The following is a 71,193-nucleotide window of genomic DNA, read 5'->3' as shown; positions in this document are numbered from 1 at the left end:
AATGTGAAATTGCACAGTCATTCCAACAACACTTATTCCTTTACTGCCTTTTTCCTTTTTACAACTGAATATCTAGAAATCCTACACAGTCATTTTCTATGGAGGAGGACACGAACAGGACGTACCACCCCGTGGTTTTTGCTGAGTGTGTGTATGATTTGGCCTTCAAGCATTTACTGCAATATCCAAGACATTATCAACTCCAGCTAATGTGGATCTTTAAACAAAGGCTGTTGAATTCAGGCTGTGGGTGGCCGTTCTGTCCTCATTACCAACCTCTGCAGCTGGTGACCATCCTGCTCTGCTGGTTTTCCCATTTTAAGTTAATGTCACTGATGAAGCTGACTGGTAAAACGTCTGAAGTGTGAAAAGACTACCGTTTGGGATTATACCACATCACAGCTGACCATTTTCAAATCACAGTGTGTTTCTGTCCAAGCATTTATCAGTATCCATTTCAGTCCAGTGTGATATTTCAGTATGCTGAGAACAACCAGCTGTGGTCATCTGTGACAAAGAACATCACGTCTCAGGTTAAATTCTGGTTGAAGTTATGTTATAGCTGCATGTTATACAGTTGCAGGCACTGATTTGTGTAGTTCGTTCATCAGATGTGTGCGACATTCACAAGCCAGAAAACTGGGGGGGGGGGGGGGGGGGGGGGGGGGGGAACAGACATACATTTCAGATGTGTGTTCTCACATGCATGCCTACACAACATACCAGGAAGAATGGTTTACAGTGGAGCTCACTTTGAGCGCTGTAGCATGCTTCAACAGAGCCACATTCTTAACCGTTTCCTGTACATTTTTATTTAGTAAACGAGGCCTGGTGGTTAGGCTGGAGGGGAGTATGAGGGTTCAGTCGCAGATTTGGTGCTGCGGTGAGTATTTCCTGCAGCAGGGCTGTGAATGCAGGACTCACAGTGGAGAACAGTTAATAGTTTTTGTACCACAACGGATATTACACACAGAAAACATTTTTAATCTGGTTATTGACAGGAAAACTACAGAATATCACCAGCCTCAGCCTTTAAACTCGACAGCACAAAGATTAAAACGGTCAACGCTGGTGCTGAGTGCAGGCGATTAGTGGTAAAGAAGCTAAAACATGCAAACACACTGGTCATTCAGCAACAACCAGGGGAGCGAGTGCTTTCTTTTAATGGACTGCCTACCACACCTGTCCGCACAACCTGGAGCCACCCATTGTTCTGACGCGCTCTTTGCAACCAACACACACGCAGATCCATCATCACCTGATCCAATCAGGTGTAGTAACCTAACGAGCACAACGTGTGCTGGGCCTGATCAAATGTTTCAAATGACCATCGGGGGGATTTGACTTGAATAAGTCCAAGCTTAGGTGAAGACTAAATGCACTGCAGCCATACCGGAAGGCAGCCTGTGCAAAAAGTGCGAGCATGGCATGCGGACAAAGGCCACGCCGTGCCCGCAGTGACGGTGCCATCCACGCTATAGGACCGGCCTACACGCGCTCATAGCCAGTCATGGCGGCGGGACTGTGGGGCGGCTCACCGGCGGTTTCCAGATATAACCTGAGCTCAAATAGCAACCTGGCTGGCCCACGACGGAGCTAAACCGCGACAGCTGGGCGAGCACAAGGCCCCCAAACTAGGGCAGATACTGGCTGTAGCTCGGTTTCAGTAGCAGCCCCGACACGTGCCCCGGCCGGTACCCAGCCACACTTTAACGTTCCTGCCGAGCTCAATAAATCCGTAAGCTAGTTCAAAACTAATTAGAAAAAAACATAAAGCAGACATGTAAAAATATCAAGGCGGTGATATAAAAACTAAAACCGGTGAGAAATGCGGCAAAGAAAGACAGGAAGGAAAGGAGTCACGACTGAATGAGCTAGAAGTGGGCTACCGGGAGACGGTAGCTATTTCCTGAAAGCCCAAAGTGAAACAAGGCAGTAATGGCGGTGGTTTTATCTCGAAAGTACAACATAATAACCTTTATTACACGGCTTGCTGTTAATTTAAAACACATTAAACCCAGACGTGCTCTTAAAATTGAACCATTTAGGTATAACAACCGCGCTAATGCCAAAGGTTGCTAACAGCACTCACTCTCCACACCAGGATGTAGACGGAGCCTCGAAGATCGACCCAGTTAATCAAACGAAAGCGATCAGAGGCACAAATTAAAACTTTCGATCGTACATTGGTGAAAGTTAATCAGGGTAAACAACTTACCAGTGGGTCAATTATCAAAAAAATAAGTCGTTGATTTAGAAACAAGTGATTTCTTTGAATCACCTCAGCGGTTGCCAGAAACACTAGCGGCTTCACAACGTGCTGGAGAGCTCGATTACCGGTCTCAGCGCTGCAACCGAGCTTGGCGTCCCGCCCCTTACGCGACCTCTAGCCAATAAAATCCGTGCTTTGTGACTCTTCCACCAATCGTGTGGCGCTACCGGATGGGCCCTATTTTACAGCCAATCCAGATGGCCTGTGTCTACAAGAACACCAATCACATCACAGCAATGTTAGAAGGGGCGTTTGGTTCACGAGCTGGAATCTACCGGTTGCATTTTAGTGAGCAGTGAGTGGTGCACCAGAGCGTCTTCCCCACTTGGGGGCGACAAAACTGTATTTGGGCCCTAGTGTGAACTGATTTAAATGGAGCAAATGACTCATCACATTATGGAGTTTATTCCTAAATACCTTAAAGAGGGTCTGAGGCCGAGCTATGCATACCGCGCCCTTTAGGAGGTTAATCCAGGCAATGTCAAACTACAAGGTCAAAAATTAACTTTAAAGCTCAGAAGCATAGCATAGTAAATGTACTGGAAGATAACAACCTACATTCTTAAAAAAACAATAGGTGAAATTACCTTAAACCTTCTGATACACAATGAATATAGGGCATTTGGGGGCCCCTGAGAGCTGGGACCGGAACTTCCCACATGTTGTTGCCCTCTACAGCTGTGAAAGGTCCACAGCAGAAGCCTGCTGTTGTTGACTATTTAAAATGTGATGGGTAATTGTTTGATTTGCATGAAACAACACATACTCATGCTGTGAAATGTGTTACCTCCTGTCCACTGTTGTTTTTTTTTTTATTGAATTTCATTGGCACAGTCAGCGAGCAGGTGCAGCCCAACAAGCCAGTCTGCATTTCTCAGTATCAGAGAGTCTCCAACCAGCATTATGTGTGAAAATCTTCCACTGTTAAACCGTGCCAGGACACCGGTGTATGTCTGAGCCTGAGGTTCATTTTGTTGAGGAGACAAAAATCAGCTCACTTTAACTTCCAGGAGAACGACTTCTATTGAAAGAACCATATTTAATTACAGTACCATACCCTCCGCTCCTCCTCTCTCTCAGCCACAGCTTCAGAGTGAAGCAGGAAATTGGGAGCATTTTTTTTTTTTTTTTTCTGCTGTGGCTGAGAGGAGGGACTCCAGGCTTTGTGGACGAGGCTCAACTGTTGTTTCGCATTCTTCACTCTGGAGTCTGGATGAACGGGTGGGGATGGTAACAGGGTGCTCAGGCTCTCCCTCTCCTGTCTCCCAGGGGACCATGAGCAGCTTAGTGCACAGACAGACCCTGAACATATAACAAGTCAAGTGGAATGTAGAGACTGAAAGCCACAGGGAGGAGATTTAGTTTAACACTGAACAGAAAAGGCACAAATGATTCAGCCATATATGGAGATTTCATTAAATAAATTCTACTATTCTCTACAACAAATATTGTGTGTATATGTTGAAAGCATTGGAACACACTGTTCACTGTACAATGTTTATGATCCTTAAACCTTCTTCATGTGGAAGATTTCCAATCAAGATGTGTCTTTTTCTGTGTTTGACCAACTTCAAGCCACTAAGCTTTATAACTCAGTCCATGCACATTTGCACACTGTGCTAAATTCCATGTTTTCCAAGCAGCTTCAGATGTAGATCACTGCATTGGAAACACGCATTAAAAACTCTGTTTTCACATTGATTAACTGTATCACACTTTTCATCGTAGTTTTAGGTTTGTTTTAGAGACCCTGCCTTCTCTCACAGCTGTTTTCAGTTAGTGCCTGATTACACACCTTCAGGGTAAAAACCCAGGCACAGCCTCCGCCTGCTAATTATTTTCTAAGGGAAACATCAAGTCTCTAATGAAGAACCTGTGGCGACAGTGGTAACCAGTCACAGCTTGTGTCTGTTTTATACATGTATACATGTCGTCAATGAATGTGAATCACAAACCAAACAGCTGCTGCTTTGCACAGAGTCTTAAACCTAAACTGAACCAGAACTACAGCATTTCAAAGGAGAAGTCAGCTGCACTGGCACTGACTCTGACTCTCATCTGTCCTGTTAGGTTCGTTGCACCAGTTATTCTGTCCAACTTTCAGCCTGAGCACAGGTGTAAACAAAAATACTGAAAACACCTGTGTGAGTGAGATTTCACTGAAACTTAAAGGACAGTGTCAGAGTTTTTCCAAGTCTGCTGCTCAGCACAGAAACACAAAGGGAGAATTTTGTGCTGAAAGAGTGTGACTTTGGAGGATGAACACAAGACTGTGGATTTTGTCTTCATCACTAACCTTAAATACCAGGCTAAGATCTGTGTATTATTATATCACAGCACCAGAGACGTTTCACCTCTAGAGGTCAACAAAAACAAGATTTTCAGCTGCTTTTCCAGCTTTCCAGCATTTTAACAGCTGCCTGAACAAAACAGCTTTAAAAAAAATTTTGTGTACACATCAATACCAAATCTCAGTGATTATAGAAAGATCACGGTTGAGAAAAAAGAGCCAACATGTTTCAGAAACACATAAAATGGCTGTTTTTAGGTCTGAAACTAGACTCACGAGGGAAGGTTTTAACAGCGTCAGAGCTGCACAAAGGCAGCATTCAGAGGCACATAATACATGAAAAGTGACTCCGGACGATGAGACGTGAGGATAAGCCTCTTATCAAGGGATTTCTTATATTTTTAAGGCCAAAGAATGACAAAAATCTGACACTAGATTCTGTCTCAAGGGGGAGACATGGTAAAATCTGCCTTGTAAACAAACTGGCCTCCTTATGACTCATGGAGCCATTCTGATCTGATCCCTTGTCAGATCATCTCAATAAAAATTCCCCAGCAGAGGAGAAAGAAACAGAGATATGAATGCATGCAGAGATTTCCAGATCTTTTCATAGTCTTTTATTCATGGAAAGAGTTTGGTCGTGCTCTCAGTGTCAGTAGAAACAGTTTAGTTGCGAGAAAAAACTCTCAGCCTGCGAGATTTTCCCCTCATTTAAACGTCCAAACAATATTTCCTCTTTATTGTTTTAAAATATCAGTACACGCGTGTCCTCGTCCCGGACACAGAATCTGCATGGAAAATAAAAATGAACAACTCTTATAGCAGTAGTCAAAATATCAAAAACCAAAATACACAAAATGACAAAAAAAAAGAGTCCACCACCAAAAGAGTGCAAAAACTAAAAAGTTGTTTTGTAGAAAGCAAGCAAAGGGAGCATTTATTTAGAAACTTTATTTTCGACTTTACAGTTTTGTCTCCTCAAGATAATGTTTCAAATGGTTTCCCAATTAAAGCCCTGAACAAATCATGGCGTCTATATAATAATGTCAGCAACATACATTTACATCAGAGGTCTTTAGTTTTCTTTACTGGGTCTTTTCCTCAACAAACAAGAGAGAGAATTCAAAGTTGAATGAGCATGTGATGGTTAGTACAGACTGTGCACATTTCTCTTTTGTAATCTTTTTTTAGTGGTATAGGTAGGAAACATCATTATTAAAAAAAAAAAAAAAAACAAAACAAAACATAAAAACAAAATAAAAAATAATTTGCAATTAGCACCGTTACTGTGAGATTTATTTTTTTTAACTTAGGGATCAGCACCTTGTCCCGTTAGTAGCGACTAGGAATTGTCAAACTGCGACTGGTCAGAGGAGCTTAGATGATGAGGTCTTTGTCCACATCCTCTGCAAACACAAAGATACGAAACAGGCATCAGGACATGTTGATAAAGAGACCAGTGAAGACATAAAATGATAGAAAATATCCCATAAATGAATTAGTTTGTGGAGAAAACGTTAATTAAGAAACACAAAGAATTTGCGGCTTGATGATCATTTGTGTGCGCAGTCGATACTCACGCTCCTTGATGCCGAAGCAGGCGGCCCACTCCTCCAGGGCGATGTATTTGTCGTTGTCAGCATCGCACTGCTCGAAGAAACGGGTGGTGCAATGCTCCATGGGAATGAGGGGGGCGCGCAGCGGGGCCAGCTCTGTGTGGGTCAGGTATCTGGTGGTACACACAACAAAACACAGCTTCATCCTCGTTGCTCTCACATTTACTTTTCCTTTGAGTTTAGCAGCCACATCATCAGTTTTCAGCAGAAGTAAGTGACCAGCAGCTGGTGAACTGCTGGACCCATCGGTTTCTGTGGTGCGGGATCAGAGGCTGCGTCTGGAAACCAGTCGGCTCTCCCTCTGCCACCAGCTCAAACGCTGCCCCAGCAGCACCGATATTTTAGTTTACAAGACCTAACATGTGCTGACTCTGCCACGTCAGAATGAAGCCTGAACTCTGTCCAACACAGATCCTCCATCTTTTCATCAGTGACAGATGGCTGTGGAGGATGAAGCGGTCTGTGTGCAGTTGCTCGTACCCGTCGACGGGATGCTGGTCCAGCTGCCCGAACTGCCAGTGGACGGGGAAGATGTACATGTTGTAGTTCTTCTCGAAGTCGTGGGCCAGCAGGTCCAGAGAGTGATCACCAGCCTGCAGCCTCTTCTCGTTCTCGTAGATCTTCTTCACCTGAATGATTGGACAAACACAGATCGCATCATTAAAAATAAATAAAAACACAGATACACTACAGCTCCCAACATGATTTGCATGATTTAGATGTCAACTGTTGCCTGTTTGGAGTCTTAAAGTACAAAACTGTGTTTAAAATTTGTGCTGTGAGTTTAATAATCGGTCCAATCAGCACTTCACTGATTATAAGAACTCAATAATCACTTCTGAACTCTGGAAAGTTTTCTTTCAGCCTAAAATGTTTTAATCTTGTTAGTAACTGATGGTTTTCCAGCTGTTCTCAGTGATCTATGGGAGGTAAACCTGCTCTGAAGGGTGTGGAGTTGTTGTCCATAACTTCTCTTTGGCATATAAACATTTCCTCAGTCTGACTACGTTACATCCTCACACAGTTTGGATTAAACTTTCTTCTTTATGAGCCACTTAAAGATAAAAAATGATTTTAAACAGGTGTAATAATAACACAGTGTCCCTGCAGAACCAGTGGACAAACTTTACCCTCCACTGTTTATAATAATGTCTCCAAATATTTGTCCCTTTTATATATAATGTGTCTTATAAAGTATTTTGTAAATGTAAAATGTTTTCACTTAATGTAAATATGAGTCTTATGCCCATATAAGGTGTCCAGTGAAAACCTGTTGAGCAGTGGTTCCTTTTTACAGCTTTAATTAATAAACTCTTGTTTACTTTACATTTACATTCTGAGGTTGTGTTTCTTGCTAAATGGGTAAATGTCCCTGTTTGCTGACTGACCCTGAGCTTCTGCTTCTCAGTCAGCAGGTTGTTGTCCTCGTCGCGCTCGTACAGAGTCACCAGGACGTTCTTCAGCCAGTCCCTCATACGCAGGGGGAACTCGCTCAGCTCGTTGTCCATGCAGGGCTCAATGTCTGCGGAGAGGAAACACACTTTGATTCATGATGGGGGTTTAATGATCACCGATCATTATTATAGCACATTAGGTTTGCTCGTCCACGGTCACAGGCCGTGTCCTGCTGTGTGTCGGTGTACAGATCACCTCCATCTCCATTTGTACCCTCAAGTCCTGACTCATATCTGCTCGCACTGAGTGTGCACTGAGTCACATGCAGCCTGCATGTCTGGACGAGTCCCCCACGCCCGCCCACCGAGCTGCAGCCTGAGCCGTCCATCAATCAAAGCAACGCAAGACCCCGAGCTCAGCTTCAGCTGCTCGACTTAGCATCCGCATAAAGCAGGAGCTTAAGATACATCTGATCCCTCACAGACACAAACAGATAAACAACAGAAACCACATGATGTCAAAACATAATGCAGAAGAGGAAGAAAGAAAAACAACAATATTCATGAGCTGTAACTAAGGATAAGGAGATAAAGTTCCAGCTAAAGGGATGAGATTAGCTTGAAGAGCTTTTCCACACACGAAACAAAGACAGAGCAGAGTAACCGACTTTCCATCATTTTCCCCTTAAAATCTACAGTATTCTTAAAAACATGGAGGCAATGATGTCTGCAAACAAACGGAGAGATGAACATCTTTTACTTCCAGTCTTTCCTTCGATCTTCTGAGTCTCAAAGAAGGTGAGACGCATTTCACTGAGTTTCATTCGGGTCTTTTACAGGTACACGTTCTGTTTCTCGTGCACCAATCTGATAAATATCCACACACAAAGCAGAATTTCAGAGTCTCAGAGTGGAACATTTTTTCCAATCCATTTGATTAAAGAGGTGTTTTCTCCACAGGCAACATTAACATCTGGCCCTGCTGAGATGGGAGGGTCCTGGGTGGAGACGACGCACTCTCTAAAGAGTCATTTACTCCATGAGTCAACACCATCACCATAATGCCCACAGTGATTTCTAATTGAGGTGTTAATCATCTCTAATCGGTCTACTGATCATCAAAGAAGAAACAGATAATCACTGATCGCAGCTTCCACAGTTGAACAGCAGTTAAAAAGGGTTATGCTTTAATTCCCACTAAAAAAAAAACGTCCTCACTGATGATCCTGTAGGTTTATTAGACAAAAGGCCTCCACCATAACGATTCTTCCTCTTCAAAATCACCTAAACTCGATCAGGAGTCATAACCACTTTCCTGAGACTCTGACCTGGACTCACAGCTGTACAGATCTGGACTATAACCCTATTTGGGTATGTGAGTGTTGAATTAGGACCAGTGGAGTCAGATTTTAGGAATAACCCTGTTTAAATGAACGGCTGAATATTTGAATTTGGGTACAGAGCTGAAGGTTATCCGCCAAAACGTTGGAAGCAGAGCGTGAGATCTCACATTTGCAAGGTCCAATGTAGTCGAGGTGCAGCTTGTGGCCCTTCTTGGTTCCCTCCAGGGTGCACTTGGTGGCAAAGAAGTGGCAAGAGGTGTCGTAGGTCTTGTTGTCGGTGCCGCAAACCTGAAGAGGAAGAGAGAAACAGATAGATTCTCGTGCCTTTCTGCCAAATGTCAGGAAAAACTGACACGTTTTTGATAATAACGTCGGGCTTGTTGTGTCGGAACTCACATGCTCGAACTCTCCCTCAGCAGCGGGGCAGGTGGAGGGGTCCTGGCAGACACACATGGGGGTGTTGCTCTCGTCGACCTCGCACACTTTGCCCTTCTTGCAGTGGTGGTTCAGGCAGGGATCTGTGAAAAAACAGCACCAATAAACAGGTGAAGCTTCAGTCTGTCTGTCAGTGAAACACTTGTTCAGACACAAATACTTTCCAGTCCTTTCTCACTGTTATTTTTTCCTTTGCCAAGAAAAAACTCCAATGAAATCATTTATATATAAAAGTATGAAAGACTTAATGAGCAAAATGACGAAATGACTGAGTAAACAAGAAAAGTGTCATTACAGAGTTTGTGCCTGAATTTAGCTGCTGTTCAGCTGAGAAGGAAACGACAGCGCCTCGTGAGAAACAGCAGCAGTCGTGGAAAAACGCAGATATTAATGCAGAACACACAAACGGAGCAGTCAGACAGAGGCAGACGCAGCCACGTCTGCATGAGTGAGAAAGCTAATTCAGTGCATTATATTTTACTGAAGGCTGCTCAGTCTGTGTCTGACCACAAAATCAATAACTTCAATATTAGTTTTCTTTTCCTTTGATAATATATTTTCACTACATCACATAACACAGATGATCGCTCCTCTACAGAGGAGATATCTTTCCTTTCTTTGCTTCCTTCCCTCTGTCATCCATCCTTCCTGTTTCAGTATCAGTGTTGAGGTTTCCATGACTTGTCCATAAATTCTCTAGAGTAAAGGAGCTGAGACATTTTGTTCTCCCTGAACTCCTCTGGTCTATTTGTGCATCTGCAGCCTGCACAGTTTGTACAGTTGGACTCTTTTCCTGTCCGTGTTGCCCGTGGCAGAGTTTCTGGGTTGAGCTGCGTCTTAAAGCCGAGTGGAACGTGTAATTACAGCCGTCTCCTCGCAGAATGAGGCAGCCTGTTATTATGGCTGTTTGATTTGCCAGTCTGAGGCTTCACGAAACTCCGCAGTACCTCACAACTCAGACCCTGTAGCTGGAGGACAGAGCGGTGAAACGCAGCTAAATCAGACGCTGTCACGATGTGTGTGAAAGGAGGTTTGTGTGTAAAGCAACAAACACGACACATTTTATCTCCGGAGCCACTGAAACGTCAGCAAACCACATTTAAGAAAGTCAGAGTTCAGCTCTTTGTTCTTTACTTAAGTTTTGATCCCTTTGAAAACTTTCCAAAAAACTTCTGTTACTTAAAAATCTTTAACAGGTTTTATCATCTTTTACTTGTTTATTGACGAAGTTAAGGAAACCGCTTTCTTGCAGAATGTGTGTGTGCTTGTGTTTTGTTTAACAAATGGTGATGGTCCCTAAATTAAAAAAAAACTTACTCTCAACAACGTCTTCTTCTTCAACGATTTCAATGGCCTCGTCAAACTCTCCAACCTCAACCTGCACTGGGTTGGCTCCCACCTCAGTCTCCTGGGGAACATGAGAGGTCAGAGGTCAGACTGTGAGCAGCTACAGCTGTGATCAGAGTGAGGGGAGCTATCAGGCAGCGTCTCCACTCGGCCGCTCTGATCTGATGAAGTTGCAGTTTGAGTCTATTTCTGTGCCACGTCCACTTAAACCAAACCGCTCACATCTCCCCGGTTTTCCCGAGAAGAGAAGTTTAAACGTCACCACTAAAGAAGGTCCCTCCCTGAGCAGCGATGCCATAATATCCAACAATAACAAGCGGCTGTGTCCGCATGTGGTGAAGCCATGAAAAACGTAATGGCTTCCTGACCGGCTGGCAGGCTCAACGAGAGGCTAAAATTAACAGCTGCGGGATCTCTGGTCCCGCTGGACCTCTGGAGCAGGAAGCGATAAAAACGTTCTCATGAAAACCAACTCCAGCGGTTCTGTACAAACACATTTCTGTAGATTGGTATTGTTTACAATGGGTTATGAGGGGCACTGTGACTGTTAAGAGAATATTTGTAATTATTTTTGTTTTAGTTTCTCCATAAAAGGCAAACTGACGGAAGGAGCTGCAGGGATTTCATGTTTTCATTCCCGTCTGTTTGTTGAAAGGATTTAGTCAAAAGTCTCAGAGGTAACAAACGGATTTGGGTGGAATTTGTTGAACAGACTGATTAAAGTTTGGTTGCAGTCCATGTCTGGAATTTCCACCATTGAGAGATTAAAGTGTGGTGGAACAGATCGGCACCAGGACACCAGTCCCAGGCAGCAGCAAACCAGCTGTTTTTAAGGATCCTGAAGCCAAGAAAGGTTGAATCATCTCATTGGATCGTCTCTCTGTGCATCTGCTGTGTTGTGGCTCGGGAAACACAACACAGCAGCCGAACCAAACTCAGGTGAGAGCAAACGCATTTGGGTCGAGCGTCCCGAAGCAGTCAGAGTAACCCTGACGTCAACTGTGCAGACGATCAGACAGATCAGGAAACAAGTAAAGAGTTTATCCAGATTCTCAGAACAGACCTCTAAATGTGTCATGAAGAAAACTTTTGTTTCTTAGTTTCAGCATTTTTTTTTTTTTTTTTAAGGAAAAGTGTCTCAAACAGGATGAACATCAGACTGACCTCAAGAACTGGCTCCTCAGTCACTGGCTCTTCCACGATGAGCTCCTCCTCAGTCTGAGACACACACACACACACACACACACACACACACACACACACACACACACACACACACACACACACACACGTTAAACCATTATCAGTCTTTCTCACGAACACACACTTGTAGATGCTCAAAGAAAAACACTTGAGTGAGGGAAGTCAGAAGCAGATGATCTCACTTACATGTGCACCCACACACAAGTACACTGGAGAAGCACACACACACACACAAGCCCTGGATCTTCACACACATGAACACACACAGCGTACACTCTGGAGAGCAATAGGATTTAGGAAAACAAACGTTTCATCCTCACAGACACACACACGCCCACAATTAAATTTACACAGGAACTCCACATGAATAAGAAAACACAGTTATCACACACACACACACACACACACACACACAGAAAGGCACATAATGGTAGCTCACACGTGAACTGTTGTTCACAATGTAAAGGAAAAAAAGAGACACTCAGGAAAACACACAAAGAGAGGAACACGCTCATAAAGTCAAAAGCAGATTGCACACACACACACACACACACACACACACACACACACACACACACAGAGTATAGCTTACGGGAGCAGCCATGGCGTGGCCAGCCAGGCACAGGAGGAAGACAATCCACACCCTCATCTTCAAAGTCTGTGGAGACAAACAGAGCCACAGGTGAACTGAAGTTTCCTTTAATCAGATATAAACAGATCATCAAACAAAACCTGAGACATTTAAAGTACTGACACAAGAATCAGACTGTAAGCTTCAAAAAAAGGACTTAGACTTAGTGTTAGATTTTATTTCCCTCTGATCGTACGTGTTTTTCTTCCTCAGCGTGCTGTGGTTAAACAAATGCAGCAGTTTCTTCATAGAGTGACACAGAGAAATCTCCTCTTCTTCCACAAATACTGAAGACTTAGACGAGGAATTATTTGATAAGAATCCTAAACTCAATGAGCAGAATCAGACTTAGTGCTGATAAAGTCTAAACAGTTCCAGCTCTAATCGTCTCATGAAGCCCCGCTGTTGTTCTGAAGATAACAAAAGCATCTGGACACGACATGTAACCTCCTCAGACGGATGGAAGCTCTCCAGTTTCCCAGACAAAAACCCTCAGTGTCCTCTTTGTTTGCTGGCATGTTGTGTTGAAATTATCTGTGGCTGTTTGTGGTTTTGTGAAAAGACTCTCCCAGAACATCGTTTTGTTTTTTTTCTCTCTCTCATTCTGGAGCATAAATCAGAGCAGACACAGAAGCTGATTGGGCTGAATTAGGCCTCAGAAAGTGGACAGTAACAGGCTGGGTCAGCGGATCTTTCTGCGCGTAAACAGCTCCTGTCTTTATTATTTTTCCACGGCCTGAGGCAGCAGACTTTCACTCCTTGTATTTATTTAGACTTTGGAGAATCACTTTCCATTGGGTTTGTACCATAAGTTGCTAAACACATATTTACCTTTGTAAACCCATGAGAAATGTGCACGAATGTGACCCTGATGGGTGATTTTGTGCAGCTGAGTGGGTGGAGCAGCCACAGTTAGAGGAACAAACACCACTGGAGCCACCAACACTACACTGTGTGATACTGAAGGTAACAGAGGTGGTTTGAGTGAAAGGCTCCACCAGCGGGCCAATCGTATGCATTCACTTTTTTTTCCATGTGAACACCGTGTTCCCACAGCGGTTACAGTTACTCCACCCTGTTCACAATCTCACACAAGTTACAACAATGGTTTTCATAGCATTACTACAACTTAGAGCTCAACCTGCATCGTGCTGGTCTGTGTGATGCAGATACTGAAATCATAATCAAACATTTCTGATAAGACCAAGGCAGGACCCTCCCCACGAGTCCCCTGTCTGTAGACCCCCCGTCCCCCGCCTCTCCGTCTGAGCCTCTCCGTCATTGTTGGGGACTCGATTTAAAACTCTGCCTTCTCTGCTTCTCTTCCTTCATCATGTCTTATCTGAAGATCTAAATAAGGGCCTCTTTGTTGGGTAATGGAGCACGACATTGCTTAGTCTTCCTCCCTCTTTGTGTATGAGTTATCTCCCTCTCCACTTCCATACAGTCGGCTGTTTCACCCAGACATCCAGACACAATCTCTAACCTCACCGACATCAAAGACCGTATGGTATATAGGGGATTATATTCACCTGTTTCCCTCAAATGGAAACGTCTGCATGTCGTGTCTCTGTCGAGTATTTACTCTGCTGCGAAGGAAATTCTTCATCACGCAGGGAATGAGGCTGAAGTGAGCAGACAGTTTGTACAGTACACTGAACGCTGCAGGAGATCAGCAGGGGATACTGAGATTTACAAAACAGAGCTGTGCATAGTTTGCATTCCCGCACCTCGGATAAAAGGTCAGCAGGTTTGAACCAACAGTACATGAGTAAAATGGAAAAGATGTGATCTTCTTGAGGAACAGCAACGCCTGTAAATTTCTGTCAACATGTGCAGCAATTATCAAATCAGACACGGAGCGACTGGAGACAAATGTCTTGGCTCTCAAAAACATCGCCTGGAGGGAAATTGAACTTGACATTTCGGGGGAGGAGGAGCATTTCGCTCGGCTGGTTGCCGGGTGTCCTAAAAAAACGCAGGAGGGCCTCTTGACATGAAACGTCTGAATAGGCCGACGTGTTTGGACACATGTAGTGAAAAGGGTAAAGTTTGCATATAGTCCTGGAGAGGTGGAGGGTGTTAACGTGTTATTTGACAAACCCTCAAGCAACAAAAACATATTTACTCTTTGACTGTCGCCACATTTTTCCTCTGTTGTCATGATTGACATTGTTTGAAATTTGGTTTAATTTTCTGTTTTGAGATGTGGGATTCTTCCCTGGGAGCAAGTTTGTACAAGTGTTAGCATCAGATAAATCCGTCAGACCATGACTGGAGAGCCACGCGTGCTCTTCGGCCACAGTTAGTCATATTTGCGTAGATAGCACTGATTTAAAGCTCCGAGCTTCCAAACATGCAGCTTTCAGATTATACACCGTATGCATGTTACACGAGCTGTAAACTGTTACCTAAACAACATCTGCAGGACTGTAGATCAGTTTTCTCAAAGGATCTGTAACAGTCCCAACAACAGGTCATATCTCAGATCCGCACTCCTGCTTTGATGTTTCCTGTAGATGTGTGTTAGATGTCAGAATAAAAACAAGACCGAGGCTGAGGAGGAGATGCTCTTTAACTGCTGAGCTACTTTCAAACAAGGAGAATAAAACTAACAGCAGCGTGATTATTGTTGCATTGTTCCATCAAAGAGTCCTGCACAGAAAATCCTATGGCGCTTAATGCAGACTGAAAGCAGGAGTTTTAGAACAGTGACCAGTGTTTGTGAAGGTCTGAGAAGTCATACGCAGGCTTGGACGTGGAAAATTACAGAAACTTTGGCAGAGGAGGGACACAGTGACGTCTCCAAATAACCTGTACACAAGGAAACTTCTCTGTACCTTTGAAAAAGCTGAGCTAAAAAAAAAAAAAAGGAGGGGGTGTTCTACTGACGGGAAATTTCGTAAAAAGAACCTCTGACAGTCGTGTAAGCAGCGCGTCTGACTGAGCGTGAGCAACGTGTAATCGTGAAAGAGAGGAAAATAAAGCCTGTCTCATCTCCAAAGCGTGGGGTCAGTGTTTGATTTGGAGGGACGCGGCGTTCTCGTCGTATGTCCTCTTTAACGTATTCCTGTTTGGTCAGAGACTCGTTCGGCAGGAAGGAGGAGGCCGGACGGACAGACTGACGTAACAGCAAAAGAAATTATTTTATTTGGAAAGCTGCTCTCATAATCAAACAGGGCCGAGGCTAAAAGGGAAACTTCAGGCTCATAAAGGGGCCTTTTTCCCCTCACGTATTTAATTTGGGAGGTTAGTTAGGTAAGCAAGTGTAAACTCACTACGGCAGAAAACAACCTGGACTGGAACCTCTGCTCGTACAGATGTCTCCCTCACCTTCCCTCAGATATCTGCCTCTTTCTGTCTCGCTCTGCTTCTTTTTTTTTTTTTCTTCCAGCAGGGATCAGATTTAGAGGAATTCTTTCTTCTTCTCCTCGGTGACACAACGGGTGAGTTTTGGAGGCCTGGAAAAACAACCTGCAGCCGTCTGTCTGCCAGCAAACAGAGCAGACAAACAACTCTGGCATGCAAAGAGCACTGTGAAGAGGCAGGTATTCAGGGAAAAGGCTCAGAGAATGAACAGTGATTTCCTCTGTCTGCTCTGAGCTCTGCAGACACGGAGCTATTCAGGTGCAGGAAGATCATAGGTAATGAAACTGATTTCAATCGACAGAAAATTAATCTATTTTCATAATATAGTATCAAATTCATAACAAGATTTTCTGGTCTCAGCCAAGTTTTCTCCTGTGGCTTCCACCATTTGGACTTTATGATGGGCAGATTTTTTTTTTCTTTGGGAGGGCAGGGGGGCGGGGAGGGGGGGCAGGAGCTCAAAAGGTCAAACAGGTGATAGAAACCCTAAACCTGGAGATCTGAGAGATCTGAGTCCGGCAGTAAAGTCTTTCTAAGCCCTGTGTGGTCAGATATTAAGCCAATAACAGGTTCAGAAAATGTGAGTGACAGACATGATATAATGTGATATGGTGTAATGTGATTTAATGGCTCTGTGTGGTCAGAAAATACAATTTCTATCATGGCTGATGAATCTTCTCACAGAGCTGCTCAGAGTTTAAATATGCCTCAGAACCTCAGGCCATGTCCACATTTAATCAAAACAAAGAATGGTGACCAAGCACTTTGGAAACAGCCCACGTGTGCGAAACTTTGCAGAATATCATCGGTTTTGTTGCTTAAATCATGTGCCAATAGTTGATGACCTGCATTACAAACTTCAACCGTCTTTTCTACAAATAATTTTCACGCTGGTCGATTAACAGTTTGATCTCAGTGACCTGGAGCAGCCATCTTCCACCTCCTTCTCTTCGACTGGTCATAAGACACCTGACAAACCGAGTTTCTCTCCAGAGAGCGTGGGGTGCGGGAAGTCCCTTTGAGATGCGTGGACAAAGAGCAGTTTTCAGAGACCTCCAGTCATCCCTATCAGTCAGGAAGCACAGAGAGCACAAGCGAGAAGAGGAGAGTGGAGGAGAGCTCAGGGGGAAAGGAGGAGAAAAGTCAGGGTGTGTGTAACCTGAGTTTCCTGTCACCTGACCCCTTTGACTCCCCCCCTCTCTCTGAGTTTTCCACTTTGGTTGAAAATATTACAAACGGTCATTGTCTCTGCGTTCACCTGCACTTTGCTTTTATCCTCACTCCTTCTTTTACTTACTCCTTTTCTTTTACTCCTTCTTTTTACTTTTACTTGATAGTTTGTTGTTGATGCTGCTTTGATCAGGTCTCCTCTTCCTCTCTGAAAAGATAAAAGGCTCAAACATCTTTGTTTTTAGATGCTGTCAGTCAAAGTGCTTTTGTCAGCTCCACTGACCTGTCTCACTCTCCCTGTTGAATATAGAAAATAGAAATATAGAGGCGAAATGTCTTGTTTTGTCCGAAACTGAAAGATATTCAGTTCATTACAAGACAAAGAAAATTCTCACATTTGAGAGGCTGAAATTAGTTTTTTGTGTTTTGACATTTTTGTTTCTGTCCTGTTCTTTAATTCTGTCTTTTACTTCTGCTTCTTTCTTATCTTTCCTTTTCCTTCATTATCTGTATTTTCTTGTATTTACATCTCCTGCTGACTTCTTACTTTGTTTATTTTATTTCCTCCATATGTCTCTGTTTTTATTCCTTAACTGTGTCTCGTCTCTCGTCCTTCTGTCTTTCATTATCTTTCTCTTCCTGTCTCCTTGCTTTTCTTCTCCACGTCGAACCCCGACAGCAGCACAATCCCTCCTTCCTGTCGGGGGATTAGGGCTTTTCTAAAGATTGCCAAGCTGGCCCGATATTTCCCAGCATCCTCAGCTCCAGCACCACTACCCCCCACCCCCTCCCTTCCTCCTCCTTCTCCTCCTCCCTTTTGGTTAAGACCTGCCACCTCAACAATTAAGCAGCCAGAGACGCTCTGTCTCTGCCTCGCTCATGCTAATGCAGACGCAGCTCGGAAAAATCCTCCACAGGTTTTAAAATCAAAATCAAGAATGAAGGAATGTGAAACAGCTTCAAACTAAAACAGGTTTACAAAGTGCCAGATCACCCCAACACTCCCAGGTACTGCAGTCACATGACACATGATCCCATTCAGCTACAAAACATTAGTGAGGTCCAACACTGATGCTGGCTGACATGAGTCCTGGATCGTTCCAGTTCTTCCTAAAGGTGGTGGATGGGGTCGAGGTCAGAGGCTCTGTGTCCAAAATGTCTGCCAAAGCATGAAGACCGTCTCAGTAGGAACTAAGTGATTTGGACCAAAATGGACCCAAACCCCACATCTGCGAGGATTTCAGGCTCTTTCTGCACTTTCGTCAGCTCACGAGTGACGATCCAACACTTGAAGGCATCTGAACTAACAGAGCGTTTTAAACAGCTGGTAACCAATCACCATGGCAACCTGCATTCCTTTACATGGGAGTAATCAGAGAGAGGGGGAGTCGCAGAGAGAGGCAGGGAGGGAGAGATATTTGTGGGAGAAACACACCCATCCACCCCTACTCTTCCTCCTCTTCCCTCTCTTCCTTTTTTTCTTTCTTTCTTTCTGTTCAGTTCATTTATTTTCACAACTTTTTCACACAGAAACTGATTTGTGTTCAGAACTCCATTTACAAAACTGGGAATTATTCAAAAACAAAAGCCAGCTGCAGCTTCTGCATCCAAACTAAACTGTGCCAGTGGATTCATTGTTTACGTCAAACACTTTTATGTGAACAGATAATCAACCGTTGGTATTAGACAAAACAAAATAATTTGCATTATCAGCTTATGTGTCCACATCTCCCTCCTCCCCAAACCCTTAACCCACAGTCCACCTCCCCCCTCCTCCTCTTTGTCCTCCTCCTCCTCCTCCTCCTCGTAATGCCGATGTGGCACACAATACCTCCACAGAGAAGGAATCCTCAGTCAGAGTTTGTTTACCTGCAGGCAGTGATTTTCCTTGCAGCTGTTAGCAGTAATGACAGAGGAGGTTTTTTCACTGATGTTTGACACCACAGTCGCTGCTTTTTAAACCACATGTCATAAAAGAAAGTTTAGATTGATTAGCCATGCAGGCTGCCGATTGTGAATCTGGTGCGGGTCATAAAGCATAAAGCACCAACTCTGGGGTAAAGTGTGAGACTGTAGCTGGTAAATTGTGTTTGTTAAGCTTTTTCCTTCTTGGTTCATTTTTGGTCAGAACCTGTTGTTCATGATTTAATGCAACTGACAAACAAATTCCAGTTACTGTTATTCTGAAGAATTCGGCATTTAAAAGTTCAACTTCAGCAAAAGTTTTCCTAAACTTAAAAGTATAGTTTTAGAGCAGAATTTCACTTTATCACACAAATCTAAACATCCAAATTTTGTTCTTGCCAACTTTCATTGTTCTCTCCTCCACAAATCTTCTTCAAACTAAATCTTTCAGTTGAAGAAAACAGATTTTTTGAAGTCTTGTACGTCTTCAGCAGAGCATTTACACTCTGCTGAAGTCAAATCAAACCACGGTCACATGAGAAATGAGTCAGGAGATTCGGTGCAGAGTGAGACCTCTTACCTTCGGCTTTGCAGAGCAGGGACACCAGGAGAGAAGTCAGCTGTGTGCGGGGCCGGGGACGATCTAACTGCCTCACCAGTTCACACAGAAGACATTTCCAGTGGGACGTCCCAGTTAGGACACATACCTCACCCCTCCTCCCCTCTATCCAAACCTCCCATTATACTCTCCCTCCCCTTCTTCCTGCCCTGGTGGGCAGAGCTAAATGTTAACTCTCCGCTCCCACTGGCGGTCGAGTCTGGACTGGAAGTTGAATTCCCAGTAGCTTCTTCACTGAGAGTCAGTGCAAACAACCAGTGTTACATGTACAGAACTGCATGCAGTGCTGTCGGCACTGATACACACAAAACAACAACAACTGATGCACAAACAGTTGTGTTTACACAGCAGTGGGTGTTAGTGGGTGTGTGCAGATGTGAGACGGACTTGCTGAATCCAGCACTGATACGTTTCCTGTCTGTATGAAACACGACCACAGCATTTCCACTGTCAGCAATGATTTGCCAACTAAAAGATGATGACTTTTATTTTTATGTTTAATCGTAAACCTTTTGGTAAGTTGCTGTGTGTAAACAGAACTCGTAGCAGTGAAGTTTACTTGTGTCTATTTCAAGCAAAATGTCTTTGATGTTCACTGTCTTGACCCTGCGACACCCCCTCTACTACACATCTATATTTCCACCCTGCCCTCCTCCTCAGGGAGGTCAGAGGTCGAGTTCGGACACAGCAGTCACGGAGCTGAAGGGATTCAGAGTCTTGTTGAGTACAGAAACCCACTGACTCACTGATTTCTATGTTGTTGGTCACACTTACATCTCGACCTGAAGAGTCGAGGGGCCCAGTGGAACATTTCACAAGCATTTCCCGCTTTTCATGCCTGTTTTTTTTTTTTTTTTTTTCTGAGGAGTTTGAACAGCTTGTGTGCAGGAGCTGTCACCATCTCCGGAGTTTGGCACAACCGGAAGCTCTGTAAGAAAAGTTCTATGTTAATAAAAGATATTTTTTTATCTTGTGTTTTTTTTTAAACATCTGTTCTATAAATGTTCTCTTATGTTGCCCAGTGTGATTTTACAAACTCACAGAACAGCCCAACATAATGTTATATATGTGACATTTTTAGCCTTGACTCCATTGATGGTAATGTTGGTCTGTCTGCCACTTCAGTCCAGACTCAGGTATTTCAGCATGAATTGAAGTTTGATGCCGATGCTTCTGGTCTGTGTTAAAAAATGTGGAATAAATAACATGCAGTTTGAGAGGTACAGCGCTAATCAAGGAATCTTTTAACCATTTGGTCTTTGTATACAATTTTTGTTTAAATGCAATAATACTGGGAATCAGCTCATGAACTACGTATTGGGTCATGTTTGTGAGAAATGAAATACAGGGGATGTTCTGTATTTATCCCTGATGTATGTGCAAGAGAGAACAAGAAGGAAATATTCCATCAATGTCTGTTTAAAAAGAAACTGGTCATGCTACTTTGACTTACTTATTCCCTGCTCAGGTCTCTTTGAAAGGAAAAGGGATTCAGTAAATATTAGAGGAATTCAATACGTATAAGCTGTTGTTTGCCTTGTGACGAGCTTGAACAGCCTGCCTGGTGTGATTTATCCTCCATTTTACTAGTGTACACTCATGAGCCAACACTCACAGATGAAGCGAGTAACACTGATTGTCCCGTAACAGCAGGACACGTGAAGGTCTGTGATACATTACATGGTGAGTGAACAGTCGGTTTTCAAAGTGTTGGATGTGGGAGAGATGGGCAGGTGCAGAGGAGAAGGTCGGACAGGAGACTGGCAGCTTGAATGTGCAGCTGACGAATCTGCAGAAACGACGTGAAGACTCGTGTCAACATGGAGCAAAGTTTCCTGCATCACATCACAGCGTCAGTGTGGAGATCCTGATAAAGCGCTCGGTGAGTGCACGTCCCCCGGGGACATTACTCATGCACATGTTTCAGCTCTGAAGCTTCACTCTGAGCTCAAGTCCAGTGAGACTTTAAACTCAGTGAAAACACAGCAAACCCTCAGCCTGTGGAACATTTACCTCACCACAGCCCAGATTCATGATTCACTCCTCAAACCACCTGCCGTCTGCTGACAGACAGACAGACAGAAGCAGTCGAGCTCCAAGTCCATTCCTCACACCCCTCCTCTTTCTCTGTCTTTGGTTTGGTCTTTCTCTTCTTTTTCTGGAGGGAGGGGGGAGATTTGGGGGGGTGGCGGTAGATTGCTCCTGTCTGTTCCCACAGTGCTGATGTGAAGAACAGCTGGATGAGAAAAGTGGAGGGAGGGAGGGAGAAAGGGAGGGGGGAGAAAAAAGCTCCAATGCAACGTGGCGTTTTCCATTCTGCCTGGAAGCCACAGTCCAACAGATGATGGAGAGTAAAAGAGGAGGAGGAGGAGAAAAGGGGGAAGGAAAGGTGGGAGGAGGTGTCATTATACCGTGAGACTCTCTCTTTCCTCCTCCTTCATCAGTTATCCTCTCCGTCACCCAGCCTCCCTCTTCTCTCAGTTTGTCTTCTTTTTCTGTCTCTCTCTTTTATTTCTCCCTTTTCCTCACACTCTTTTTCCTCACCCATCTCCCCTCCTTTCTCACTCCCCCACCCTCCTTCTCTCTCTCTCTCTGTAAACGTGGCAGTTGCCTCTGTATTTGAGTTCAAATGTCTCGGAGATGATGACACGAAGAGCTGCAATTATCTGTTTTCTTCTGTTTGTTTTTTTTCTGTTAAACAACAAACCACAGAATCACTGTAATGACTCCACGTGCTCACAGACACTTCAAGCTTAAGTAGCAACATTATTAGACACTACACACAACACACACACACACACACACACACACACACACACGCACGCACACACACACACACACACCTCAGTGCCACGTCACACTCAAAAAAGAAAAGAGAGAAAAAAGAATATTAACTCGTCTTTGGTTTCATATTTCAGCATTTGAGTTGAGCTGAAATCCCAGCGCACGTCAGAGGTTGCACGCGTGAAATTAAATCTTTTCACTGAAAATATTCAGATTTATTTTAAAGCTGTATCTAGATCCACATGAAAAACAGCGATTGGCTGATGGCGGCCGTGACTCTCACATCTTAAAACTGATGTTGAGTTTTCCACATTCTTGATGTTTGAACCATTAATGTTTACATGATACTGGTTTTTTAATGCTAATAAAAGATGTACATTGTATTTTATGGGTTAATACCTGCCTGCACACCTGTTCCTCATTCTCCCTGATTAGCCACACCTGTATTTAATTGCCTGTCTTCGCCCTTTTTGGGCTCATTTTCTTTCAGTCACTGCCAAACTGAGTTTCTGGACAAAGTCAATTTCCTGAATACTTTTACCTGCTGTGCCTCTGCATCCTGCTTAGGTTCACGACATCCACCAGAAATCAGAAAGGTGGACTGGTTTAAAAAAAAAAAAAAAAAAAAAAAGTAAATGGCAAAAATTGGAAGTTTTGGAGGTTTTTACTAATACGTTCACTCTATAAAAGATCCAAGATCCAAGGATTTTTTTAATCCAAGGAAAAAAAAATCTGCATATAACAAACTCCTCACAGTTCAGGAGTTTTGAGCCAAAACATAAAAAGCTTCATAAAAGTCTAAGTGCTGGTGATTTTGGGCCCAGACACAAAGTAAAAACGGTTTACACCAAATTTAAACTAAATGTTTTTGAGACGTCCTGCTCGAACACAGACAGTCTACAAAAATTATATCTGATTGTCAGATATAAAGTTTAGCTGAAAATTTGTAATTCAGCATCAAATGGCCACAGCTGTGTTTCATTAGACTGACTGGATGTGATCCAGTTTCACATTTGATGATTATTTTAAAGGTCAGATATTTGGAAGCACAATTTAAATTTGGCCTTTCCATGTTTTTTTTTAATCTTGACTTCTGACTTCTGAGTTTTTTTCTCCTTTACTTTTGGTTTGCTGTTTATCTCCGTTTATAAAAAGCACAGTAAACTTCAGCCCTCACGTGTGTGTGTGTGTGTGTGTGTGTGTGTGTGTGTGTGTGTGTGTGTGTGTGTGTGTGTGTGTGTGTGTGTGTGTGTGTATTACAGTCTAAATGAGTGAGAGAGAGAGGCAGCAGGGAGGTGGACGAAGGCAGCAGAGGACTCAGAAAATTTAAACCCAATAACAAACATCAAAGCTGCTTTTTTAAAACCACTGTTTCCTCTATAAAGTCACACCGGCTCTTAAAATGATTACTAATGTACGCCAAGGGACAAGGAGCCTTTTCACTCTGATAGATGTTTTGCCTTCAGTCAGACTCGGCCTCTTCCTCGTCTCCCTCCTCCTCCTCCTGATGCTGCTCAACACACAGCAGCCAAAGGTACAAACACTCACCAGGCATAAATTATGGGTCTTTTTAGGGGATTTTTTTTTTCTTTTTTTGCTCATATGAACATTCTTCAAGGTGTAAATGACACGTTTGCTGCACAGCGGCTTTCATTGGTCGACCAGACAAAATAGAAATTAAGTCAGTTAAAGACAAACTTCACAGCGCCCGCAAGAATGAAACTAAATATGGACAAACATCATAAGATCCAAATAAAAGTTATTATTGGCTGCATGATTCCATTTGCAGAAGTTAATTGCTCTACTTTTTTTTTTTTTTTTTAAACGCCTGAGGTCCAGAGAAGCCGAGGTGACCTACAAGTGGAGGGTCATGAAACTGACATGGAGCAACTGAAAGCGCTGAAAGTCAGTTGGTTGTAATGTGACTGATCCAGGTTCTGAATCCATCTGTACCCTGCTGTTCTTTAGTCCGTGTAGTTGAACAGCTGAACACCTGAAACGTGACAGAGCGAACTGTTTGTGCGTTTGAGGGAAGTCTGTGATTTAGTCGTTCCTCAAAACAGGCAGACTCAGCCGCCACACAGAGACAAATCCCTGATGGAGGGTTACAGGCTGCAATTACACCGACACAGAGGACAGCAGATGAGCTCACTGCCTGACCGCCGGGATCACAGTCCAGGTTTGTAGGGATTTGTAAAGGACACGCTGTCGCCCACACGAGGTGTCGGCCACAGTGGGAGCAAACAAAATTATCTGAAGGGGAAATGAGAAGACGCACAAAACCCGTGGTCAGACAAAATCTGCCCAGGTGATGACAAAACGTGTTTTTGCTGAATGTGGTTTGGTTTTTATCGTCCACAGTTTCAGTCAGATGACAGAACAGATGATTTACTCAAGAGTAAATAGACTGATGGTCATGATGTTTGAAAATCATCTCACAGGTAGAGACTGAAAATATTCAGAAATGGTTTTAGTCCTGAATCATCTGCCACCTGGAACCAAATGTCTTTAAAATGATGCACAAAACATCTGGAACATTTCCATTTGATAGAAAGATGCAGCCATAACAAACATGGAGTCTCAGGTTTGAATATTAACTCGATGAATGAAGAAAGTAGGAGATTTTTTTTTTTCTGGGCTGAAACAGTCAGAGCAGCAGACGTCAGCAGCTGCAGACAGTCTGTTGACGTGTAAACTGGAGAGTTACAGTGCAGCTCGGACACAGCGTACTGACATCACACACACACACACACACACACACACACACACACACACACACTGTCTGGAAACATCAGAGGCTGAGGCTGGAGGCAGTGCAGTAAAAAGTTAAAGTGCTCTCAGCACATAAAACACAAAACACTTTTTTATGCCGGACTGTGGATGATGGAGGACAGATCCTCATTCCTGCTTCGCCTCATTACACTGAGAACAAATTCACTTCGCAGACAGAAAGTACCTTCAGGAGAGCGGAGGAGTTGGCAGAAGCAGTTTGACTTCACAAAGTCGCTCAGTATTTTCATGCTTATTGTGTCATGTTTGTGTTTCATAAGTCTTTTTTTTGGTCCTGCAGCTCTGAGCTGAAACTGTCTTTTTCTGTGCCTGATGCTTCGTCTCACAATCGTTCAGGAATTAACTTACATTTAAAACTGTCTTTGTAGTTGGCTGAGAGCTTTTCGTGTATATTGGTTGATCGATCCAAGTTTTTTTGATGCCACTGACGTTTTTCTAATGTGCCATCATTTTATAAAACTTTGACACTGCCTCAGTCGATCAGTGCAGCTGAAACACGACGGCCTCAGACGGGGTCTCATCATGCAGCTGATTAAAAGAGTCTGAGAAGCTTCTCTGCTGCTCTGCTTTTTTAAAATGTTTACACACAACCTCAGCGGACGTGAAAAGGTCCCGCTCTGACTCATGTTCCTCTCAGGTTCATGCATGCTTTATCTGCTTGTTCAGCAAAAACTCTAAATATCTATCTGAGCTTCTAATCTATTTCAGCAGAAGCACACAGGCATGATGGGAGACTCCCGTTAGCTTGAGGACTCCTGCCAAATATCAACAGGCTGCTAAATGTCACAATACTTGAATCCAGTGCACAGAGACGAGAACTGAACTTTAACATCAGCCCAGAGTGAAACCTGACATTAAAGGACTTATTAGTGTACATTAATCTTTGCTTGTGGGATGATATCGACTCTCCCATCAGATAAAACCATTTAAAGAACATGTACACGTGTTCATGTCCATGTGTTCACGTGTTCATGTTCATGTGTACATGTGTACTCATCTGCTTTTATCTGTTTTTCTCTGGTTTTCGGGCTCGATGTGTCTCCTTCCCGTTGTGTGTTTACGTTTGTCTGTACACCACATGACAGGATCATGTCGATGGCAGGAATGCGTGATAACCCCTATCACCCTTCGATCTGATCTGTGTTCTCATCCTCTTTTTCTTGCTATCTTATCTAATTTGAGCACTCTTTCAGTTTTGGAATGCAAATCAAAACCAAAATCGACTTCATACACATGCCACAACAAGCTGAACGGACAAATAAAACATGGCTTTGTGTTGCTGGTTTTCCTCGGACATGTCTCAACGCTGTCGCTGTTACTGCAGAGCTCAGGGAAAGAGTAGCAGCACCCACAAGTCTCTGTACAACTGCACAGGTGTTTGTTCTTATTTCGCTCAAACAAAGATCTGATAAGCTCTTGCTTTGTTTGACTGACGTCTTCTCCGCTCGCTTGTTTGTTAGTTTTCCATCTGCTTTGTGGTAACATTACACGGGGCTGTCTATCTAAGCTAGTTATCAACTTTTAGCCCTATAGTTTCCTTGAAATGTCTTTTTATCAAACATAAACTTTGTAAATTTGCTTCCATCACTTCCTCAGTTTAAAATAATTCACAGTATATGTGCAAACAAAGTCAACCTGAACCTGTATTTGATTTTTTTTTTTTTTTTTTTTTTTGAGGACACAGGTTCATGAACAGAATGCATTTCCATTATGGGCACTGGTCTACATGAATTTCTGCACAAAACAGGATGATAAAGCTCCAGCGCAGAGAGAGGAAATGCACAGCAGAGACCCCCAGAGAGACGCGAGGCCGCACGGTCGGCCGACTGTTTGCTCTCGTCAGGCAAACTGCACATTTTCCTGACTGGCTGCAGCCTCCTGGTGACAGGTGTGTTTGTTTTGGCACACTGGACAGAATCTGACAGCCCTGACTACATATACAGAAACACATGTATGACCTGGTAGTAGTGAGCTGAGGACAGGGTGTGTGAAAGAGATATTAGCATGCTAATACGCTAACATGAGCGTGCAGCTGATGAGAGCTCAGACGATTCTGAGATGTGCCAACCCATCCAGACAGGAAACAGAAGGAACCAAAGAAAGAACCGATGAAAGGAAGGCAGAAGGACAAAAGTATGTGGACATGGGGCACCACTGTGATTTAGCAAGTATACATGCACATCTCAGAGCATCCACACCTTGGATCATAACTGATAACTGTCCATCAGATAACATAAAACATCTGGTCCTTCCAAACTGGGAACATCATTTCTCAGTGGGCACAGCTTTATAGTTTATAGTTGTTTGTCCTGGTGAAACAGGGGAGGGCCTTCACCAACATGTTGCCACAAGGTTGGAGTAGCAGCATTATCTTTCCCTTCACTGGAACTAAGGGGCCTTCCCCAGACCAGGAGACTGGGATAACCATTTCAAACACTCTGTCTCACAGGGAGGACATTTTGGCCTTGGTAGTGATGCTTTAGGCGTGTTTTGATCTGTACAGGGCTCAGTCTTCAAATTACACACTGTTTGAAAGCTCAGAGTTCCCAGATTCTACCTGTGCAAAGCGTTTTAGGATCCTCATGTCACTGCAACAACTGTTGATGCAGAATTGGTTCAAACTCGTGGCTCCACACAAAAGGTGCAACTACAGGCCTCAAGTTCTCTGACGTTCCTGTCATGTTCATGCCTCTGGAACTCTGACCCAGTGTCTCTCTTATTCATTCTGATTTTTTGGTTGTAAAATTTTGGTATCTGAGTAACTTTGCACCTTTTCAGGATATAATTAACAAATAAATAGAATTAATAAACAAAGATTGTGCAGATTTGATGTAAACTATTTAAACTGAATTCAAACTATATTTTGCCCTGCTGTGTTTTCAGTCGATGTAAAGCACGCGCCTGCTGTCAGTCCATTCAAAAGCACATTAAGCGACGCATTCAACGTGCACAAGTGTGGTACTTACACAGCATGGACTCAACATAGCAACCTGCCGGGCTACATTAGCTTCACAATAAAAGCAAACAGGTTGTATTTGCTTCAGTATATTACACTAATTGTATCGACCGCAGGGCAACAGAAGCCAGTATTTGTCAGCGGAAACACAGAAACTCGTGTTCCAGGCTCAGTCACGTCGTGTGTGTCAGTCGTCAAGGAAAGGATGAATTCACAGAGTGTGTTTTTTTTCCTTTTCTCTGTTCCTCAGCTTCACCTTGCTTCCCTTTGAAGGGTCACACCTGTTTGTGAACAGTACAACACCGAGGATGGTGTCTTTAAACTAAAAAACTCTGCTGGCTCCAGACGCCTGCAGCTTCTCTTGGAAAGAAGAATTAACAAACTATCAGATGCACTGAAGAGACTCTGTTTATGAGTGTGGGAGGGTAACATGAGGAACCCAGTGACTGTGCTGACAACCCTGTTATCTGTGGAGTTTGTGCTGTACACAATGAGTCTCTGTTCGCCTCAGTGGCTGGTTCAGACCGAGGGGGCCAGCGAGGGACTCTTTGCCCTCTGCAGCGCCTACGAAGGCTTCTCCAGCTGCACCACGTTTCCAGCCTGGCTGGGTGAGCATCCGCGACGCCGTCACCGCTTCACACAAACATGACAAACATGCATCACATTAAGTTTACATTTAAATCTTTAACACTGCCCTAAATAGTTTGTTGAGTGTGGAAGTCAACGTGAGATTCGTTCCAGTGCAGTGAAGCTCCTTTTTTACATAAATTCATGCAATGATGGGTAAATTTGCACAGTTTGTGAATGTAGCTGAAAGTTCACTCACTGGCCTCCTCCACAGTTTTCAATGAATATGAAATAGTCTTTGCTCTGTCGGGTTTTCTGTGTTGAAACTGTTGACATATGCTCAGCACCTGTTGATTTCATCCACATCACCTCCAGGACTCCTCGTCTACGTTGGTTTAAGAGTTAAACTTCAAAGACTAATTCCCAATAGACCAATAGACTACTTTTATTTTCAATATGTCTGGCAGTTATTTTCTTTAATGATTGTTTTTTCTCAGTTCATTTTTTCAATTTATCAACTTGTCATATCTGCTCTGGAGTACTGGCTGGTTTCTGGGTGTCTGGGTAAATAATAATACTGATGTGCGCTGTGGGGGTTAACGTCGGGGCCAGGAGGTAAATCCAGCTGTGTCACTGAGTACAACATTTTAAATCTTCTACTTGCAGGAAGTTACAGCTTGTCCTGGATGTTTCTGTCTGCTTCCAGCCTGCTGTCTCTGACCGCTCTGCTCACCGTCAGGCCTGCTCTGAGCCGAGGAAGGAGGGCCATCGCCGCTCTGCTCCTCAACATCACCTCCAGTATGACATACCACTGACTACAACTGCACATTTCTGACCATGTACAGACAAGGATCTTTGAACCTATCCTTATTCAGGAAATCCATCCTGCCTGTTACCTAGAGAGATAAACACAGCCCTCAGTGAATGATGTGAGCAGATTGTGCTCGCTAAGATTTGTGTGTGTTTTATTGGCTTTTTCTAATATCTATTTTACTACAGTATTTGGTCATTTAAAGCTACATTATTATAAATAAACCTAAGGGGCTTTGATTTGCAGAGGGTTTAAATTCTCAGAGTTTAAACTGGAATAAAAGATCAAATCAGTGTCATTGAGCAGGTAACTAAGCACCTTGCTGCCTTGCTGCGGTGATGAAGTTACTCTCCTCTCACTTAATCTTCTTCTTCTCATCCTATAGTTGCTCTCTGTGCCAGCGCTCTCATCGCCTTCCTGGTGTCCATCGAACGGCAGGAACCCGAGCTGCTGCAGCACCTCGGCTGGACCTTCTACATCTGCTGTGCCACCCTCTTCTACGCCTCGCTGGTGACTGTGCTGCTGGGGGTCATTCAGGGGGACAGTGGGCGGGTTGAACCGGCTGTGAGGGGAGCGGCGATGGATCTGTCTGTGATCGCAGCCTGATGAACACACACACGACAAAACGTCATATTTTACTGTCAAAACGTTGTATGTTCACATTATAAGACGTTGTCTCATAAATACAACATATTTCACATGTACATAATGAGCCACTTTGCTCAGGAATATCAGGAGTTTGTATTGTGATGTGTGAAGCTTTTTAAGTTTTCCAGCTTATCAGTATCCTGCTCCTACCTCCATCTGTGGTCTGTTTCTTGTGCTGCTGTAAATTAACAAATCGATGTTCTCTTTTTTTATTTTTTTTGTATGTTTTAAATTACGAAACCACAAATTCGGACAAAATACAACCATCTAATGAAATATCTGAGCCAGATGTTACACTTTATAACCTGGTACAGAACTCAAACATCTGCTCTCAGTGGAGCTCAGTGTGCTGGATGCAGAAAGCTGTTGCTCCTGGTATTTTAAACATTAAACTGCCTCCAACTGGTGTGAATATCCAGGAAACGATGGCAGGAGTTTGTCCTTCTGTGTCACAGCTGGAAAATCATCAACAGAAACTTAGTGAAAAGACTCAATCAAAGAAAACTGCCTTAGTAAATACTTAGTTCTGACTGAGTGTAAAAACACTGAATTAAAAAAGTAAACTCTTCTTACTTTGTTACTACACTACGTGTCCTTGAGCTCTTCAGGAGAAAAAAAAAACAGAAGGTGCAGTTGAAAGAGGAGACAGGTGCTTCATGTCTTTGAAAAAGTCAAAAGGAATGTGGAAATCACCTGAACACACAGCGCCACCCTGTGGTTGAAGCACTGTGTTACTTTGCAGCCTGAACATTTTCAAACCTTCAGTTTACGGTGAGCAGGATGTTATCGGATCGGCAGGATATTAAGTATCTAGTGGCATAACATGAAGTAATGGATCATTCACTATGCATTTCCATATGTTCCACACACTGTGATCTTTTTCTGTCTGTAGGATACCTGAAGTACTTCTTTCCTGTTTTGCATCAGAAAGATATACAGATGTTCCACATCTTCCAGTGCACTGATTAGCAGTGGTAGGGATGATGGTATGAGTATTAGTACTCCTCCTGATATCTAGACAAAAGAATAAAACAGTAAACTGTGACAAACTGAGGCAGAACTGATTTTATTTGATTTCAGCTGTTTGTACACAACATATCAGGACAATCACAAAAAGCCCAGCAGAAGATGATTTTTTTTTCCCAGAGTAACACAACAACAGAGTGAATTACAGTGTGTTACTGTGTCTTGGCAAATCTCGACTAACATGATGAACTCCGGGTCATCGTAGTGTAAACTGTGATGAAGCAAAGAGGAAGCAGGTTTACAAATTAAAGTCCAGCACACGGTCCCTGAAGGGAAGAGAGACTGAGTTTCCCCATTGGTGCAGATCTGCAGACAGCTTCATCCATGGGGTTTCTGAGGATAAGTTTTATTATTCATACAATAAATGCAATAATACTGAGAGAACATTTAGACATATATTGCCAATAGTCTGCAGCATGTTTTCCAGTCCAGGGAATGTACTTCAAATGTGTCAAACTGCTGGTGCCTTGTTTTTACTGTTTGAAGGTGGCGTCTTACAAAAACACAAAAAGACAGTTACAAACATCATTTTCACACGATACGTGACGATGGCAACCGTGCATCAAAGCTCGCATTACTGTAACGTGAGGAAATACAAAGACAAGAAGCTGGAAGACTGTGATTTAAAAAACACACACAGACAACAAAGTGCCAACATCATAAATTTCAGGTTTGCTGTCATTCTCCACACATATTCGGCTGGTCTGGTTTTACAAATCACAACACTGAGAGAAGATCTGCATCCAAGGGGATTTTTGTGCGTGTAAGCGTCAGGTTCATTTCCAACAATAAATGGAAGGAAGGATGGGGGCGGGGGGTGGGTCCATCAGACTCTTCCGGACCGGGAAAATAATTTGAAATTCCAGTATTAATGTTCATGTTGCATCAGCAGCAATGAGATCCTAAAGAAAACACAAATACAGACGGAAAAAATAAGTCAAACATTGACATCACATTTATAAATCCGTAACAGATCCACTGATACTGATCACTGACTGACAAGTTTATGGTCTCATAAACATAAAACTGTGGGAAAATAAACATAAATCTACGGGTCACCATCGTGTCACCTGTTCTACATGGGCAGAAGCAGACTCCTTCATTTAGTGCCGTTGTACTTGACCTCCTTCCCGCATTTCTTTAGTGTCTCCATGAGAACCTCCACATCTTTGTCAGACTCGATCCAAACCAGTTTCTTAGGCAGGTCGATCTCAAACTTCACGTCTGAGAGTAGAGAAAACAAAGAGGCTCTTTGTTTAATAGCAACAACAACAGCATCATAGATAACCCGCCCTGCTTTGCACGACTGCGCTTTGAATGAACTGAAATATACAAGGAGGAGATTCACCATAATACACTTTAATTCAAATGTTGGTTACATGCTAATTTTTTCTGTCACCTGATCTCCAACAAAGGAATTTTTTTCACCAATTTAACATCATGGATTGATGAGATCTGACAGCGTAAGAGGACCTGAAGGAAGATATTTCCTGTAAAAGGTGTGTTCTATCAAAACAAGTTTCTTGTTGTAATAATCACTGCCCAGACTGTGGGACTGGGATGAGCTAGAAAAACAAAGTGTCACTTAGGCACTCCACATTTTCACGACTAAGCCAATAAAAGTGCAGTGCCACTGCATCAGGTGACTTGTTGGCTGACTCAACATTCAGAGCCAAGAAGTCATGAGCTTGGTCTGACGCAAGTTGCCTTTAAAAACTTTGAAACTGCACTTTTATTTTTTACTGAGTTCTCTGTGAAAAGACAGAGGACAGAGCAGGTGACTCTTTTAAGATTATGCAACAAATTAATTTAACATTTAATATTTAGCAAAGGTGGGGGGAAAATGATACACACACATAGCTATTGGTAATGTGAGTTTTTAAGATCAGAGCGAAAGTATGTTGACAGCTGAGAATTTGTGCAAATATTCAGTATCCTCATCTTTAAAGATGTTTGGCAAAGATTTCACTTATTCTGTGTTTCCCACAGGTGTTTATCCATCAGTGTACAGAAACCTCTAAACCAGAATTCTGACAACAACTGCACACTACAAACTCTGTGAACCACAAACTGAGGAAAGACTTTTTTAAGGTTAGAAACACAAAAGGTAACGCTTCTTACATTTAATGGCAGGCACAGTCTGAATAGTTTTGGCTTTAAGAGACTTTAATTGGCTTTAATTTGAAAATTACAACCATAAATGTGCAGAGGAGTTATTGTTTTATTGCTTGTGTTGTAAACTCACCTCCCAGTTTGTTGAGGACTCTGGTAACAGCTCCTGAACATCCCTCACACGTCATCGCCACCTCAAACTCGTGCTTCTGTTATGGACAAGTAAAAAGATGTTTATTTATCTCACTGTGTGTTTAATAAGGGGAATGATTCCTTTACTTCTCATATGTGTCATTAAATTCATTGCATCAACACCTATGGCTGCAGCACAAAGCTATCAAATCAAAATAGTTGCCGATTATCTTTCTGTCGCTCAGCTAATAGATTAATCGACAAATCCTTCAGCTCTGAAATAATCGATATGTCAAACACCAGCACCGATATCACTGTAAAGTTAAATCTACAGTGCTTCAGCAGTTAACTTATTGTACATTGTGAGGTATTGATGCTAGCTTAATGTGGCGATGGATTCTCGCTGTAGCTCAGCCAGGTCAGTGAACATAATCGATTTTTGCCTCTAACGGACCGTGATTATCAATGGAAGTGATCGGTAACTTTTAAATAAGCCAAATAAGATAAGTTTGACAGCTAGCTTGAAGACTACTTGGCATCCCGGAGAGGAAATGCTATTTTAATTAAAGCTAAAGATCACAACAAATGAAATACGGGTCGTAAGAACTCACGGTCATGTTTGGAGTGGTGTGTCGTAACCTGCTATCAGACCAGCTCTGGACTTTTGCCTCTAACTCGATGCAAATTTTGTGGAAACCTCCAGAAATCTGCACTACCTGGTTAGCCGGTTAGCGTCAAGCTGACTTTCATTAGCAGCAGGATTTCCGGTGTGAAAAAAAAATAGACGAACATATTTTTTATATTCCAGTTTCTGAGTCTAAAATAAGTATAGCTCACCCCGTAAATACCTAATAACTAATAAAGTTAAAGGAATCTTTTGCTCGCTTTACACAAATTTTACCTCAGTATTTAAAAGGATTTAAAGGAACATCGATGATAATGGTGACAAATTTATGAAGTTTATGGCTGGTTTTATTGTCTTTATGTGAATGTGAAAACACGTACACTTAAAATGTACATATCCTCCGTTTTTTTTTTTCTAAAGGTCTCTTTCCTTGCTTGTTTCTCTTAATTCCTATCCTAAACACGTTTTGCCTACTTTCGGAATAAAGTTTAAGAAAAAAATCTTCACTTCCGCTGATTCTGAGGGCATTTTCGCTAACTTGATGCATAGCAAAACGATCATTCCGATGACTTGCTTGAATGTTTCCCTTTTTACTGCTGATTTCAAAAACCTTAATTTTCTTTGCACTTAGCCATTTGAGCAAATTATACAAGAGGAAGAGAGTATAGATGAAAAACAAACTGCGCTGAGAACCTCTAACGTCTAACCTCTCACTGTACTCTGGCTGCCCCGGTTCTCAAATCAAGCGCTTCCATTCTGCTACATTTTTCCAAAATAAAAGCCCGATAATAAGTTTCCTCACTGAATAGACTTGACCAGAGAAACAAGCAAAACGTGCTTTTACTAACAGACTTGATTTGACAATGTCGAAATTATTAAGACTTGAATGATCGAATTTGGTCATTCAACAAATCAGTTAATCAGCTAATCATTTCCGCCGTAGAGTACTGGTTGGCTTCTGAGTGTCCACTTAATAAAACGTCCATGTACAGTGGTCAGTTGAGGTTCAACAGTACATTTTTGCCCCTTAGGAGGTTATTCTAACCATTATGATTAGGGTAACAATAAACTTAATCTAGAATTGTTTGCTATTTAGGTTGATACCTTCAGTACAGGGTGGTCTCATGACTGAAACAAACTCTGTCGTTAATTTTTAGCTAAATGAGCAATTAATATTAAAATATGTAATTTGTCCAGGGGTGTGCCAGGATGTTTTCTGCCTTCTCGACAGGATTAAGGTGTTTTTATTTCGTGAAGTTGAGCTGAGATTTGTCAACCTCTGCCTAAATATAACGACTGTTAAAACATGCTAACACGCTAACTCTCTGTCAGCTATAATCCGTCCCCATGGCAACAGCACGTCGAACACCACGACACTGCGTCCGCGGCAGCAAGGTCACATGACCACGCCGCTGGCTCCCTGACGCCGAGAGCCGAGTCCTGTGTTCCTGTAGCGTTCAATCGGTGCAGTGTCACCGCGGCGCTGTGTTCAATCACCAGACATGGTTACGATATGAAAATTAGAGGTCTGCGGTGACGTTAGCCTCTGGTTGAACCGGCCAGGATCGGAGAGAGAAGACAAGGTTGCTCCGAGGTAGGTTGGTGGACATGGTGAGCCGTGTTGGTGGGTGTTTACGGACACAAAGATGGCATCGGGACATAAAGCTAACGTTTGCTAACCCTAGTTTTATCTCTCGGAACATCAGCTGAGCCAGCTTTCGTTTTCGTCTAGTCGGAGCAAATTAAACAGGTAACAGGTCAACACTGGTGTGTAGCTGTCTCCTTGTTAACATAACTCCGGCAATTCCCAGTTTAGCTCCCGTCTTCCTTTCCTGCTATTTCAGTCTCTTCTCTGTGTGTTCCTCTGTCAGAGGCGAATAGAAGCTAAACCGTTTGTGCACATCCCTATTTAACTGCTTTCTTAGCACAGCTCAATCAATCATAAGCTCATTTGATGGTTTCCTGGCCAGATCCCATCAGTGATGTTTGTCCCGGTTGTCTGTCTTATCACCGCGTCCATTGAGGCGACAGAGACGCTCACACGTTTCCTCGCCAAAGATTAGTTTAAAATGATGGGATTATCGGGTTTATCTGGTCGGTCCACAGTGTGTGTGTGTGTGTGTGTGTGTGTGTGTGTGTGTGTGCTGTCATGAAAGGAAAACACTTCTCTTTTGTCAAAAATCAGAGAACAACTGAAGACGGACAAACACAGTTAACTTTGTTTTGCCGCACCCTGGTTAAACCGGAATGTGCTGTTTGTTTATTGGTTAACACCGGACACTGCATCCAGTATCAGTTTTAATGTTGACATGAGACCTTTGAATGTAAAGGTCACTATTTACGCCTTAAATGGCTTTTTTTGTTGTTGCTTGAGCTGAAAAGACTTCGTGTCTTCTTTCATTTCAAAGAAAAGAAAACAAGAAAAACTTGCGCATTTAAATAAAGTTAGAAAAACTTCAGAAATCTTCAAAAATCTCACTTTCTCCGAATTCTGTTACAAAAAGATTTATCAGTTAATCACAAGGATATGTCAGACTAATATTGAGAATGAAGAATACAGCCCCTGTAAACCTGTAGCATACAAAAAAGCAAAGAGAAAAAAACTGCCATATAATACGAAACTACATTTTCAGCTGCAGGTTGTGAACCGTTTTTTAAAAATATTAATATTTTAGTTAATAATAATAAAACATTACCAAATTAAATAAAGGTTATTTACATTCCCTCTCAGTAAAAATACTGTATTGACCTTTGGTGAAGAGGCTGCGGTTTTCTGTTGTTTGACTTAATTCTTGCCCTGTAAAAAAAAAACTATGAAATATATCATATTAGTAATAACTGATAATTATGTTATTCACATTGGTATTCTTAATGGCTTTTTTTTTTGTTTGTTTCATTGTTAAAGTGCTTCTGCACTGTGCTGTTTGCATGTCCGTGGTGCTTAGTTTAGTTCTTTCGCGTCATGGCACATTATGAAAATTGCTGAGTAGTAATCTCGTAGTTCAGAGACTTTGGCCTGTGCTGGAGGCTGCAGGCTGTGGTTGTTGTAGAAATCATGTTTCTTTTCTGCATGCTCTCTGAGCCGCTGTTGAACAACGTCTCATCCCCAGTATGATCTGCCAGGAGAAACCAAGTTTCACATTATTTGAGCAGCAGTTTTTCTTTAAAATATCCCTGTTTCGATTTAATGTACAATGTTCATGAATCAGTAGTTTACACAGCTGATGTAAGGTAGATGCAGGATAAACTGGGACTGGGAGTTTTACTACATATTTGTTTGGCAGAGAGTTTTATTTGATTAGAAGTCGATGTTGTAATTTTCCAGTTCAGTCCAATTTCACAAGTTGTTCTTAACTCATACAATAAACAGCTGTGACATGGAGTTTAAGGGAGTGTGTGAAGTGATGGCTGCTGGGAAATACAAACAATTCTGGTTCCTGACATTTCTGTAAAGTAGCAGCAGATGCACAGCGAAGCATTTGCAGAAATCCATCTGTGGTGGCAGCTCATAAAGACGTTCTCACACACCCTGTGTGAACTAACAGGCCTTATGCTGCTTTGTACCATGCTATGCTATGTATCATTAAGAAGTGGACAGGGATTACGTGCCTTGCTCAAAGACCATCCAACACCAATCAACACACCAGTGTGTGAGCTCAAAGTTTAGCAGAGAAAATGTAGCAGTGAAGTTTGCCTCGTTACCAACGACCATAATGTATCCAATGATCAGTACCAGTGAAGTAAGAGATTTCTAAGCCAGATGTTAATGCACAAGCGAAATTTCGCACCTGAATGAAAGATTTTTTTTTTGTGGAAAAACCTTCAGGCACAAATTATTGTCATTCAAAGCAGAGAACTTTTACATGCCTTTCTTCCTTTCATCGTGAAGGTGATGATCTTGTTTCCTTGTGTCTTCTGCTGTAGGAAGCTGTCAATGCTGGACTCCTCGATCTCTCAGCATTAGGATCTGCGAGGCTGGGAGAGACGACACCCGGCCGCCCACAAAACCACCTCACACAACATGATGGCCTCCAGCGACGTGGACGTCCGAGGTGAAGGTATTAAATCCAAGGGCACCGTTTTTGCTGATGTATAATTGCATTTCATTATTAAAGTGTGCTTTGTGGGGCTGGTAGTGTAGATACAGAATAACATAACATAGGTGCATAGACACAGTGGGATTATATGTAATCCCAGTTGGCAGGTAGACAGTGAATCATCAAAGCTGCTTTCATTTCATTTACAAAATCCCTCTGATGGTGTGGCTGGTGCCTTGTTTGGCGGGAGGTCACACCAACAAAGTAAATAATCACCATGTTGTGACAATGTTACCTACAACTTACTTCGACTTTAAAAGAGCATGAAGCACCTGTTTTTATGATATGCAGAACTTTTGTGAAGGGTTTTTGATGTTCTTAGAGCGGTTGTGTTTTTTTTGTGCTCAGGTGATTCATCCTGAACTTTGTAAATATTAAACTGACAGTGTTTTTTCTTTGTATTACACTTTAGTTTCTTCTAACACATGTTGTGTGTTGTCTTTTGGTCTTGTGTGTTGTTATGGGATACGGTGAATGGACATTATGACCCTTTTTGTCCTCCACCTTTCCTTTTGGAATGACCCGTTAAAAGACAAGCTCTACTCAACTGAAGTAAACCTCAAAGCCCAACTTTATTCACATTTAATTACCTGTTTGTTTGTTTGTTTGTTTGTCAGCCTAAAATAATGGCGGTGTGTTTTTCAGTTCATTGGGGCGATGTGTTAATGTCCACATTTGATTAACAGCAGCTGACATGATAACAAAGTGCCAGTGAGAAATAAGAGACAAAACAAACAAACTTACGCTGTAGCTATGTGTCACGGGACAGATAGATACTGGAGAGTAAAGAGCACAGCAGCATCTAACTGGACCCAGGCGACGTTTGCAGGTGTGTTTACATGCTGTTTAATGTGCTACAGCCGTGCAGCTACTCAGCTGTTGAGCATGTAAACTGATGCTAAGCTGCAGGACAAGATGTATGTTCTAGTTAGTTAGATAAGAAGGAAACTTTAGCAGGAGAGGTTGGTTGCTCAGAGTCTGTGGCCCTTGTGTTGTAGCTGCAGCTCTCTGGCTCAGTGTGACCATCTGCTGTGCTAATGACAGAAACACTGACAATACTGCTTGGTCTCCCTCCAGAATAATACCAGGATCATTTTCTGTCAATGCAAAAAAAGGGGCACCATCGTGTCACCTGTTCTGTAGCAATGGGCATCAAGGCCGTTGTCATGCTGATGTCCAGCTGAGAGGTTTCGGAGCACGGGACTGTGGGTTTTAAAAAGGTTCTCAGTTTCACTTCAGTATTAGTTTTCACACTATGAGTAGACATTTTGCCTTCTGATGCAAGAGAGAATACTCCACTCTTCTTCCCTCTAACACTAAAAATATCCTGTAACAGCTCCTCTCTGCTTTTAAAGAGGCAATCAGTCAGCAGACACTACAGCACACCCCACTGACGTCTCTGTCCTAAAGCAGTCTCAGATCACTGAACACATCTGTCATCGTTCAGGTAGCAGTGGCTGAGCGTAGCTACATATCATCTTGTCGTGTGTGTGTCACAGTCAGCTCTTGTAATGTGTCGTGGGCCTGGTGCACAGCCGATATCAGACTGAGGACTCAGTGAAGCTCAGTGAATTTAATACATTTAATACAATTTTATATTCAGTTATTTTATATTAACAGATCTAATCACGTGACTACTTGTATGTAAATATGTCACTCGTTGCTGTGATCACACCAATCTAATTCATAGGTTTTAGGATAATTTATGGAATTGTTGTCCTTGTCCTAGGTTCTTTGTTTTCTGACCAAAACCCATCAGAAATGGATGCTCTGTGTCCTTCTCCGCCTGGACCGTCCAGACCACAGCGTCACTATGAGAGGATTGGAGGACGGACAGGAACTTCGTAAGTGTTATAGAAGTGTAATATGCAGTTGACAACAGTGTCAGACCGTGAAAGTGTAAAAGCAGTGTGGTTGGTCTGGTTCTGATGCAGGTGCTACTGTTTTTTTTCCTCTCCAGTTTTTGTCAGACTCTTATCCACCTGTTGAAGGGGAACATTGGTACAGGGCTGCTGGGTCTGCCTCTGGCTGTCAAGAATGCGGGTCTGGTGGTGAGTACACAGAGATTTTATCATGTAATCACAGCAGGGCACGCAGCAGGCCAGCGCCGTTCCTGTCAGATGTTCATGACATGATACAGATGTGGTCAGGCTCGTAATTCAGTTTGAATTTGCAGGGCTGGTTTTTTGCCTGTTTGATTTGATTTCCCAGGAGCAATGCTCCTGAGAGCCGTGGCTGTTCTTCACCTGCAGCGAGCCACGGTTGCAGCATCTAAACATTTGCATGTTGCACTAAATCGAAAGACCATGATCAAAGCAATGGGAGAAGATAAAAAATATTCTGTTCTAAAATAAGACAACAAAAGACATTTTGTTGCTTCTACTGCAGCCGTTTTTAGAAACGAGTGTCTCTACAGTCATATGTCATTTGCCACATGCCTTTTCTTCACCTTCTTGACCTGACTTTCCCTCCCTCTCTGTCTGTCTGTCTGTCTCTCTCTCTGTCTCTGTCTAGCTTGGACCAGTCAGCCTGCTGGTTATGGGCGTCATTGCAGTCCACTGTATGAGGCTGCTGGTCAAATGTTCCCACCACCTCAGTGCAAAGTAAGTGAACACACCTCAGAAAGTCTTGTCACTTGAAAACCGCTCTTCGCGCTGGATTTCTGTAAAGTTAACTTAGCTCAGCTGGTAAAGTGGCGTTAAATAAGAGAAAACATTTTAGCTGTTGTAAACGCCGCGTTTTGATGTTGGCTTCATGTTCTCATCAGCCACACTACATACCACAATGCAGTGCAGCCGTTGGCTTTGAATTCTACTTCTGCTTTTGCTCAGCGTGGTCTTTTTCACACGCTGAGGGGGGTCATAAGTCATCAGTTTTATTTCCTGATATCAGTATCTATCAAGAAGTAAAGTAGTACTTTATCTAGAAATTCAACTGAGGAACCTTTTACAGGGCAGTCGTGGGTCGTGCATTAATCACAGGGTTGTCAGTTTGATGTCAAAGCGTCGCAGAGCAAGATAATGAGCCCCAGGTGGCTCCCAATGGGCAGGCCAGCAGCTTGCATGAGTGAATGAAATTGCAAAGCACTTTGTAACGGTACAAAAATGTTTTCCTTTCTATTTTCAGTAAAATGCATTTAAAGAATGGAAAGTTGCACAGCATCAAACTTTATAAGCTGCTGTTACATGTCAAATGCATGTAAAATCTTAATCTTAAAAGGAAATCGTAACTAATGTAGTGAGTGAATAAACGTAGAGAGGTAAAACTCATTTCCCTCTGAACTGTGGTCATTTGTGTACTTAGCTGTCCACTGTGCCAACAGAGACTTGTTTGTTGTTGCTGGCTGACAGATTACACTCTATTTTAGTGTGTCTCCACCCTTTTCCACTGTGTAATCAGTGGCATATGTGAACCGAGTTCTACTGTACAACCAGACATAATGTACCTGTGATCTGTAGTCAGCTCCACCAATCAGGGTCGATGTTGTCACCAGTTCAGTTTCAAACCATTAGATTATGTAACTGAACCAGTGGGATCATTAACCCAGAGTATGGCCCGTTATCTGTTTTAAAGCTGTTGGTGAGTTGCAGCTGAGGTGATTAACACACTCATATACGCTTGTTATCTGAATCCCATTAGTGTGTGCTGCAGTTGGTGCTGCCCGTGACCGTGCACCCACCTGTGCACCGTGTCTCCTGCACTTTGCCCAGTTCATACAGGGACATGGACCCAGCCCCGCCCTGCCACGCCAAAGAGGATTAAGCAGATAGAGAGCATGAATGAACAGCTTCTACAGCAAGCCTCAGTCAGAAACGTCTTCCGTACAAAAAAAAGTCACATACGAATCCGAGAAATGCAGAGGCTCATGGGAAACATGCTGCTCTTCCTTTTTTCTGAGGTTCTTTTACTGCAGAGTCAGAGTCAGCGCTTCCTCTTGTTCCCTTGTTAACACGCAGGAGCCGTTCAGTAGCTGCAGATATGCACGTGTCCACCCGTATGTGCATGAAAAAAAAACTTGGTTCCCACCTCTGCAGTTAATTAGCCATTTTACTTTTTCTTCCCCGACCTCTGTCTGTTATTCTCTGCAGCTGTAACGAACCATTTTCTGCTTCATCGACTGTTCATTGTTTTGTAACGTCATGCTAATCTGATCTTCACTGCGCGGGGTTTTCCTACAGCTTGCAATTTTTCAGTCTGTAACTGTGTGATGGTGAACATGAATAAATAGACATTAAGAACATACATTAATATCTGAACAGCAATGCAGAATAAGATGTGTTCAGAGGCTGTCTGATAAAGGAGTGTGAATGTTTCTCGTCCAGGGTGAACAGACCGTCTCTGACGTACGGCGAGGCGGTGCAGTATGGGATGGAAAACGTTTCGTGGCTGCGGAGACACTCGCAATGGGGAAAGTAAGACAAACGTTTACCGCTTTTTTAACTCATGTTATCCCCCCACAGCTGAATGACAGGGGGCCATTTGTTTGGCCATGCATAGGAAACATATGTGGTCATGTATGTATTTTAGCATTAGGGATTTTTTAAACATTTTTAATGCTTAATGCTGAGTTCATAACCCCAAACCCACAGTCGTCTGAACATTGTCTCAGAGGCTCTCCCACAACGAATGGGAAAGTTGTCAGCACACAACCATGCAAAGCTCCCAAAATATGGAACTATTCCTTCAGGCAGTGTTTCCCTTCAGAGAGCCATCTTGTTCATCCGTGTGTTAGTTCATGAACTTAGTGTGCCAGAGGATTCTTACCCTCTGTCTGACCTCCGCTCTTCTTCGTCTCTGTCTCTGTCTCTGTGTCGCGCTCAGACGGACGGTGAACTTGTTCCTCATCATCACCCAGCTGGGCTTCTGCTGCGTTTACTTTGTCTTCCTCAGTGACAACGTGAAGCAGGTCAGGATCTCTCTCACACACACACACACACACACACACACACACACACACACACACACATGCACTAACTGCTTGTCCAAGCTCTTTCTGACACTGGTTACTGTGTCAGCATAACATGCAGGACACTGTCTTTTACCTGCACAGCTCTAAAAATAAGAATAAGAAAATAAGAATGAGAATAAATCTATAGTGTTTACATGGCCCAGTCAATAGAGAGATAGAACATTGGATCATGGTGAATGAATCTGTCTGTTTACTCTGATTGTGGACTTAATGTGGACTTATGGCCTTACGTTGGTTAGACTGGTCACATGACGGTGATTTTAGTTTATACAGCAGTTTCCATAGTTATGTAAGCGTGTTGCCCATGTATGTGCCTGTGCTCACTGACAGAGTGAGTAGGTTTCAGTGTGCGTTCAAAGTTTACACTTACCACAGTAGCTATGATAAATAGGTCACTAGCAGTGCAGGGATGACAGTGATTTCCGTAACAGCAGGGAGGAAGGATTTACAGTTTACATGTTTACATGCACCAGATAACAAATTAAAACAATCCCAAACAAAATCTGACAAGTGTTTGTTCATCTAACAGCACGCACTCGTACAGCTGCAAATATACATGTGGTGGAAATAGAAACAAACTCAGATTCAGCTTCACAGGATTTGGGGGAAGTTTAGAACAATATGTGCAACACATTTCTGCCTGATGATATTTTATACTTTATCTTTATTTTCTTAAATTTATAGTCTTATCTTTATTGTCATAAATTTCTCTTCTTCATTGACTTCTTGGTGACGTGTTTGTTTTGTCTGTGATTGATGTGACCTTTGACCTCTGATCTCTTTACCACCAACTGACCCCTCGTTGTGTTTAGGAAAGTTCCACTGGTTGAATGACTTTCAGGGAACTGTTCAAACCTGATTTTTTTTCCCTGCCTTTTCAATCCATTGTTGAAGCAGAGAACACTGTAGTTTGCATTTCATGTGTTTGCATAATGTCAAGTATGTTTTGAGCAGAGCTCTTTAAACAGTTAATGAAATCCATTTGGCAGCGTCCCTGAATTCTGGCTTGTAAAATAATTTTGTCTGTAATTTGTGTAGTACAGTTTCTTACCACTAGATGGCGGAGTCTCTCTGCTGTGGCGGTCATCAACCAAACCAAGCACAGTCCAGGACAGGTTTTTCTTTTACAAACATATTTGCATCAAGCAGTCTATTAAAGCAGAGATACAAACATTTCTTTACCTCCCCAGCCTCTGTATCCACATAGATAAATAAATACAGTAAAGAGTGGCAGTAGAATACAGATGAAGATGACAAAAACTGGATAAAACGGATAAAATACAATGACAAATAAAATATACAGGAGAGAAGAAAACATCTACAAACATGAATACAATACAGTGAATCAGTTTCCATTCTTCACTCATTTATAGACTCGTTTCTCTGTTTTCTCCTGCTCCCTTCTGCCTTCACCAGGTGGTGGAAGCAGCCAACACCACCACCTTCAGCTGTCACGTGAATTACACCAACCAGACACAGCTCCTGGTGCCGAGCTACGACTCCCGTATCTACATGCTCTTCTTCCTGCCTTTCATCATCCTGCTGGTTTTCACCCCCAACCTGAAATACCTGGCTCCTCTGTCCCTGGTGGCAAACCTGGTCATGACCGCCAGCTTGGTCCTCATCTACTTCTACTCCCTCACGGTAAACACCAGACTAGTTTCTGTTAATTGGCAGCATGAACGACAGGTTCTGTGGGAGAAGCACAATGTGAAAAATGTAGGCTTCTCCTGATAAAGACAGTAAACTAATGTGATCTCTTCCTTATTAAGGTTTGCAACCAGCTGCACAGAGAAAAACTCTTACTTTTCTTCTCTGTGTTATACTTTGTGTCTTTGTTTCTACTTTGCCGAATGGTTTCTGTGGTTGTTATGGATAACAGGACAACTGGCAGTGACAGAGTCTCCAGATTACCTGTTTTCCAGCTGTGGAGTATTTCATCATGCAGCTTCTGCCCTTTACAGATACATAGCAGTCGTGTTCCCTGAGAAATGGCCTTGCCTTGAAAAAAGCAATTTCTTGCATCAGAAGCCTTACAAAGATTCAGCACTAAGAGATATATGTGGCCTGTAAGGTGTTTCTGTGGCTGATGAATCACATGAGCAAGGAATTTTGGGAAAACTAGAGCATAAAGGCTCCAGATATTTCAAAAACAGTCTGGAATGTCTTCCTTTTTAATTGCTTGTTTGGGTTTTATCATCTTACTGTATTTTAGCTCTGCAATTAACACCAGAGTGCATAATAATATTAATGTGCTTGGTCCAGTTTATTTTTTAATTACCTTATTTCACGATTTCAGCAAAATAATGATAAGAGCAAAGACCTGGTCAGCAGCTCTGAGTCCAGCTGACCACTGATCTTTACCCTGCTGATACACTGAATGCAGTAAAATAGCTCACATTGTCCTGAAATCTGCCGTTTGGGTTTCTTTTGCAATCATGGCTGTTTCCTGAATGTTATTCTGCTTATTCCACAACCACTTATCTAAGACCATAATCATGTTGAATTATTCTATTACAAGCTAATGCAATTTGCAGGAGTCCAACAGGACCGAGGAGAGGTGTTCTCTCAGCACAATGAGATTGTGACTTAATGTGATTACTTACTAACCACAGAGAGAATCTCTTGTCTGCAGTGATGTGATCAGGCTTGGAACCACTGTCATTCACAAATAACAAACAAAAAGTCAGAGAAAAAAGTATCCAACAAAGCCTTGATTTTATAATCTCAAAAAAGATGAAAGGGTTTTTACAGAACAGAGAGTTAATGTTTATATCATGTTTTCTCTGTTTTCCCTCCAGAACATCACTTACCCCATCAACCTACCAAAAGTGGGCAGAGCTAAAGACTACCCTCTCTTCTTTGGGACGGCCATCTTTGCCTTTGAAGGAATTGGAGTGGTACGTGACATGAAAGCAAAGCTCAGACACATTAACGTTTATCCAGTAAAACACAATTTACACCTGGTATTGTGATCGTCAGCATCAATTTGATCGTACATCAAATTTCAATTAAAAAGGCACTAAAATCGCTTTCCATGTCAATAAACTTTTTTAGTTAAATTGTTCTTCTGTATTTATACATATATTGATAAAGCAGTATCTTTTTTAACACCTTGAACTGCTCTTTAATAATATTTTCAGTGATTATCACGTTATTTGTAAAAAAAGTTTTGGTTCCTTCCATTTTTATGTCGAAATGAACCTGGACCTTAGCAGTAAATGAAATGAATGGTCATGTGTGTCCAAAGTGGACATTAGCATGCATGACACTGTACCCAGGCTTCACCTAATTAAAACTTGAAGCATACATGTTGCTTTTGTTTCAGTGCACAGTTTAATATGCACTGCACAGATAGCTCCGCAGCAGCGTACTCTTCATTGTTATTCAGTGACACCCAGCCAGTGTACTGGAGAGAAGATTACGCTCTTCAGTATGTCGAGTGCAAGAGAACCTCCGTTTTTTTGCTGAAATGTCAACAGAAATTTGGCCTTCATTATAACGTCCACACGCCAAAATCAAGACATCACAGCCTGAGAGGAAGTGACATTTCAAAATGAAAAATTCACAGGAACACTGCAAAGGCCTTTTTCACTGCTCTGGGTTAATTCCTCTAATGTCGTGGAGTCATTTTGGCCCATTGTCCTGTTAACGGTCCCGTTGTCTCTGTGGGTCGGCAGGTTCTTCCCCTGGAGAACAAGATGCAGAGGCCTCAGAGTTTCTCTCTGGTTCTGTATTTGGGGATGGGGATCGTCACCTTCCTCTACATCAGCCTCGGTACCATAGGATACATGTGCTTTGGAGAGCACATAGGCGGGAGCATCACGCTTAACCTGCCAAACTGCTGGTGAGATAACATCAACACTCCCCACATTATAAATAGGTGTTGGTTCCTGATTTGCAGCATTTGACGACCTGATCAACAGGATTTGGCTTTTTTCCTCCACACACTCAGTGCACTTAACCTGCTGCAGCTGGATGTTGGTTGTATGTGGAAAAGTCGTGGTATATTTCATATACATATAAACACAAAAATTATATTTTCAAGTCAGATTATACAGTTGTGTATGAATAATTATATATTTTGTATTATAATTTATCAGTAATGGCTGCAACCAATATTAGTCTTACACTGACAACAGTTCAGATGAATTTAGCGGTGTCTGTGTTCCCATGGTGCCATCTGGTGGCTCGTCTCTGAAGAATTGCACACTCCGCTTAGCTCCATACAAGACAGTTGGACAACAACCCAACAAATTACTACTAAAAACACAAAGTTTGTAAGTTCCCCCACAGAGGAGTAGGATTTCACCGGCTAGTTTAACCTCTTTTAACAGGTATTTCACCCAGTCGAGAGTCGAGACTGAGCCTGTAAAATAAATCTTATTAATCAATATAAAACGGATATGGAAGCATCTCCATTTATTACTTTTAGTTAATTGACAGCATCATCTCCGCGGTGCCCTGCACATGCAGACATAACATTGGTTAGGAAAATAATTTTCACTTACACAGAGCAAACTAACTTCTTGAATTTGTGGTGTGTGTTGTCTGGTCTGGTTTGTGGAGGTTTTCATTAACTCCATTTATCTTCATCACGCTGAAGAAACATCTCAGGCATGATGTGGTTTCATTTTATTCCTCCTGTGAGCTCATTTTCCTTCTTAGGGATAATAAAGTTAGAGAAACCAGATACTCCGATTGGATCTGTGCACTCATTGCTGTCGTCACAGCTCCGGGAGACCGACGCCTTTTGAAATGCCTCCCATGACCGGACTGATGTCAGTAATTAGTGGAACAGATTGGCTGTTTAATGAGGTTGAAACTGAAAGACTGTAATTACCAGGATCTGTATTTGACCAAAGTGAGCAGGAGGCAGTCAGTGTTTACCACTTGATTCCTGTTCATCCTGTAATATGTTTTTAATGAATGTTGAACGTGAAAAATTGAGGCTTTGTGCTGATGCTTGTTTTGTGTTTTCTAAGAGGTTTTGATTACCTGCATTTCAGCTCATCAAATAAATTTAAACAGCTGTAACACAACACTTTATTTAGTCTGATTCTTTCTTTCTCTGTCATTATTTCTAGGACTTACCAGGCTGTGAAGCTTCTGTACTGCTTTGGTATTTTCATCACCTTCGCCCTGCAGTTCTACGTTCCAGCAGAGATCCTCATACCACCACTAGTGGCTCGCGTGTCAGAGAGATGGGAGACAGCTGTCGACCTTCTGCTTCGCACTGTCTTGGTCATCTTCACATGTGAGTTTAAACCAGTAAAACAAAGTCATGCTCACGTTTCAGCAGCAGAAGGGGAAAATCTGTAGGTAGCATGTTTATAGAGGAAGGCATCCACCGTACAAGCCTTGCTGTTCCGGAGACGCTCGTCTGGCCATAACGATTTGGCCCTTGTTAAAGTGGCTCAGGTCTGTACACCTGCTCGTTTCTCTGTCATTTAACACAATGACTGTGAGAACAGACTGTTCACTTACCATCTTTATTATCGTCTAAGTTCTGCATTGAGTCATTGACTACCTGCCACCTGAGCCGCGATCCGTTCCAGTTTTGTTTGCTCATGTACAAGGATTCACATTCACATGCACGAGCACACAGCTCAGGTGACGTGACAAACATACCTGCCAATGGTCTCACACTGTGCTGCTGACTGTAATTCACAAATGCAGACGTGTGCCAACAAAAGGCAGTGAAGAAGACAACTGCTAGCAAGTACAGATGGATGTAGACAATGCAGGTTTCATTTTTTTAAAAATCAGATTTGCAGATGTTGTAACTGTGTTTTGTGGGTAGCAATAAATGTAAAAAAGACACTTATTTAACTATAGTTAAATTAACTATAGTTAAATAAGACGGTAAAGTTCAGTACAACGCTTTTCAAGTTCAGTCCTGTACATGAAGAAGAAATTGGCGTCTGTTTCATTCTTCTTTTATTGGCTGTTGTAAAGCTGTTGAACTTCCTTCTGTGATGCACCTCATTTCTTTTATTGTGTTTTTTTATTAGGTTTATTTATACAAGAAATAGAGCAGTGACAATCAGCATGAAAGCTGGCACTTTGAATTGGTCACAAAATGAAAAGCAGCTTGAAATGTGGAAGCTGACCACATCTGAAATCTGTCTCTGCTTTTTACAGTTCTCTGCGTTTGTGTACGACTTTGTAGGAGGTAAAAACTGGAAGGTGAAGTAATTGAATAATCACTGTGAAGTTAGTGTGCATGCCAGCTGTGGGGTTTTTGTAAATGCAAACAGCTGAAGGAGAGCTGAAAGCTTGAGATCAGAGAAGCAGACGCAGTATATACTCAGAGCGGTGCAGGTCTGAATCTTTGAGTAGTGAAAATGATGAAGAAAGTCTGTTGAAAGACGCCTCTTATCCCTCAGTAACAACAGTTTCAGCTGTTTTCCTCGATTCCTCGAGTTAAACCGAGGGTGGTTGGAACCAGTCCCTGAGGAATTACTGGCCTACTACTACAAGCCCTTTGTGACCAATTATTTCCAGGCACTGTAGATCAGCAGGAACTGAACTAGGAACTAAAAGTCTGCTTTGCACTTTCCTTTTAGCATCTGAAGAACTGTGAAAATCAGGCAAATTAGTCGTATAACTCTGGCTGTGATTGACAGAGAGTTCCTGTCTCTAAAATAGACAATCTGCTGATTGTAATATGATTATTTATTTTTCCTTTCGTACAACACAGTCAGTAACAGAGTCAGTAAACAAAGTTTACTTTCGTTTGTTCACAGGACAAAACAGTCTACTCGGGTATTTGTTGTTTGCCCTTCTGTTGTGTGCGTTTCTTCTGGGAGGATGCTCAGGTTAGCGCCTCTTCAGCTATGTGTTTGATTTGGTTGCCTGTGTATCTGAGGGAGAGTGCGAGGAGCTGCTCCCCGGCCTCTGTGATGTAGTAGGTGTCATGTGAACGGAAATGAAACCCAGTAACTCACCAGCCACGTGTTCCCTCTAAAAGCTCTGTCGGGCTATTTATAACAGCAATAATCCTCCAGTTGCTATTGATTCCCATTCAGCCTGAGCTGCTGATCCTTAAACTCTGCTGTTGTCTCGTGCCTCCTCAGTCAGGTGGCTGTGATTCAGTGTGAAGCTGCTGAGGCATGTTGAGGTCAGTAGGGGGCAGACTTCTTCTCACTTAAAGATCATTATGTTCACATTAAAGCTAGCCAGGGTGTATTTCAGCAACTTTGTTCACTTCTTATACTAGAAATCAACCAGGAAACGTCTGTTCGGGGGTTGATTTCTCCTCTAACTACCAATAGTTGCATCTTTTATAAAAAAAATAACCATCGTGCAAACACAGAAATTTATTTCAACCTTAGGTGGGGACATGCCAGATTTGTCAAACTGAATGTGCTACATTCATCATCACTCATCTGAGGAGACTCAAGTAGTTTGCTTGTCCAGTCTGGACGGTCTTAGTGGACTCAGAGGAGGCTTATGATTGGGATTTGTGGACGGTCCACCCCTCCTATTAACTTGGAGTGTGTTCAGTTTGGTGACCTCAGGATCACATCTCCGCTTTGTGCTGTTAGCACAGTTCTGTTAGCTTCGTCAGACCATGACCCGTAGCACGCAGTGAAGCAGGCGGCAGCCTAAGCCCTTTGAAACGCGTAACATCTGTTAAAGTCATTTTTGTTTTCTGTTCTCTAACAGGCTGCGTCGCTGATGGATTTTTTTGCCATTGAAAACGTAATCAATGACCATTGTGAGCACGAGGAATGCTCGACACCATTTCTCACCAGTAGATTTTCACATCGGTTTTCTCATTTCATATCATTAGAGACAGAACACTGCTGCCTGATTTTATAATATCCAGCAGTACAAAAATGAAATGACAGGACGTGAAGCTGGGACTCTCGTTACATTCCTGTTTGCTCAGTTTTTTTCCCTCACTTGTCTTGTGGTCTTGTTCAGGAGTGAAGGTGAGACCGAATATTGAGCTTTGGATAGCAGCTGAATGAATGAGATACTGGGTACAAATGGCTGAAAGGAGTTTCCAGTCCAGGGAATGAGAAGCTTAAACAACTGGAGGGAGGTCAGAGTAGAACTGCCACTGCTTTGTGTTGAACAGAGTCAGTTGAGGTGGCCATGGAGGGCAAACCCTAAACACGCTGGAGGGACTTTGCACCCTGCACCTTGCCTGGGATCGCCCCAGGATACCCCAGAGAGAGCTGGAGGATGTTTCTGCAGAGAAAGACATTTGGGCTCCGAATATATTACTGGATAGACACAAAGTGCTTCTAATAAAAGCAGCCGTTCAATGGCTCCATCCCGTCAGCACACACTCAAAAAACAATTCAACAGGAGCTCCATTGATCCTTCCAGTGAGCCTGACTTTTGCCTTGATTACGTTCTGTACTAAAATGTGATTGATGGCACAAATTAGATTCTGGATGGATGATACTAACCTGTGCCTCATTGTGAAATGAACAACACATTGTTCTCAGTGCTGTTTAAAGAGAAAAGGCTAAATGAGGCCTTCAAAACAACTTGCTTTGTCAAAAACAGGGAACTGAAGAAGTAATTGTGTTTGCAGCAGGCACACTGAAATCAATGGCCAATCTACAAGTAATAAGGAGGATGGAAGCTCATGTCCACCTTTCATTATGTTTACAAAGAACACCTATGTGTAGGCTTGAGGATCAAATCAGGATTAAAAAAAAATGGTGGTGTGTTGTGATGATGCTTTCATCCTTTTCTCCAGAATGCTGTTTGCTGAAAATTAACATAAATATGCAAATATCATAGAGTTGGTTCATCAAGATAAACAGCTGGTGGCACTAATTCTCCAGTCGGGTGCCATTCAACCGTTGCAGAAGAAGAGAGCACAGAGCACAGCGCCAGTCAAATCTCAAATGGTGACAAACAATGTAGAATATTGGTTTGTTTCATGGGTTAATTTAAGGAATGCCACTGTCACATTTTTCTCTTACTTACAACTTTTATAATATTTTGAGTTTTTTTTTAAATTTCCTGAATTTTTTTTTTTGTACAAATTGAAAATTCTCATAAAAACAGGTGGTTGGAAACGCACCTTGTATCTGTAATTCATTCATTGGTACTAATCATACAAAACTCTCAGGGGACGTTAGATCAGTGCAACCACCTGTGAGGAATCATTACAAGCAGACATGACTGCTACAGACTACTGTCTGTACACTGTCGTCTCCAAAGCACGTCAAAGCAGCTTGTATAAAGTTTTCTCATCAGTCTTGTATTGGTCACTCATAACCTCATGGCTAAATTAAAATATGTTGCCCGTGCAGCCGACATTATACAATAGGTTTCTCCCTCTGGGTAGACGAAGGTGTCCTACGCACTTGCAGTGACTTTAAGTGCTTTGCATAAAAGCTCCCATTAAATAATAGATGTTAAGGCCGCAGTTTATCTCACGTCAGTCTGCGGGGAGATGTGACGGGTTCAAAATAAAGCAGATAAAAGTGACGATCACAGGCTGAGTGTGATACAGATACTGGTGTCTCTGCAACAAGGAGCTCTCAAGGTCTTCATAATATCTATTTTCTATTGGACGGCGTTGTCTGCAGGAGACAGTAACAGGAAAGGTGCAGTACATGAGGGAAAGGAATCAGAGAATAAGATATAGTGCATCGTATTCATCTACACCACACTGATGCGATTCTATACTGAGTTTGTGAATGTAGTTGGTATTATTCACTACATACTTTGACAGATGAAGACTTATGAAAGTCTAATTCCCACCGAGAAATGTCCGGCTTCGGTTCACTGCCGTTCTCTCCTCACTGCACTTCACATGGAATAAAACCTCGAGTCACAGCAGAGTTATTGAGTTACAGCCCCACAGCTCTTGTTAGCCCCAGGTTATTCACATCCTTTATTAGCAGTGATTGGAACCTATCGAGAATTATGCAGATGACATTTGCCACGCTGCACAGGTTTCTGCACGTGTGTGTCGATAAGCTAATAAAAGGGAATACATGCATACATGTGCCGCTTCATGTCTGCAGGTCATTTGCTAGGCGGCCTGTGGTTTCATTAGCTCTGAGCAGAGTGTGTGTTGTGAATGTGAAGATGGTGTAGCAACAAGAAAAGACTTGCCTCCAGTGAAATCCCACCGATGCGGACTTGAATGAAGAAGGCGAGGGGCGAGGGGCTGGAGGAGGAATCATGTTGTTCCTACATCTCCTAGTAGGGGATTGCTTTTGGTTTTGAATACGAGATGAGATTGAAGCAGTGCATCATCATCTGCGTATGTATGGAGTGAATCTTACCTCTGAGAGTCTCAGTCGTTGAATAGAGCAGATGTCGGTTCTTGTTTGGACGGAGAAGCTTTTGTCTTTGTTACTCTACCGCTGCTGTTTTTTTTTTTTTTTTTTACCTGTGTGAGTTTGCTTCTCTTGGTCTGCCAGGTTATCTGAGTGTGCAGCCAAAGCAAGGAACAAAACCTTTCTTTGAACTTTTTGGATGGTTTTTAATCTTCTTCTGCATGTTGCAAAAAAATGTAAAAATGTGTATAATATAAACTTATAGATGAAGCAGCATCACATAGACACTAAAGCTCCAGAGAGACTTCTGTCATTGTTTAGAAAAGAAGTGGAGCCTTAATGTTTTCCTGGAAGATACTTCATCTTAGAAGTTGCTGCCATCCCAAAGGAGAAGAAAAATTTAAGTGAATAAGTGGCAAAGATTTGAGTGTGAGGAGGAATTGTTCTGTTTTGTCATGGTAACGCTGAAAGTCTTTGTTTGTTGTTAACTTTTTCAAATGTTTTTACTTTCACTAAGATCGGTTGGCCGACAGACTATCTGCCATGTCAAAATGTCTTTCAAATGATGGTGGAAAATGTCACAGGAGCTGCGCTGTTGACTGATGTCCCGGATTTATTTATTTTACTCCGGAGGGCCTTTAAGTGGCAGAACTGTAAAATGGACCTTGATGTTACTCGGTTTTTCCAGTTGCTACAACAACAAATCCTTGTCTTTCCCCATCAGTTCTTTCAGTTAGAGCTTAAACAGTCAGATAAGAGTTAAAAGGGAGGACAGCCTTGAGCAAACTCTTCCCCTCTCTGCTGAGCTGTGCTGTGACTTATACTCCCGCTCGAAAGGTCAGCTCATTTCAGTGCAGGGAGATTTCTTTTGAAGTGAGCCCTCTATTCTAAATCACTGGAGATAGGCTGAGGGATGGAGGAGCTTACCGTTGCCGTTACTGTTTTTCGCATCAGGGTGCCTCTGAGTGGCAGTTGTAGGAATGCTACATGGCTTTGTCTTGTTTCTTGCAGTTGTACTTGTCCTGATAACATTGTGTTAGAGAGTTTGACAAGGATTGCCTGAAGACCAAGTCTTTCCGTTGGTTGATTGAGTCCTTAAATCTCAAATGTGCACTCAGAACACATGTAACATGTTCTTTACAATCTGTACAGCATACATACTATCTTCAGACCCTGGTTCGGATAAGCCCACGCCCCAGTGTCTCTAGTGCATGTGCATGCTTGTGTGTGTGTGTCGTTCACTTGGCGTGGGTAAAATGCAGAGAGTAATTTCCCCAAGAGGGATCAATAAACTAATTAAAATTAAATAAAAATAAAAAATAAAAAAAAAATAAGGAAGTTGGAAGAAAACCAGATGAACCGGCGAACCAAAGCAGTGTTGATTCTCAGTGTGATTGCTAGTTCTAGCAGCACTTTCACATTATATAGAATGTAATATACAGAAAGTAATTTCATTCAGTGTTAAAGCCCCTTTTGTGCAATTTATATACTTCTGGCTTTGACAACTCTCAATCATAGTATCAGAAAAGGCCAAGCACTACACCCCCACCACATCTTCAGCCCTGAAGTCTGAACTGATTGCTGCGATGAATGGGTTGTAAGAAACACACAGACTGAACCCATTTTCACCACCATTATCTAGTTTTCTACAAACTAAGCTAAAAATAAGAAATGAAACAAGTTCAGTGTTTTGTTCCTGCCTTCACAGCAGCTTCATTGACTGCACTGGTCATTTCATTTTCCCTTTGAAAATGCTTCCTTTGTCTGAGTCACTTTGCCACAGGCTTGAGCTGAGCAGCTAGCGTGTGTTGTTAAGCTGTTGATGGGAACAAGAGAGGACGTGAGGATGTCGCGTGATCTCCTCCTCTCCTTTTTGTTTTTTGTTTTTTGCACTTCTTCCTGGAGCACTGCGGCACAAAGGTGGCATGCCACTGGGAAGGCACGCTGCATGTTGTTGGACTGTAGTGCTGTCATAGTTTTTACCCTTTCAGAAACATGATGTGTGCACACATTCACCTTTGCGTCTTGTGGAGCGGATTCGTCTCTGCTGTTTGGCCTTTGCTTTCTGGGACTGTTTCAGCTCATCTGAATCACTTCATGTCCGTGAGAGGCAGCGAATCAAAGATCAGATGTGATGCGATGAACCTACTGTAGGTCTGAAGATCTATTTTAGAAAGACTCACAGTTTCATTGCTGAACCGCTCATTCCAACGCCACCAACCTCACTCTGCTGCCATAACAGCAGGTCTCTGGCTGTCCACCAGATGTTGAGCATTAGTGAGGTCCAGCAACTGATGTTGGGCGATAAGGTCTGATTCACAGTCAGTGTTCCAGTTCATCCCAAAGGTGCTGGATGGGGCTGAGGTCAGAGCTCTGTGCAGACCAGTCAAGTTCTTTATTACCAAACTGGGAGAACACATGTTGAGACAGGAGAGGTTCGCCTGCGACAAAGTTGGAAGAACATTATCATATAAAAAAGCGGTTTCCAGCTTCGGTGTCTTGGCCCTCACAAGGTGAACAGCTGAACGATGCGATACTGCCGTGGTATCAGTCGTGAGACATTTCATCCTTATTTTTCGTCGCCTCGCATCTGTTAGCACACACATGCCTTCAACTCTTTGTCATTATAACAGCTCCCATTGTAAGGTAAGGTTCTTTTGCACGAGTCTCACCTGATCACGTGGAGATGAAAAGAAGAACGGTCGGCCCTAAAGGTCACGTTTGAGAAACAAGCCAGAACACAGCGTCTGAATGTGCAAGTCATGTTTTGAAACTGGCCTTATCTTTGAATGACAACCTCTGTCCCCAGACATCCAAACCACCAGCTCACTTAGTGTGTCAGCTGAGCTAAAAGAAGCACAGCCAGTGCATCTGGACTGCAAGCAGACAGGTCAGCCTGAGGATTTCTGTCTTTAGCATGGACCTCCTGCCGGGCAGGGAAGGTCAGCCTCGCCCTCCAACTCCATCCTCCCTCACTTTCACTCTCCCTCTGTTTTCTCTCTGTTCTTAGCCCTTCTCTCTCTCATAGTTTTTGTCACTCTGTTTTCTCAGGATCAGGATGCTCAGCGTATTCTGGCCTGAGACCTAATTATTAGGAATGAAAAACTGAAAGGAAGCTGTAACGTTTACAGTGGAGCGTTGAATCTTCCTGTATTTCATTTTCACTTCATTGCAGCAACTTAAAATGGATTGTGTTGAAATTGCGATATATTAAAAACTTATCTAATGTCTTTTCTATTAACTAAACATAAATGGAATATCAGTGGGATATTTCAGCCCTGGAAATCTCATGTGACCCAGACTGCATATCGAGCAGCACCATGTGAAGTCTCAGTTGTTTTCCTCCTTTTGTAGGTCACCTGTTTTTCTTTTGTTCTGTCTTCTTCTATCCATTCTCTAATTTGTTCTTGTTCTCTAACGTGTTAATCCACCTGCAAGCGAAGAGCTGACACCTAACCAGGCCTTTACATGAATAAAGGTACTCCATGCAGTGGTCTTATTGAAATGAATGAGGGGCGGTGTTTTTTCACACAGTCCTGATATCATTCTGAATCACCTGAGATCCCTGTAAACTCCACAGATATGGGCCTAAATCAGTGATCAATCAATGAGATGTAATACAGAAATTTGTCCTTTACTTTCGTATTGAGAAGCTCAAGATTTTCTTGATCTGACCAAATGTAGTGGGAAGCCACTGTGTCACGGGGGGGCGGGGGGGTGATGTTGTCTGAACGCAGGAATCCAGGAATTGAAGCATGAGAAAGAAACACAACTTCCCTGCATCAGGAAAGTACGTGTTCTCTCCAGAAAAAGAAAGCTTAAGTCAGCAACATCTGATCTTTGACTCTCTCATCCTCTCGGTATCCTCTGGTATAAAGCGTCTCAGACTGGCTGACTTGCGTAATATGAGTGTGCTTTGTGTAGCTCAGTATCGTGACATGACAGGACTTTTGAGTTTTCAAGTTGGGGGAGTTTGCACATTTGCGAAAAGAGCTGTTTGAAAAACTTTATGCACAGGAGTCATCGGGACATCAGACAGGACAAAAGAAGACACTGTGACCCCGACCAGTTTTCTTCATCCTCATACAGCGATGACAGCCAGGACTAGTACCAAGAACTTTTCTGCAGTCTGTGTGTCTTTAGTGTCTTTTTGGCACATATCAGGAGAAAAACCTGAGCTCTCAGAGCAGGACGTGTGGGTCAACACTTTGGAAAAGTGCTGCTGCCATTAAAACCTGTCTTACACCTTCAGACTCTCTCAAAAACCTGGAGTAGCACCCGAGGGCTCTTAAATAGAGACAGGTCAGCGTGATGTCAAGCCAAGGACAACAGTCCCTTACTGATCCTAAAGCTCGCTTATCCTGAGCTTTGTTTGGTGGGGAGATAAAGTTGAGGGTCCACTGGGAACCTGTTTGCCCACAGTGCTGGCTTCCTTTTCTCATTATTTCCACTGTAGTGTTCCCAGAGGTGCTTACAGCTAAATGTGTTTGTTGTTCAGAGGAAGGAGCTTTTGACTTTAATCAGTTTGGGTTTTTCTACAACATGTGAAAAGTAGAAAGAACATCAAAGGCTTTTTGAAAATGTGTCCTCTTTGTCGGCACAAGCTCCAGCTGTTGATATTGACTGCAAGGCATCGAAGCATTTCTAAACGCGCTAGAGGCATGAAAATGCTTTTATATAAATACTATTGATCTGTGAAATGTGTGGTTTCCCTGGAAAGACTTCTTACAACTGTCGATGTCCTGATCTGATCCGGCGGACCAGTGTCACGGCCTGTCGGGGCACCGATCCTTTTTGGGTGAAATAAACCTGATGGAAATCAGATAATTCTGTGCTGTGCTGTTCTGTGATTGGTCCACCTCGGTGCTGATGTCATTCTGCTCGGCCTAATGACAGCCAGGCCCTACACTCTGAGCATTTCACTCTATATGCAAGTTAAAATGAGTGTGTGTGTGTGTGTGTGAATCTCTTTCTTATCAGCGGTGCTGTTTTATCTGCTTTGACCAATTTCAGTGGCTTCCCTGGAGTTTGTTCAGGGAGGCAGTCCTGAACCTCGCAGCCTCCGGAGGCCACTAAAAGGCTTTACACTTTTAGTCTTGTCGTCGTTTGACAACATGTTTTTATTTTTATTTTTCATTTTTTAGGCATCTTGCAGGTATCGCACAATGAAATGTTACATTTCCAAAGAAATGACAAGAAAGTGGCATGGCAGACTAGAAAGGTCTCTTTCTGACATTTTGTTGCTGTGCAGTGCACCACAAAGAGAGAATGGCAGCTCACCGTGCTGTGGTGTGTAGTTGTGTATCAAAATTGCCTTTGTCCTTTCTTTAAGCTTTGTTGTATCGCTGTGTGCGATTTTTCCGCGTTACGTATTTGACTCTTTATGCCTTCTCTGTTCTTACTTTCATTTATTTTCTCTTCCTGACGTGTGATTTTTTTTCTTTTTTCTTTTTTCATCCCTTCCTTTTGGGATGATTGGCAGCTACGACAGGAGAATGTTATCATTTCTATGCCTTTCACACTTTTTCTGCTTCTACACGTTTGGATGTACTCCTGCCACGACCTCAGAGCCGCCGCTGCCCACTCGTGCATTTGACCAGTTTGTCGTCATAATCTGATATGAACTCGTCCATCTTATCCAGGAAACTTGACTGCTCATTCTGTGGCCCGCTTTCCATTTTGCACACGATGCACGTTATTTATTTCAAAATCATAGTTTCAGGAGAGATTGATATGGATTTATTCATGAAACCACGCTCTAAATAAGCAGCAAAACATCCTTATTTATTATACTTTCCCTCAGAGCCGCACAATTAAGAGCAATCATTTTCCACAATTGTCGGCTTTGCTTCAGAAGGTAAACAGTCATCTGTATTCGCTGTAATTCCACCCTGAAGGCCATGCTGTGCCTTTTTTTTCACAAACACATGTTCACACAACACACTTCCCTCTCTCTCTCTCTTTGTCGGCGCTTATTATCCTGCTCACGCATAAAATCCAGGCGGCTGTTCAAGGCTAAATCTCAGCTAAGAGCCGCACCGATGTGAGGTGTGTTTTCTTACACCTGGGTACCTGAGTCTTTATAGACCGTTGGAATGCTGTAATGTAGTGTGTCCTTGTTTTTAACTTGACATTTAATGCGAGCTTTTGCTCCATGTGATGTTTTGACATTTCTATAGCGACTTACAACGAGAGCAGCCGTGACAAAACGTGCCTTTACACAGAGCACGCTCTGAATCCTTTGGTTACTTATTGGATCAATTAGTGCGTCAGGACATGTGACCGTGGGCTTGTTGTGTTGTGCGGCTGTTTCCATGCACTTAAAATCAGTGCAGCTCTTCAGAGGAGCATTCTGCTGCTCATCAGTGTCATTTTTATTTATTTATTTATGGATTTTCTGTGTAATGAGCTGACCAGTTTGGTTGAGCAGGCAAAACATTCTGTGATCACCTCTGGTTGTTAATTAATCCATCATCCTCTCTGTGCTGTTCTTCCCTCTTCAAAGCTACCTGGTTGACATAGTTTGTGTTCTCTGGTCAGGTGCGAACAATGTTATTTGATCTGAGCAAAACCTGCTGCACAGAGAAGCGTGAAACTAGAGGCTGGAAACAGGAAATGGCCTCAAAAACACAGAGAGAAAAAGACTTAATATCCAAAAATGTGCTGTGTAATACGGCTTGGAAATCCAATTATTTAAATTATTTGTGTCTCGCTGGCTTTTGCAAGTCGCATAGAATTTGAGTGAGAGGGTGAAAGCCTGAACTCTTCAGCTGTGGCTTCTCAACAGCAGCACATTTACCAAAGATGGCATTTTATAGAGGTGAGCTACTGAGCTGAGCCATCGCGACCACGCCGTCGTGCTGCGAATGGTTTTCCATCAGACAGCACAGCACGGGAGAAGGCGTTGTTTACCTTGATGATATGTTGGGGTTGTGCTGGTTATATCTAACAGCTCACTGTGGCTGTTTCTTTTGTTACCCTGTAATATTTAAAACTGGTCAGCTGCTCTGATGGCAGCAAATATGTCTTGTTGTGTAGACCTGCTTCTGTGGAACAATGGGTCTGCTCTGCCCCTTCTCGGTTGCCTGTGGTGAAGCGGCTGTAAATTGTTCTGCTGTGAGTGAACTTATGATAAAAAACGAATTTGCTGCTTATTTAGAGCGTGGTTTCATGAATAAATCCATATTAATCTCTTCTCTTCATCTTGAGCAAAATGGAAGGCAGGCCACAGAGCGAGCAACATGTTTCCTGGATTAGATGGAAAAGTTAATATCAGATTATGAGGACCAACTGGTCACATGCATGAGCGGGCAGCGGCGGCTCTGAGGTCGCGACAGGAGCGAATCGAAATGTGCAGAAACAGAAAATCTGTGAAAAGTAAAGAAGTGATAACATTCTCCTGTCACTCAGCCTACAGGTGTCCACTGAACCAGCAGGAAAATAAAATCACACACGTCACAAAAAGTGTATCGCCGCTGATACATGACAGACACGGTGAATGAATGTAAGAGCAGAAAGGACATAGTCAAACACGTAAAAGGGCAAAATCACAAAGGTTAAAGGAAGGACAGAGGCAATTTTGTCCATGATTGCTTGCCACTGAGCGAGCAATCATGTTTTCTGCACTCATCGTGGAACCGTTTTCGTGAAGCAGCAGCCGTAGTGTTTGGTTTGCATTAGCAATGATAATAGACCCGGAAGGCAATCAGTAAACAGTAACAGTAATTATATCTGAAAGTATGAAATGAGTGTGACACAAAACTCCGAACCACAGAAATAATACAACTTTGTTCATATATTACATTATTCACAAAAACATACAGTTCAGTGTTCTTCAAAAATACAAAAATAAAAAAAAATATGAAAGGGCAGATGCAAGAAATAGGAACATTAAAAACATGAAGGATGCAGAGCAGAAAGGATGTTTTACAAAGGAAGCAAAGAGATTTAACTGAATGGAATGAACAGGAAATGAAATGACAGTTAATACTGAGGTTGAAATGTCATAAGTTTGTCGGTAAAAACAGATTTGAAATCATGAGTTTTAAGTTTTGTTTTGAAAGTTGTAAGTGAGATGCACATCTCCAACTCCACAGGGAGACGTCACCATCCAGGGTTTAGTCCTGGGCCAAGGAACTGCTGGAAAATAAACTTTGGTGAAACGATGAAGTGATTTAAAAAACGATGAGAATCAACCTTGGATGAGTTGTAAAGCTCACAGGCAGCCAGTGGAGAGATTTAAGAGTGGGAGCGATATCTGCAGTGTGTTGAATTAGTTGCATGATGTGTGAGCAGACTTTTTACACACAGCACCTGCTACAGCATATATTTTCAGTGAAATCTGTCCCACGTCTGTAACTGTTTGTAGTGATGCTGCTGCCTAAAAACAGATTTTAGATCTCATTGAGTCTTTCCTGGTTAAATAAAGGTCACATGAAAATTAAATAGATAATCATCACAGTCTAAATTGATTACAGCCCCTCTAGCTGACTGCCACCTCCTGATTAAATGAATCCTCACACCCGCTCTTAGGGAAGAGTTGTAATGACAGCTTCTGCTGCCTCGTATTTTTGTAATTTTAAACAACCACGAGCCACTACAAATTGAATTGGTAACTTTGATGAGTGTACGTCCTGTTTCCACTTGGCCAGTGGTTGTGATTGCTCTCACAGTGTGTCCCAAGGGCTGAAATAATCAATTTAATTTCCTAAGAAATTCCAGCCATTTACAGAGGATCTAGAAGGAATCGTTTAGTGAGGACAGACACCCCCTCCTACAAAAGTTTGTAATTGCATAGCAAGGATGTGTTTGTACTTTTCTACAGGCCTGCAGTTGACATGCCTCTTCCTCAGGCCCGCATATATATGAGGTTTCATAGTCCAGTGAAAATCTTTTTATTTGGTGACTCATTGGCTGGAGGTATGTACAAAGGATTAGTGTGAAACTCAAGGTACATTCCACAACACTTCACCTTCCTCTGTAACAGCAAAATACAAAGAAAGTTTGTCAAAGTGCCGGCCAAGCTGTCCTCCTTCCTGCGTCACACCTGTCAATGTTGGACAAGGGTTTGTAAATTCTGGCTTGTATAGAGTTAAAACACATTTATCTGGCTTTTTTTTATTATAAGAAACAGGAGCACAGGTGTACAGTGATCACCGAATGATTCAAATCTGCTTACACACTTCACAGATAATGAATGACAGAGCAGTTAAACAGTTGCACTGTGGAGGAGAGACATTTAGGAGAAGTTAGAACAAATAAATTTTGGTGTTTGATTAAATGTTTTGTTTTTGTTCTACTTATAAATAGGAGTAAATGTTCCTATAAATAAATAAAGTAAATTTCATTTGTCATTTTTCCACTCAGGGTTTTAACCATTGGGAAATTATAGGCTATGGTTTGGAACAGACATGAACATTCAACAGGACAAAGCCAAAAGATAAAGAGAAAAGCCTCCCCAGGGCGGGACAGAGGGAGAGAGAACTCAGGCCAGAGGTGATCATCATCTCTGATGTCCATCATGAATAAATATCCATTAATCCACTTAGTAATCCAAGGAAAAAGGAAATCTTGACTGGTGTCCAGCTAAAAGGTAAAAAACCCAAAGATTTTCAATTTACAGTGACACAGAAAAAACTGAGAAAAGCAGCAAATTCTCTCATTTGAGAAACAGTAACTAAAGAATATTTGGCATTTTATCTAAACTGGCAATAAGTTTCCTGTCAGTCAACAAATCGATTAATCAACCAGTAGAATTTTGCCCCCTGTTTGCCCTGTAAATACCCTGGTGCTGTAGCACCATTAACTTAGTGCTTCTAGGTCTCATGCCGTGTCACTGACCTTTCACAGTGCCTCTGAAACATCGCTATTTAAAAGCAGCAGAGCAGTGTGTGTAGGTTTGGAGAGGAGTTTCTCCACCTCTGTCCGTTTGTTGGGGGCGAGGAGAAACGCTGACTGCTGACTCAACACAGGGACGACGTGTGGGACAGAGACAGGTGAGCCAGAGGTCACGTTGATAGAGAAATGGAGGGCAGGGAGGAGGAATGGAAAGAGAGGCATTATTCAGACAAAGTGGCAGAGGAGGCGTGTTTGATGCCAAGTTAATGATCATTAGGGATCGTGGCTGTGTTATGCTTTTCTGATGAGACTGTGAGAGAAAATGCAGATCAGCACATTTTAGAGGTTTATTACTTTGTCTTCTCCTTTTCAGCATCATGGTTTATGAGGTCGGACAGACAAATAAATAGTCCGACGGTTAGAAAATCTCCGACATTAGTTGTTAATCCCCACCACTTAGTTAGTGCTGTATCAGGCAGGATATATACAAGATGGAATAATCACATCTCACACAACATTGCAAAATGTTTTCTTAAGGCAAAGTCGCTCTGCTCACTCAGAAGAGGAAGAAAGATTAACATTGCCTCTCGTGACGTGCAGTGAAAGATATAAATGATCTGTCCCAGATTTAATTTGATGAGTGGCAGCAGCAAACTGAGGAACAGATCTGTCCCAAACCAACCGCAACGTCCTGACGTTTCACTGAATCAGAAACACCACTCACTGCTTTATAAACAACAGTCAGTTTTCCTGGCTGCTGGTTTTATATTTCTATGATTTGAGATTTTTTTTTTTTTTTGCCCTGGAGTGCCAGTGAAGTTTAATGTGTCTGCTGCTGCTTGTGGCTCCACGCTGAGCAGATCCACTCGTGGCTAATTAACATTTGTATAAGCAGACCTTCACTGTTCCTGTGCTGGTGGTCTGCTGGGGGAGACTGAGCTCCCCTCCATCTTTAATGAGCAGCAGATCAGCCAGCTCTGGGTGCGCCAGATGAAAGGCGGCCCCCGTCCGCCCGAGCTGGAGGCGGCCGGGTCCTGTGGCTCCTTCCTGTGTGATGTTTGCTGGTGGCAAGGTGAAGAAATGAGACAATGAGATGGTGTCTACTGCATCCCGGTTGACTGTGGTGAAACGGAAACTAAGACCCTGCTCACCAGTCTTTGATCCCACCTCAGACCGTCCCCTACTGTTGGCCATAGCCCTGTGGCTCTGAAGGTAATTGACTCCACTTGGCTGAGGAGCTGTTTCTCCCTGTTGATTTAAAAGTGGTGGGATCGGTTCAGAAGCTGCCTGCTGACAGTCGAAAGGTGACCGGGCCTCCACGTCCCTCCTTCCCCCTGAGTCTGTCCTTTATTTCCCTCTTTCAGCTGCTTATTTGAACTGGCCTGGCCGCCCCCGTCTCTCTGTTGATGCTGATGGGGGTAAAGATAAAAGCTCAGGGTTTCTCCTTGTTTGATAATGTGTTTGATAAAAATGCACCGATTTACTTTTGGTCATTGTTTGTGTCCAAGGAAATGAAAGTAAAATTACTACAACAGCTTCGAGACATTTCTACATATTGTATATCTCTGCAGTCTGTCTGGACCTCATCTGGTCTTGACTCAGATGACACGTCATGTCCAACAGTCCGTCTCTGTCTTGTGTTTTTTTTCTGCCAGGTCATCAGACTTCTTTTCATTTGTAAATCTGATTTAAAAAATGGAAGCTTGTTAAAATGCTGTTGAAGCCACAGTTACATGTAACCTAGATATCTCAGATACCTTTCGACTTTATGCTAGATGTCTAGACTAAAGAATCCAAGCCCGAGCCAGTCTAACCGGGTCAGGCCGGGTCCTTTTATGTTGTCACAGATCTTTGTCATTTGGACTCTCTACAGGCTCTGCTCATGTTGTGCATTATAATCTCTCTCATGGTCTCTTTTGTTTGGAAAATGAACTCTGGGTTTGTGTTGGTTTTTCCACAGATCCACTTTGGATGAAATGGATCTCTAATCTTTAGAGTTCTGAGAAGAACTAGACGTCAGTGCTACCTGGGTTGTATTCTTAACTTTAACTTATTTCGGAAACGCCCAAATTTAGATTTAGAAAATTTAGAAAATCTTTTTGTGCCTGATGCCAGGTACGTCTGCCTTGCAGATTTTTGGCCTTCCTCATTTGCTGTAGCCTGCAGGAGCTCAGGTTCATTACTTTGTGCACAATTGATCCAAGTATCAAGTGGATCAGCCAGTGTAGAGCACATATCCAAGTACTTACTGAATTCTTTTGATTATACATTCATTCAGAAGCTGTGCTGCTCCTGAATCAATCGTCTTGGCCTAACTGGGTTTGTATTAAGCCTTGAAATTGCATAGTGTGTTCTCCGTTGTGTTCTGGATGTGTATTGGATGTGCATTTTTTCCAAGGTCAAGCCTTCAGGTAGATAAATCTCTGGTGAGCTGCATTTTTAAAAAAAAACTTTTAAAGATCTGAAGAAGTTCTTCCCCATCATTTCTTTTAAAGTTGAATCATTTGGGTTGTTTTGTGTGTATTTTTACAGTTTTAATAGCTAAATTCATGTTCTCCCTTTTACACTGTTTGTATTGGTTTAAGCACATTTGTGCAACTTTTTATTATTTTTATTTATTTAGGTTTATCCTAAGTTTAAAATGAGTTTCTTTTTGTAGCGTTCCTCGTCTCACAGACTCTTGAGACTCTGCAGATGCGATGTCTGATCTTTTGCTGCGCTCACTTTGGTTAAACTTTGCCCAGCGTCATAAAACCATCGTCATCATCACGTGTTCTCCCTCTCCCACGTCTTCGTCATCCTCTGACGTGTCTCACTGTGCAGTGAGTTCTCCGGCGTATCAAAGCCCTGCAGGCTGAAGGGAAGAAGGTGGAGTGTCGTCTCTCTGCTTCCTTTGTTTCAGTAGTATGGGAGATTGTAAGGCCGGGTTAGTGTGCTCGCAGCGTTCCCTCCTCAGCCCTTTGAAGCTGCCTGATGATCCACGTTCTGCCGCTCTCAGGGGACAGCAGCCAGGCTTTTAGCTACATTATTTGCTATGAATGCTCAGCGCACTCTTTAGGCATGCCCTGCACCTCCTCCATCAACATCCTCCTTCACGGCCTCGCCTGCCTTGTTTGATGGCTCAGAAAGCTTCAAATGTAGTTTGAAGAGCACCCTTCAACGGCCGGGGCCTTTCCGTGGAAGTGACAGGTTTACTCCCTGGGAGCGTGTGGCGGCGAGGTGCTTTCGCCGAACTTGTCATATGAAAGCTCGACCTTGCCGTCCCCCCGTAGGTTAATTTGACAGACTTTGTGAACACGCGGCAGCAAGCAATTGATTATGGTTCAAAGAGTCTTTTTATCAGCCGCTGGTAATGGCTGTCTGACGTACGGAGAGAACAAGAGCACCTGACATGTCCTCTCCACTCGCTACGGGAGAAGATGGTAACGGACAGGCCGAGGGATGGAGAGTGTGTGTGCGTGTGTGCGGCAAAGCAAGCCGCTCTCATTTCAGGTGTGTCCATGCGTGTAACAGTTGCTCATGTGCAGACATTTCAAGGTGTAATCTTCGCCATGGGGTGTGTCAGCAGCAGAAACACACACCTCGGTTGTGACAATGCGTCGCGGCACCACAAAGGGCGCTTGTTTTGTTCGATCACAGCTGCCCAGCACTGTTTATGCCTGTCTCCATGACAACGGGTGAAGGTGACTCGGGTCTCCGTCGGCCATGGCTGCATGGTCACCATTCCCAACACGTGAAACACAGTCCCCACAACCACAGCTTTATCTTCTCTGTCCTCTCCCTCACCATTTCTCCCCCCTCTTCCAATCTGCCTTTTCCATGTCTTTCTCCTCTTCCCTCACATTCCCTTCATTCCCAGCCAACTATGATCCAGCTCATTTTTTTCCTTCCTGTCTCTTAAACCTTCTCCCTCCTGTTATCTGTTGTAGTTCTGAGTTTCCTCCCACTCCTGCACAGCAGAGAAGAGGAAAATTGACCGTTCTGTCTCCTCTACAGGGAACTCATTTCCTCCTCTAGCTCCTCAACGACACATGATCATTCTCATGTAACAGGGATACAGGGAACTGCCAGAATGTGATTGAATTCCTAAAACCCCAATCCAGCTCTGAGCCTCGGTCTCATCCTGTCCCCTCTGTTCGTCCTCCTCCAGGTGCTCTCGCCATCCTGATACCGGAGCTGGACCTCGTCATCTCGTTGGTCGGCTCGGTCAGCAGCAGTTTCCTGGCGCTGATCTTCCCTCCCATCCTCCAGATCATAGCTTTTCACACAGAGGGCCTGACGCCGCTGACGACCGTCAAGAACATCTGCATCAGCCTGGTGGGGCTGGTCGGCTTCCTCACAGGAACGTACATCGCCATCGTGGAAATCATCGCCCGCAATGGACTCAAGCACGAAGAGACGTTCTCGTCCTACATGGTCCAGTGATGGAGTGATGGACTCTTTGGAGGTGGACATTTAGGAACAATTTTTTGGCACATTGCTGTTTTTTTTTTCCTCGTTTATTTGCTGCTGTTGGACATGGCGGCCATTTTAGAATTAATCTATCAAATTGATGAAGCAGTATAAAGGTGTGAGGATTCGTGGAGCTTGATGTGGCTTGATGTGTTTTATTATGTCACTGTTGAATTACAGTGCCCTGTGATACTCAGATTTCATCACATGCAGCCACTTAGTGCAATCTAACGATAACATAATCACGGTCAAAGCTAAATAATTCCTTCAAGTAGGAGATACGGTCTAAAGGTTTTCAGATTCGAGGGTTTTAGAGGTACTTTATCATTCTGACAGCCTGGTGTTTTTAATATTTTAGTCTAAAAATCGTCAAACTACCTCACAAACTGGTATCAATTTGGTCTTAATTCTTTTCTAACATCCAGATTAAATTCTGTAGACTTTTAACCCTCAGCCCAAACAGCATCTCCTCTTGGAGTCTGACATTCACCTCCTCATTTAGAAAAAAGGAAAAAAAAAAAATCGACATGTTTTGTTGCACTTTGATTTTTGCCTTATTGAGTGAGACAGCGCAGTACTTTAACAGTAGTTTTAGACAACACATTAAACAAACTTTAAATCAAGTATCTGTAACTTAAAAAAACAAATCAATGTTGCAAAAGACAACAGAGATTTTATTTATAACAAACCTAAAACAAAACAGGGTTTGGTATCAGAATGGATAAGAACCATGGATTCTTTATGGGCTGTGCTTTTTGATTTGGCTTTATCAAATCCTGAAAGTGAGGTTGGAACCTGCTGCTGCTCAGCAGGTTATTATGTTTACAATACACAAAGTACAGTAAAGTAAATCACTTTGACCAAAGGAAAACAGATGAGTCCTTATCAGGTAATTACAACTTTTTATCTCATAATATGTTGTAATTATGAGACACTAAATATATAAAATCAGAAGGAAAATAAACAACATTTAACTTGTTCATGGAATAATTGAGAATATTTATGTTTTAATTATGAAGTTTTAAAAGTGTTTTTTACCGTGTTCATATTTACATGGTATAAACCAGGATTTGATAAGAGTCCAGATTGATGAGCACAATGAGAATCACTAAAATCTTAAATGATACCTGATCCTGGAAAAACGTGTTAGATTTTCTAAACAAAACACAAATATATCAGATTTTAACTTGGTAGTTCTGTGTCGACGTGGGACCTCTTCTGTGTAACAGTTTGTTGTCTTTAAAACTTTTATTTTTTTTATCCAGTTCTTTTTTATGTGTTTTTATGTTTTAATATATTTACTAAACTGATAATGGGGTATTGTGAATAGGTTTTTTTTTTATTATTATTCAAACAGCATGCATTTTTAAGAATTACAACTAACTTTGACAGTTTTATTTCAGTTTAATTACAGAGAGACTCTGCATGTAATATAATGTAATGTATGTAAAATAAAACACGATTTAACTACAAGCTGTAGGTGGTGTAAGATCAAACAAACACCATACGTCTGCGTCAGGAGGCAGGCGAAGGCTAACGTACTGTAAGTTCATCATAAAGCTTCTGTACTGTTGAATGTTTTCAGTGTTAATGTGACAGTTTACTCTTTAAAGAACTGTTGGTGTTTATCATCGAGAAAAAACGACTGAAAGCTTTGAGCCTTATATGTAAAGGATTCGTAACAGCTGTTGGTTTGCATCACAGTTGAAGTTGTTTTTGTATCAACACACATTTGTTACACGCGCACAAAAAAAAAAAAAAAGTTTAATCTTTAAATGATAAAATGTCCATTATTCTCCATCAGCTGTGGATCGATGTGCTAAAACTGTTTCAATGAGATTTTCTCAGAATTTCTGACTGGACACTTTAAGATGAGAAGACTTGATGGAGAAGAAGATGATGATGATGATGATGATGATGTTGATGTGCAGTTACCCAAAAAGGACCATTTTCATTCACCAGTTCAAAATTTTTCAGTTAAAGAACTAATGGCTGTCTCGAGTTCCCAGAACTTGACAGCTTCAGAATCCTCCTACAAATGTCCTGAATTTATATTCAATAAATTACTTCAAACAGAAAACCCATTTTCATGTTAGCACTCTTTTGTTTCTGTATTCCCTGCTCAGAATGAATAACTGAATGAATAATTGGGCTGTTTTAATTCAGACCACTCTTTGTTGTAACTGTGATTTTGACTGTAATGATGAAAAAACAAACCTTTCCTTGTTTTAAAACAGGTGAAGCTGAAGGAACCGTGTGGCAGAGAGTTTGTTAAAAACTAGATTCATGTTTTAACAAACACCCTCTTACTCACAGAGCTGTTAACAGGCCTAATGCAGCAGGATAAATGCATGGAGACGCTCCTGTGGCTGTGGCCGTACAGTTGCATCCCAGAGGTTAATGTGCTGCTTAACAGACTGGAGGGAGGCCATTGTGAGTTAAATGGTTGCTCCAACTTGTTGCTGACTTCAGATTTTCCAATTATTTCAACCAGTCTCAGAATTGTAATTGATTTTCTTTCAGAAAACACCGCAGAGCTTTTCAGGCTGGTGGACTCATGGTCTTTGTTTACAGAACATACTTATAAATATACTTAAAAGTTTTTAATGCAGCTCATGATTTACGGTACAATTTAGTTGTATGAGTCAGGTGCAAATCAAATTTTCATACTTAAATGTAGATACAGTGGAAGAAAGTAAGACAAAAGTGAAGCGGAGAAAATCCACACATTGTTGTACAGCCTGTGCACCTGGTTCTTACTGTGTAATGTAAAATACATGTTGATGTTTAATTCATTAACAAACATTTTCCCTCGTGCAGGAGAAAATACAACATGAAAGACGAGCGCTCCGGTTTCACCTGTGTCCCTTCAGCAGCTGAGCTTCGTCCACTGTCCAGGGATTTATTAATGTCCTCTTCAGTGTATTTTATGAAGAAAGGACGAGTCGAGGTCTGTGCTCCGTTCTCTTGAGAATTTGCTGCTGGCTGCCATGTTCATGCTGCAGGAGTGGAAAACAAACATACCTCTGTCAGTGCACAGCGCTGGATTTCAGTGTTTGTGTCTGTCTACCACAAAATCACATGGTAATTACATCGTTTATGTGTAGGTGGGAATATCTTTAATGTTTAATGAGGAACACAGTGATTATAATTTTAATTCTTTTAATTACACAGGAGGAATAAGGTCAGTGGGCTGTACTGTGCCCCAGCTCTGTACCTGTAAGTGCCAGGATTTACAGAAACACTCCTCTGAAAGCCTCTTGACTTCTCCCACCGTACCAGCATTTAAGTACCAAAAAGAACCAGTAAATACTTTATTAGCACCTGATTCATATAAGGCCTAAGTGTTGATTACAAATTCTGCCCTTTTAATACAAATGTATTTGTTTTTAGCCAAAGCCAAAGAAGAATGAAGCCCATTCATCTGAAAAACAAAACGTTTGACTAAACCATGATGAAAGGTCAGTGAAAGGCCACTGTTCATGACTGAGTCTTCATTCTTTTACTTTATCTTTTTTACATTTTGAATGT

At 42.4% G+C, this 71,193-nt stretch overlaps 4 protein-coding genes across 4 annotated transcripts in view; 1 reads left to right on the top strand and 3 right to left on the bottom strand.

Annotated features, from left to right (window-relative positions):
• The window catches only part of g3bp1 (GTPase activating protein (SH3 domain) binding protein 1), a 9,140-nt gene extending 6,792 nt beyond the window's left edge, over positions 1-2,348 (bottom strand). The window contains exon 1 of the mRNA XM_041048623.1: positions 2,219-2,348. The gene's annotated coding sequence lies outside the window, so the exon portion shown is untranslated. The remainder of the gene's footprint in view (positions 1-2,218) is intronic.
• Positions 2,349-5,520: 3,172 nt separating this feature from the next.
• On the bottom strand, positions 5,521-19,698 carry sparc (secreted protein, acidic, cysteine-rich (osteonectin)). Its single transcript, XM_041048108.1, has 10 exons — positions 19,556-19,698; positions 12,493-12,558; positions 11,862-11,915; positions 10,668-10,758; positions 9,312-9,433; positions 9,083-9,203; positions 7,567-7,700; positions 6,659-6,807; positions 6,143-6,291; positions 5,521-5,968 (listed from the first exon to the last, which is right to left on the bottom strand). The coding sequence occupies exons 2-10, from the start codon at positions 12,547-12,549 to the stop codon at positions 5,940-5,942; spliced, it is 906 nt and encodes a 301-aa protein (XP_040904042.1). The 5' UTR covers positions 12,550-12,558; positions 19,556-19,698; the 3' UTR covers positions 5,521-5,939.
• An 11,502-nt stretch (positions 19,699-31,200) lies between these two features.
• Positions 31,201-34,174, bottom strand: atox1 (antioxidant 1 copper chaperone). Its single transcript, XM_041047916.1, has 4 exons — positions 34,032-34,174; positions 33,422-33,497; positions 32,247-32,400; positions 31,201-32,078 (listed from the first exon to the last, which is right to left on the bottom strand). Exons 1-3 carry the CDS (start codon positions 34,035-34,037, stop codon positions 32,276-32,278), a joined length of 207 nt encoding a protein of 68 aa, XP_040903850.1. The 5' UTR covers positions 34,038-34,174; the 3' UTR covers positions 31,201-32,078; positions 32,247-32,275.
• Positions 34,175-35,472: 1,298 nt separating this feature from the next.
• On the top strand, positions 35,473-69,742 carry slc36a1 (solute carrier family 36 member 1). Its single transcript, XM_041047915.1, has 12 exons — positions 35,473-35,639; positions 37,970-38,103; positions 39,872-39,986; positions 40,103-40,193; positions 40,657-40,745; positions 42,465-42,554; positions 42,964-43,048; positions 44,528-44,755; positions 45,913-46,011; positions 46,792-46,958; positions 48,199-48,368; positions 67,361-69,742. Exons 2-12 carry the CDS (start codon positions 38,067-38,069, stop codon positions 67,633-67,635), a joined length of 1,446 nt encoding a protein of 481 aa, XP_040903849.1. The 5' UTR covers positions 35,473-35,639; positions 37,970-38,066; the 3' UTR covers positions 67,636-69,742.
• Positions 69,743-71,193: the final 1,451 nt, after the last annotated feature.

Source organism: Toxotes jaculatrix, chromosome 10 (genome assembly GCF_017976425.1).
Source record: "Toxotes jaculatrix isolate fToxJac2 chromosome 10, fToxJac2.pri, whole genome shotgun sequence".
Classification (NCBI taxonomy): Eukaryota; Metazoa; Chordata; class Actinopteri; family Toxotidae; genus Toxotes; species Toxotes jaculatrix.
The sequence above is the reverse complement of the archived record's forward strand: the minus strand, read 5'-3'. Positions and strand labels throughout refer to the sequence as shown.

Excerpts from the sequence above, each read along its gene's own strand:
- sparc (XM_041048108.1), bottom strand. The coding sequence starts at position 12,549 with ATGAGGGTGTGGATTGTCTTCCTCCTGTGCCTGGCTGGCCACGCCATG. Across the intron at positions 10,759-11,861 it reads CTGAGGAGCCAGTTCTTGAG|GAGACTGAGGTGGGAGCCAA; the intron begins GTCAGTCTGATG and ends CATGTTCCCCAG. Across the intron at positions 7,701-9,082 it reads CTACATTGGACCTTGCAAAT|ACATTGAGCCCTGCATGGAC; the intron begins GTGAGATCTCAC and ends TCCTCTCCGCAG.
- atox1 (XM_041047916.1), bottom strand. Across the intron at positions 32,401-33,421 it reads AGTCCTCAACAAACTGGGAG|ACGTGAAGTTTGAGATCGAC; the intron begins GTGAGTTTACAA and ends CTCTACTCTCAG.
- slc36a1 (XM_041047915.1), top strand. The coding sequence starts at position 38,067 with ATGATGGCCTCCAGCGACGTGGACGTCCGAGGTGAAG. Across the intron at positions 42,555-42,963 it reads AGACACTCGCAATGGGGAAA|ACGGACGGTGAACTTGTTCC; the intron begins GTAAGACAAACG and ends TGTCGCGCTCAG. Across the intron at positions 46,959-48,198 it reads CTTAACCTGCCAAACTGCTG|GACTTACCAGGCTGTGAAGC; the intron begins GTGAGATAACAT and ends CATTATTTCTAG.